At 42.3% G+C, this 60,948-nt stretch overlaps 3 protein-coding genes and 1 long non-coding RNA gene across 5 annotated transcripts; 1 reads left to right on the top strand and 3 right to left on the bottom strand.

Moving 5' to 3' along the window:
• Positions 1-9,841: 9,841 nt before the first annotated feature.
• LOC134466457 (uncharacterized) lies at positions 9,842-10,654 on the top strand. The gene is made up of 3 exons (XR_010038306.1): positions 9,842-10,172; positions 10,262-10,342; positions 10,431-10,654. It is a non-coding gene; the product is annotated as an uncharacterized LOC134466457 (long non-coding RNA).
• A 7,153-nt stretch (positions 10,655-17,807) lies between these two features.
• On the bottom strand, positions 17,808-28,651 carry LOC134465524 (fatty-acid amide hydrolase 2-A-like). The gene is made up of 11 exons (XM_063219227.1): positions 28,356-28,651; positions 27,334-27,416; positions 27,026-27,162; positions 26,673-26,882; positions 26,236-26,355; positions 25,964-26,099; positions 25,009-25,126; positions 24,626-24,745; positions 24,136-24,247; positions 23,273-23,461; positions 17,808-18,921 (listed from the first exon to the last, which is right to left on the bottom strand). Exons 1-11 carry the CDS (start codon positions 28,542-28,544, stop codon positions 18,719-18,721), a joined length of 1,617 nt encoding a protein of 538 aa, XP_063075297.1. The 5' UTR covers positions 28,545-28,651; the 3' UTR covers positions 17,808-18,718.
• Positions 28,652-32,264: 3,613 nt separating this feature from the next.
• On the bottom strand, positions 32,265-37,619 carry and2 (actinodin2). Its single transcript, XM_063219954.1, has 4 exons — positions 37,563-37,619; positions 35,549-35,633; positions 33,995-34,095; positions 32,265-33,614 (listed from the first exon to the last, which is right to left on the bottom strand). Exons 1-4 carry the CDS (start codon positions 37,617-37,619, stop codon positions 32,265-32,267), a joined length of 1,593 nt encoding a protein of 530 aa, XP_063076024.1.
• Positions 37,620-42,564: 4,945 nt separating this feature from the next.
• retreg1 (reticulophagy regulator 1) lies at positions 42,565-60,733 on the bottom strand. Of its 2 annotated transcripts, XM_063219228.1 has the most exons (9): positions 60,428-60,733; positions 59,613-59,719; positions 59,044-59,074; positions 46,884-47,010; positions 46,694-46,778; positions 45,913-46,035; positions 45,605-45,675; positions 45,111-45,234; positions 42,565-43,884 (listed from the first exon to the last, which is right to left on the bottom strand). In XM_063219228.1, the coding sequence occupies exons 1-9, from the start codon at positions 60,568-60,570 to the stop codon at positions 43,328-43,330; spliced, it is 1,368 nt and encodes a 455-aa protein (XP_063075298.1). In that variant the 5' UTR covers positions 60,571-60,733; the 3' UTR covers positions 42,565-43,327. The 2 variants fall into 2 exon arrangements, with proteins under 2 accessions (XP_063075298.1, XP_063075300.1); XM_063219230.1 differs by lacking the exons at positions 59,044-59,074; positions 59,613-59,719; positions 60,428-60,733 and adding an exon at positions 54,474-54,758.
• Between the last annotated feature and the right edge of the window lie 215 nt (positions 60,734-60,948).

Below are 60,948 nucleotides of genomic sequence, written 5' to 3' on the forward strand. Positions count from 1 at the left end.
ATTAGGCCAAGAGTATTAGAGTTTCACCCGGAACAAATTAGTAACAAGCTGAAAATTTCAGGATATGTACAGAATACCTTTAGGAATAACATACTTAAAGTCCCCAGGAATCCCCCTTGGGCTCCCTGAGAAATTCAAGATGGCGTCCAAAATTTTTGATATTTTAAATGTTTTCATGTATAACTTTTCAATGGGTGGCTGGATTGGCACCAAATATTGTATGCTAACACTCCACTGTAATATGAACAACATATGAAAACTCCAGAGGAATCCAACTTGGCATCTCTGAGAAATTCAATATGGTGGCCCAGGTGGGGTCCAAAATTGATGATTTTTCATGTTTTAGCGCAATAACAATTCAGTGGGTGGATTGAACAAATTAGTAACAAGCTGAAAATGTCAGGATATGTTTAGAATACCTTTAGGAATCATAAGTCCCCAGGATTCCCCTTGGGCTCTCTGAGAAATTCAAGATGGCGTCCAAAATGGCCGCCTTTTGGAGATTTGGACATATCTAAGGCTTGAAATGTCATTTAAAAGCAATCTATAGGTGGACATTTATGTATTGATGGTAGATGTAGAATCAATTTCATCATTAGGTCTTGTTTAAATGCTTATATTGAAAGATAACAACTTTAGTGGAGTCTGTTGAGGGTTTTACCGTTATGGAAGCGACAAAAGCACCAGACTTTGCATGATGTTTCTTTAGGGTATATGTAGTAATTCTAGCCTAGAAGCCCTCTGAAAGAAAACTTTCTAACATGTCATATGACAGCAAATGTAACATTGTGAACAATTTCAGAAGATGCATACTTGGCCTGAATTAAAATGAGTATTTCCTACACTAAAACTACGGTGAGAATAGACTGCTGCTAATGCTAACACAGCAGCATACTGAATGGGGAGGTGTCAGTGCAGCAAGGTGTCAAAGGTAGCAGCTTCTCCATCCTCTAATTTCCATTACATAGATATTTTTATTTGCATGAGATAGAGTAAGGGACAAGACCTCTCCATATGTGTGAATAACCCATAACATCACCAAATTCTATATCGTCACAGGTAGTATTGTGCATATAGTGAGTGCATTTCAGTCATCTTTAAGAATGGCATTATAGATTACTCAATGTATATCTTCAGTTGAAATGAAATAAAGAAAATTTCTTTTTTCTATTTCTAAGTAAGTGTTCAGTAAGTAGACAGAGGTAAAATGATTTCTTTTTTCAGAATTTGCAAACAAGTCCTCACCTAGTAGCCTACTTGTGTTGTATTACCGCTACCTCAGTGATCATTGAGTACCTCAACTGCTACTTCAAAACTGACAGCTCATGGACAACATGAACCGTAGGTCTTTGCCACCCTTACCTATAGGAGAAATATCAATATACATAAAGCAATAATTCTCATATGGCATATACTAGAAAGGTGAACCATTACTAATTTTCTTGATATGCAAGGCACACATAGTCCAGGAAGAAGGATGGCCTACCATGCACCCCCCCCCTCCCCAACAAAATGCCACAGGACCTTTTTAACCTTCAAGATTTTTAGTTGTAACAGTAACATAACTCATTCCCACCACACCTTTTTGCATCCTATTGTACTTGACCTCATAATGCTCTACATGTTTCAGACCTATGTAGTTGTACAATAGTACAGTAGCATACAGTACAGTACAGTACAGTAGAGTACAGTACAGTACAGTACAGTACAGTACAGTACAGAGTACAGTACAATACAGTACAGTACAGTACAGTTGAGTACAGTGCAGTACAGTTGAGTACAGTAGGGTACAGTACACTAGAGTAGAGTACAGTATAGTTAAGTAGAGTATAGTACAGTTCAATACAGTACAGTAGAGTACAGTATAGTACAGTACAGTAGAGTACAGTGCAGTTCAGTACAGTACACTAGAGTGCAGTAGAGTACAGTAGAGTACAGTACAGTACACAAGAGTAGAGTACAGTATAGTACAGTACGGTACACCAGAGTAGAATATAGTATGGTATAGTACAGTACAGTACAGTTCAGTAGAGTACAGTGTAGCAGAGTACATTGCAGTACAGTAGAGTATATTACAGTTCAGTACACTACAGTACAGTACAGTATAGTCTTGATGACTACAGGCTACTTTGACAGCTGTATCCCTCCAAAGCAAATGCGATTTTTATGCTGTTGTCCAAATTTTTTGAAAGACTATTTGTGTGTGTGTGTGAGGGAAGGCAGACAGACATGTTTTAAACAAAAGACCACACCCACAAATAAGAAATAACGAGCAATCAATAAATTAAGTGGTTAGGTAGCCAACATATTGTCTAGGTTAAAGCCCAAAGTAGAACAGAAAACAGACATGTTACCATTTTGCTCTTTTAAAACAAAGTATTTGTCAATATACTCTATGTATGTTGTATTGCATATTAATTATTCATAATTTCCTAAGCATAAAGGCCCCTATCACTCCATAGTACAGTGGTTCTTAAACTTTTTCTCTCAGCGCACCCCCTTACCTGTTCACAAGACTAGCCGTGCACCCCCAACCCAACATGTATAACGTGTACAAGCACTAAAAAAGGATTTTAGTAATGTATTACAATGATTTTTGCCTGAGATATTAATGAAAACCTTAATGACTTTAAATGGGGACCAAAACATGTTTCAATTTGGTTTAGGTTTGGCCTAATTATAATGTTTCCAAGCAGAATTTTGGTCACAACCTCAACACAAACAACATTCTGCGCACCCCCTATAATGTCTGGCGCACCCCCAGGGGGTGCCCGCACCCCAGGTTAAGAACCACTGCCATAGTACACTCAGGACTTAAGATATACATATCTGAACTAGTGGTGGGCCGTTAACGGCGTTAACGCGTTGCGATAATGTGAGACTCTTATCGCGCGATAAAGAAAATATCGCACGTTAATCTATTCTCAAAATATGAGTTTGGAGTTTGGGTATGCGCGTCACCATAGCGTTTGATTGACAGCTTTCAGACTGCACTCCAGTCGCTTCTCCTCTCACCTGTTGCTTCAGCAGACCTACTAAATATGAACAGTGTTTGCATGCTGAAAACTTTCATCTCTCTGTCGAAGTAGGCCTATGTGTAGGCCTATGTCCAGAGTGAACCTGATGAAGCAGTAGCGAAACGCGTTGTTCACCAAATAAACTACCAGCAAAGATACCAGTGTGCGGTGATTCATCTTTCATTTACTTGGATTACTCTTACTGCACATCACCAGCACCTGGACAAGTGGTTGTGCACAGGGACGTTACTTTAGGCCTATGTGTTGTTTGAGTGCTTTGTTATAAGTGGTAGACTAGAGAGACGTTTGAGGGGAAGCATAGACATTATTGTGTGTGAATACCAGCTCGACATTGTTATCGCGCATTTGCGACGGTAATAAACCTTGCGGTTGTCACGCTTGATATATATATATATATATATGGGTAGATGACGTGACGTGTAAATTTTGCTGTCGCAGGCTCTTAAAATTAAGTAAATTCATGCTTTCAAAACTGTCAATGCTTTAAATGATTAAACTAATGTCGTTGTTGTGAAAAAGTAATATGTAATAAATCCAGAGCTTAAATAAGTATACTTAATTTTGAGTCAAATGTCACATTTGTCCTATGGTGTGACTGAGGCAAGCCTGGTTCTCCATATTAAAACATTTTCAAATAAATAATCAAAGCTCAGTCATTTGTCTAAACAACCCTGGCATGTTTTTCAAGGTGTCTATTTTAGCAAGTGGCAATGCTTAATTTTTTTTCCTGTTTTTCTGAGACCGTATGGACTTATGAAACTTTGTCACAGAAAACAATGTCCTGTGGTGTGACATCATATTTTTGGTTAATTATGTGGATAATTATCTATTGTTGAAGCTCCAGCGGTACATAAATTGTGACTTTAGACCCTTAAGAAGCCAATGGCAAGGGTGGATTTTAGGTTTTTCTATCAGAGTTCTTCAATCATAGTTTAAAGAAACTCCCGCACACTGACCATTTCGCTGTTCTTTCTTTAATAAACGACGTTTCGGTACTTGACCTTCATCAGGCAGATTGAGATTGCCTGATGAAGGTCAAGTACCGAAACGTCGTTTATTAAAGAAAGAACAGCGAAATGGTCAGTGTGCGGGAGTTTCTTTAAACTATTGCTGAGTGACCTATGGTGCCATCTCCGACGCACCTGTCAGCTGAGGTGTGCGAAAAAAGCCGAAGTTCAACGTAGAGTTCTTCAATCAATCATTTATGTTTTGCTACCACAAGATGTATTCGTTTTGTAGTCCTTTGGTGTGACAGTCATAAAATACATTTTGACAATAGTGTATATTTTTCATATTTTTTTCTTATGTAGATGTATGAAAATGCATCTTACTAAAGGTGAAATTGTATTTCAGTTGGCAACGACATGGCTTTAAATTAACTCAAAAGCTCAAAAGTCCTATGGTGTGATGGTAAAAGTCCTATGCTGTGACACTTTGAAGTATCACACCAAAGGACAAACAGGTCACACCAAAGGACTAGATATCTGAGAAATAGGTTTTAAAACGACTGGTTGTACATTTTTTGTTTATTTTGTTGTTTGACTAGATACATATTGTGAATTCAAATTACTTTATTGGCCATTGGAATTTATACTTTGATGCATTGTTGATGAATAGTTGCTGTTGATTCTAGATACTGTCAAAGGATATAAAATGTCATTAATGGTGCTTTGAAACCATAAAATACAACGGTAACAGTGAAGGAAAGATGAGCGAGAGAGTATAGAGAGGCATAGATGAATAAAGTATGCCGTGGAGAGCTCAATATAGCATAAATGTGCTGTCCAGCTTGAGGTACCAAACAGGCACTGGCCACTACACACTACACTAGGTTCAATGGTGTGACAGTCATAGCATACCTACAAAGAGGGTGAGATCTGATGGTCATTCCAAAGTCACACTTCAGTATGAGTCTTAAGAGCTCTGCAGGCTAAATTTAATGACCGCATGGCTGTCATGTTTGTTTGTCCGCATGGCTGTCATTAAGTGTTACGATAGGCTGATAATCTATGACTTAAAGACTTATAAGCATAAAGTGTAGGTCAATATTGACTACAACATTACATTATGATCAAAAGACAAAATAATCATGTTGATACATTTGTTTCTGGCTCAGTTTTGCATTTCTGTCCTTTAGTGTGACATGAATGTCCTACGGTGTGACATTTTTAAAACGCTCAAATATTTGTTTGAGCTTAACAATAAATTTGATAAACACTGAATATTGCATTAGGGAAGAACACATTATCATCTCTAAAATGTTAGTATAAATTCGGACAATTTTGAACATTTAAAAAGAAAGATATCCCTATATTTCCTCGAAGGTTTCTAATAAGCTCACCTCTAATGGGGAAAAAATCCTTAAATGGTTATTTCTCATTAAATTAAGACTTTAAAAAATTCAATAAATATGAAGAGTGTAACAATGGTCATAAAACTCCATCAAGCCATTTCTACATTACTTAATATATTCATTTCTTAATGTCACACCAAAGGACATATTTTCAGCAAATTGCTTTATCAAAGTAAATAAATAATCAATTAATAGACCGACATTGTGACCACTTGGATTTTTTGAAAGATTAATTGCTGCACTATGTAGACATATACTTTTTTCCCCTCATAAACAATGTTTTGTAAAAAAAATCGTTTTTTTCTGCCTAACTGTCATCTACCCTCATATATATATAGAAATATATATATATATACAGTGCCCTCCATTATTATTGGCACCCCTGGTTGAGATGTGTTTTTTAGCTTCCAATTATTATTATTTTTCTCTAAATAATATGGGACCTTAATGGAAAAAAAGAGAAAAACCCAACCTTCAATACAAGTGCATTTATTCAGTGGGGAAAAAATCCCACATAAAGAAATAATTATTTGACATCAAATAATGTGTGTCACAATTATTAGCACCCCTGTTGTTAATATTTTGTACAACCCCCTTTTGCCAACAAAACAGCACCTAATCTTCTCCTATAATGTTTCACAAGATGGGAAAAGACAGAAAGAGGGATCTTCAGCCATTCCTCTTTGCAGAATCTCTCTAAATCATCCAGAGACCTGGGTCCTCTCCTCTGTACTCTCCTCTTCAGCTCACCCCACAGGTTCTCAATGGGGTTGAGGTCTGGGGACTGAGATGGCCATGGGAGGAGCTTGATTTTGTGTCTGGTTAACCATTTCTGTGTAGATTTGGCCATATGTTTAGGGTCATTGTCTTGCTGAAAGACCCAGTGACGACCCATCTTCAGCTTTTTGGCAGAGGGCAACAGATTTTGATTTAAAATGTCCTGGTATTTCAAAGCATTCATGATGCCATGCACCCTAACAAGCTTCCCAGGGCCTTTGGAAGCGAAACAGCCCCACAGCATCACTGACCCACCCCCATACTTCACAGTGGGTATGAGGTGCTTTTCAGCATGCGCATCTTTCGTGGCACGCCAGACCCACTTAGAGTGTTTGTTGCCAAAAAGCTCAATCTTGGTCTCATCTGACCAAAGCACACGGTCCCAGTTGAAGCCCCAATACCGCTGGGCGAACTCCAGACGTTTGCGTTTATGATTGTGGGTGAGGAAAGGTTTTCTCCGTGCATGCCTCCCAAACAACTTGTTGGTTGATTTGGAGACTTTGTGACCCCAGGATGCTACCATTTGTTGTAATTCTGTAACAGTGAGCTTTGGAGATATTTTGATTTCTCTTACCATCCTCCTCACTGTGCGTGGTGGCAAAATAAACTTGGGTCCTCGTCCAGGCTTGTTTACCACTGTTCCAGTTGTTTTGAACTTCTTAATTATTCCTCTCACAGTAGATATGGGCAGCTGCAGTTGAGTGGCAATCTTCTTGTAGCCTCTGCCTGACCTGTGAAGGTCGACGCACATCTGCCTCACTTGTATGCTGTGTTCCTTTGTCTTTCCCATGTTTAAGAGTGGATAAGAGAAATGGCCTCGGTGTCACGTCATAGTTATACCCCAGGGAAACAGGAAGTGATGAATTACTAATTAAATGTTCCTACATACTCTGGTAAACTTTGTAAACTACTGTAGAAATGACAGAAATGCTTCAATTATATTTATTTCCTGGGAATTGTTAAGGGTGCCAATAATTGTGGAACAGGGGATTTAATGAAAAATAATTATTTTTTAGTCAGGGATTTTTTTTATTTTCCTATAATTCATTTGAGTTGAAGGCTACATTTTCCTAAAATGTTCAGTGTGACAGTATTCTTCTGCAATAAACACTGAATTTATTTTAAGGCTTTTAACACATCTCAACCAGGGGTGCCAATAATTATGGAGGGCACTGTATATATATATATATTTGCAAACTGAATTCATTTCGAGTTGTAACTCCTCTGGCATTCTAACTCTGAGAACAACTGTCAGGTTTAGACCAAATCGCCATGGGCAAGTGCTGTAGGTTCTAGACATCTAGTAGCCTGGCTCTGCTGCGAGCACTTTGCTGTGCCTGCAGCGCAGCTCCTCCTTCTTTTAAAGGAGCCACCGCTCTTTTTAACAGTCAGTAGCAGATTCTCTCTCTCTCTCTCTCGCTCTCTCTCTCCATTAGAAATACTGAATTGTTAAGGTCATTTTGTTTAAATAGCCTAAATGTTTGATAGATTTATCTGTATTTGCCTCTAGCCTACAACTTACAGCGCTGTTCATTTTGAAATTTCAGTATTTTATGGCTATAAATGGTTCCTAACATATTCGACACGCTTTACAAATATTGCAGTGATTTTTTCATCACCAAGTATCAACATGACAATTTTTTTGAAGATGATATGCATTTTGGAAAAAAGAGATGAGCTCTGGTCTAATGCTAGCCTGGTCCTGACCATCCCATAATACTACCATTTCATTTCGTATTTATGGTCTGGCATTTGTTTGCTCTGAAGCAATTGTAGGAAGCAGGACGTTTGCACTCAGTTATGGTTTGAAATTATTGGACACCTCTCACCCAATCGCTGGCAGTTACTCAACAACAACATAGCGCAGACCAATGGCTCTGGCGCAGATGTGTACGTCATTGTTTTTCGTCATTATTTTGCCAGCGTGCCTATTCTGAATGAGCCATTTTGATATAGATTAATCTATATTGATCTAGATCAATTTCATAATTACAGTGAGATTAATCTAGATTAAAAAAAAATTATCTATGCCCACCCCTAATCTGAACATAAAGCAGCATACATTTTACTTTGCAATGGCCTTATTGAGGTAGATCATCCAAGCTGTCACTGAAACTTCATATTTACATGGATTATTCGCTTGATTGCAGTGTTAATTTTGTCACCCATTTTTTTATTTAGTCTTAGTCTTAGTCTCGTGTCAAATTTCATTCTTAGTCTTAGTCGTATTTAGTCTTTTCACAAATCATTTTTGTTAGTCATTATTTAGTCGACTAAAAGCCGCCAACATTTTAGTCTAGTTTTAGTAAAATGTAATGCAATTTAGTTTAGTTTCAGTCTTAACATTTTAGTCTTAGTTTTAGTCTTAGTTTTAGTTTGTAATTTTAGTCACAATGCAAGATCAAGTCAATCATACCGAGATCAACCTGTCCAGTTTGGGCTTTTGAATTGGCAGAAACAAAAGGCAGAAGACCAACCTGCTGTTACCAAAAAAGACCACTAGATGGCGCCAACAAACTATAAATGACAAAAAACTCCATACCAGCGTTATGAAATGAATGGTCATTTAGGACCAAGTCTCCTCCATTATCTTGCTCTGGACAGCGCATTGTAAGTTGTTTAATTCTAAGTATTCATTCATTATGAAAACAGCACTTAAACTCATACATGAAATTATAACCTCTAAATTCCACCGTCACATAATTTAGATACCCCAGAACATGTTGTTTGAGCCAGCAGAGTCGTTCTACCAGAGATTCTAGAACTATTTCTAGTCACTTCACGTTCGACATCAACTTCCCGCGCAGGCATGCATGGACTGCTAGTAGATTCTAATTGCTGCCAGTCCGCTCTAGTTCAGTCACATATTCGCTACGTTCTGGAATGACTGAAGGCTGCATACTTCGTGCACCAGAATCATGTTCGGCGGTCGCAAACGGCGCATGGACGTCTGGTGCCACTTTAATTACATTCAAGTTGATGTCGAACGTGAGATTCCCTGATTGACGCTCCCAACGCAGGACGCTCCCCTGTCGGCTCGCTCCCACTAGCCAGACTATCGGTCCCACCGCCATATAACGGAGCTAGTTATCTTTTGATGTTAGTTTTTTTGTTTCTAACCCTAACCTTAACCCTAAACCTAACCCTAAACCTAAACCTAACCCTAACCCTAAATTGCTTGTATGTGGCAGTGTATACGTGAAATATAATCGGGTGGGACTACACGTCCGGGAGTGATAGAAACACCTGGGACTGCACGTCCGGGAGCGATCTCAGTTGGGAGTGTCCATCTACCACCGGAACGGGGAAGTGACTAGAAATAGAATCTCTGGTAGAACGACTCTGCTGGCTCAAACAACATGTTCTGGGGTATCCTCGAAATTATATGGCCCATGTCCGACTAAAGCATGGGATTTGTTTTTGTTTAGTTTTTATTTATTGCATGTCATTGTAGTCTCGTTATTATTCCTCAACGAAATGCATCTCTTGAAATAGTTTTCGTCAGTGTTTATTTTAGAACACTGTAGTCTCGTCGTCGTCGCGTCTTTTCTCTTGCAGAAGGCTCGTTGACGAATAGTTTTAGTCTCGTCTCGTCTGACGAAATTAACACTGCTTGATTGATATGAAAATGTAATATTTCAGTTGGGCTCCTAGGCTTAAAGGGGGTCCTAAGTGTAGCATATTGGTGCGTGTGCCTTTAAGCCACAGCGGCAATTGGCTGTGGCGCGGTGTGTCATGTGAGTGAGGAGCACCAATTGCTAAGATTTCAGTTTCTTTTAAAAGCGCTACACCTGCTTCATTTTGGCGGCGGCTGGTCGATCATCATTTGGCTCTGGGTTCTGTTGTCACTGGGAGAGCCCGCACCCGTAGGCATCTGTATTCCACGGGGATGTGGAAGCCCTCGTGGGGTTGTTTGGTCCTGCGGTGCGTCTTCTGACCAAGAGCGTAACCGCTTGAGTTTCTGCTGAAGTGCTGGCGTGGGCATTCTCTCTCAACTTCTCCCGGTAGGCCATGCCCCCGTTGTCCCTACGACTGGTTATATTTTAATCGTAAACATTCCTCTCACTGGCTGCATGCCCTCATCTTGTTCCAGGCAGCTGCTGTACCTAGCCTGTCCGTTTTACTGCAGTTGCCCTTGCTGCTGTCGGCGTAGGCGATGTGCCTCGCCCATCGGGTATGTTACACTCTCCACCATTTGCCTTCTAATTATTAAATATGTAGGCTGCCTAGTCATACTTTCCCCCAATGCCTTCTGTCTGCAGGTAGCCTGGGATCAACATATGTAGGGCCGACGGCCCTTGACGCGCTGCTGCTTTTGTTCTCCCGACAAGCATTGTGTACGAGTGTGTGCGTGTGGAGACTTGACGCGCGGTGCGCGCTTTGGAACTGTCCGTGGAGTGCGGTTGGAGAGTGTGTTCGGTGACGCGCGTTGAGCGCTGGGACTCTCAGTCGAGTGTGTGTGAATGCGTGTGTACGTGTGTGTTCTATTTCTTTTGTTTGGTTAATGTACGTTTGATTTCTGTTTTGTTTCTTATTGTATTGATGTATTGTGTGTTGGCCGTGTCGGGTACACCACAAACCTGCGTGCTTTGATGCACTAGTGTGTAATTCAATTTCCAGAGGGACTTTAGCGCCCTCTGGTGGCGTAGTCGGTTCATTGATTAAATCATATTTTTGTCAGTTCACCTGGTCATGCTACATTTGACGTGAAGTCGGCAGGATAGGACATAAGAGACAGGATTTTGGGTTTTTAAGTTTGTTTTACCAACGGACTACTTTGTTGTCTTGATAAATTCAGTGAGGTGCGTGCATGAACTGTTTTGTATGAGAGCTTGTGTGAATGAAACTAGAGAACAAAAACAGCAGCCCGTCTCACGGCCAATCCACACTGGCCGTCCCTCTATCCCTGAGTCTTCAAACCATTGCTTGTCCTGATGGCCTATAACATGGAGGAAGAACGTTGTGAATTCGAGGAACTGAAGCGCGAGGCGGAAAGGCAACAGGAGCAGATACGTCTGATTTCTCAAGGGATAGACCGTCTGAAGAGGCTCCAACCAGGCTCGCGTGGAGCAACTGTCATTTGCTGGCGGTGCCAGCAGCCCGGACACCTGGCCCGGGACTGTGATGGGCAACGGGTCACTGCAGGTGCGCAGCCTTCTCCTGCAGCCAAGTCCGGGACCCATGGTCTGTTCTCCCCACATCGGCCGGACGGAGGACTGACGTCTGGACTGGGGAGTGAACGTTCTAGAGGGGGACTGCCGGGTCCAAGGCATGGACCCATGTCCATCCACCCAAATTCCACCTCTTACTATGTGATTGTGCAATGTGTGTATATGTGTCTATGTGTGTGTATGCTCATGTTGAATTTAATGGGCGCATATTAATGGGTGTGTGCCTGCGTGCGTGGGTATGTGTGATTGTTTACTTGGTGAGTGTGTGCGTGTGTGGGAATGTGTGCGCGCGCATGCGACCGGAGTCCCAGTGGTGGGGAATAGGCTATTCAGGCATCGGGGGTCTCTTTGTTATTGTCGTCGGGGCGACGACAGAAATACTGGGGGAAGATTGTAGCATATTGGTGCGTGTGCCTTTAAGCCACAGCGGCAATTGGCTGTGGCGCGGTGTGTCATGTGAGTGAGGAGCACCAATTGCTAAGATTTCAGTTTCTTTTAAAAGCGCTACACCTGCTTCATTTTGGCGGCGGCTGGTCGATCATCATTTGGCTCTGGGTTCTGTTGTCACTGGGAGAGCCCGCACCCGTAGGCATCTGTATTCCACGGGGATGTGGAAGCCCTCGTGGGGTTGTTTGGTCCTGCGGTGCGTCTTCTGACCAAGAGCGTAACCGCTTGAGTTTCTGCTGAAGTGCTGGCGTGGGCATTCTCTCTCAACTTCTCCCGGTAGGCTATGCCCCCGTTGTCCCTACGACTGGTTATATTTTAATCGTAAACATTCCTCTCACTGGCTGCATGCCCTCATCTTGTTCCAGGCAGCTGCTGTACCTAGCCTGTCCGTTTTACTGCAGTTGCCCTTGCTGCTGTCGGCGTAGGCGATGTGCCTCGCCCATCGGGTATGTTACACTCTCCACCATTTGCCTTCTAATTATTAAATATGTAGGCTGCCTAGTCATACTTTCCCCCAATGCCTTCTGTCTGCAGGTAGCCTGGGATCAACATATGTAGGGCCGACGGCCCTTGACGCGCTAGTGCTTTTGTTCTCCCGACAAGTATTGTGTACGAGTGTGTGCGTGCGGAGACTTGACGCGCGGTGCGCGCTTTGGAACTGTCCGTGGAGTGCGGTTGGAGAGTGTGTTTGGTGACGCGCGTTGAGCGCTGGGACTCTCAGTCGAGTGTGTGTGAATGCGTGTGTACGTGTGTGTTCTATTTCTTTTGTTTGGTTAATGTACGTTTGATTTCTGTTTTGTTTCTTATTGTATTGATGTATTGTGTGTTGGCCGTGTCGGGTACACCACACACCTGTAACTGGTCAGTAGGACCACCCTACCGTAGTTTCTCACGTGCAGTGCTCAGGCCTTATGCCGAGTGTAACTTCGTGTGCTGTGTTAATTATTTATTTCCATGCATGCTTATATTCAACTAGATGTGCTTGCTGTGCTAATTGTGTGTTACATCGTGTTAACTTGTTCTGAAGCTACTCAATAGGGGAAACCTAAGCCAACTCATTATTGTGTGGTTACCTGTCCCGCGCCAATTTACGTTTTGTTTATTTTTGGTCTTAAATAACATTGTATTTTATACCTCCTGACGTATTAAAAAGAAGAAAGTAATTGTTCCCTGTAATCCTGTCTCTGTCGTTCCTTACGAACCTGCGTGCTTTGATGCACTAGTGTGTAATTCAATTTCCAGAGGGACTTTAGCGCCCTCTGGTGGCGTAGTCGGTTCATTGATTAAATCATATTTTTGTCAGTTCACCTGGTCATGCTACATAAGGAAGCATCATACAAAATGTAACGCTTTTGTCAGCTCTGTAACGGTAATGGCCTTTTTCTACCGAAACAGACTCCACTATCATAACAATATCTATATGCACTATGTGTATAACGTGTTATAATATTTCAGTCACTGGGACCTTGAACCAAAAGCATCTTGAAGGCATCTTGAAGACGTTGGTCTCCAAATTTTTGGCAAATCACGTACCTACTAGAGTGTTAGCACGCAAAATTTGGTGGAAATCCTTTCAACCATTCGGAAATTATAGCACAAACAAATGTCGGCCATCTTGAAAGTGATGGCCTCCAAAATTAAATCACATCACTTAGTAATTACAAATTGTTAGCACACCAAAATTTTGTGACAATCCATTCACCCGTTCAGAAGTTATTGCATTAACACTATAATATCCTATAATTTGGACGCCATCTTGAATTTCTCGGAAAGCCCAAGGTGGATTCCCAGGGACTTTTAGTATGTTGTTCCTAAAGGTATTATGAACATATTCTGAGAAATCCAGCTGGTTACTAATTTGTTCCGGGTTGGGCCTATTTTTGAGCTAATACTCTTGACCTAAATATGTGTGCCGATTTTCATAACTTTCCTATGTTTGGTTCTATGGGCTGCCATAGACTTGCAGAGGGAGAACCGTAATACCGTATTGGCCCGAATATAAGACGTGGTTTTTGTTATAAAAATAGTACTCTAAAAAGGGGGGTCGTCTTATTTCCGCGCGCTAGAGGAAAAAGTTTACTTTTTTTTTAACTTTTTTTTTAAACTTAACCTGAATGCGGCCATTAAATGCTTCACAACAATGCCACAAAACTCAATAATGGATGGGTTAAGAGACTGTTTTGTCCATATCAAATTTGCAGATGCTTGTTTCGTTATGACTGTTGCACCGCACGTCTATCAACTGTCAATAGGTGCGATCGAGATGTGTTAACGCATGCATGCGCATTTAGACAGCAATGCACCCTGGATGGAAAATGCTGCATGACGGTTAGATTTCCTGTCAAACTTCGAAATTTCGTCGACGTTGCGTTGACGAGGTGACATGTCACATGGTGTAAAACTATCGCGGGATGAATGCGGCTGCAGTCAGATCTTGCAACCTCTGCAGTTGCTTATCCCCTTCAACGCTCGTCGGCGGACTGCCTCCGAGGTCACGCGTCCATGAACTGGTTGGTCAACAACTCACTCACGTGTGTATATGGGTCTTGTCTCACACCTCTACACAAGTTTGCGCAGGTCCCCACTTCAGCTCCTCCTCACTGCCTGTCCCCCCACTCATCACACGTGGTGTGTTAGTAGAGCAAACCGGTGCGAGCTCATCGTCTCGTTCATATTTGTGGCCGACTTTAAATGCGCTGTATTTAATAACACCCACATCGTGACAACAAGTTCTCGCTCACGTGCTTCCGTCAATGTTGATCGACAGCATAGAACTCGTATTCACCTAGTGTCAACGCGATGCGGACGACAGTGCAAGGGGAAAAACACAAGTCAATCGCGGCTCGTTGCTCTGCTTTTATTTGTGTTTGGTTTTACAGTCTCATCAGGAAAGCTTTGGTCGTTCTCTCTGGTCAGCCGACAACACTACTAGAAACTAAAGAAATGAAGGGTGATTTGACGAACAACCTGTAGGCTAAGTTTTGGATGCTGTCATCAGCCAATCAATGGTCATCTGTGTGTGCGCGAGAAAGCGGCGCCTTTGACAAGCGGTGCCTTTGACGATATGCCTCGCAACGATGCAACAACACAGAATAATGGTTAGGGTAAGAGATTGTCTTGTTCATATAAAATCACTAGGAGTTTTACCCTTGGTACGAAATGAATATCAATCGGACTTTTAATGTCAACGTGGTCCTGATAGGCAGCGCATGGGTTTCAAGTGCAATGCGTCAATCTGCCTTTGGTCACATTCGGTTTCTACAGTCCAACGGAAAACTTTGGATGCATAAAATGAACGGCGATTTGGCGAGACGGCTGCTGTTTAGATATTGCTGTCAACTAAGCATTTCGCAAAATCTGTGCATTGCATAATAGATTGCCTATCTCTACTGGACTGCTTGCCTGGCTGGCGCAGACTAATGCTCTGAGTGTAGGCTATGTTGCGTCGCACCTTAAACGGGCGGGCCCAGGCGGCTGTAGCCTGTAGGTGCCTATTGGCGCTTGACAGGTGAAGTGAGTAAAGAAAGGAAAAGGATTTGAGTAGCCATCTGTGGTCTTATATCATGGAAATTCCATGAAAATTACATTGTGAAATTTGTTGTAAAAAGCCTCAGATTTTCCAACAAATTAAAAACTGCATTTTGAGAAAAGTTTCCAATGTGAAACAAAATTAAGTCTTAAGTCCCAAAACATGAGCCTGAAAATGGGGGGTCGTCTTATAATCAGGATCGTCTTATATTCGGGCTAGGTAATAATAATAATGAGAAAACCTGCTACCTGTAACTCTCAAGGGGCCTTCTCCAGCTTCGCTGCTTGGCCCCTAAAAAGCTTCGATTGGGGTTGATTTTGAGAGGGAGTGGACAGGATTGGGAGACATTCTTTTCAGGAGTGGAGGGGATGGGATTTGTTTCTTTTACTCCAGTCCAGGATGGGACGGGATGGGATTTTTTTTCTGGGACCGGGATGGGACAGGTGTGAAAATCCACTCCTGTGTCTAGTGGACAGCAGGAGTCTGCAGCTGGACACAGTTCTCACCGCTTCTCTGTCCAGCATGGTTCTGCCTATGGCAAAGAAAAATATTTTGTTTAGAAATCTAGTAATTGGTTTTATCTTACAGTTTTGTATGGCCCTTCTAACCCTTTGCACATATTTTCTGAGATGTTTTACATACCTTCAAAGAGCAACTAACATTTGATGAAGGACCAAGGGTTTGGAGGGCTTCAGCGTTAATCCAAAATAGTCTTTTAAAAGGTGCTGTTTGGTAGGGAAATATTAAGGAGTGAGAAAAAACTCCTAAGCAAGTTCTAAAAGTTAAAACGCTTTAATTAATAGACTAGAGCAAATAAAAACAGTAAGCATGTTTCAGCCTTGGCTGGTCTTCATCAGAGCGTAGTCATTGTCAACATCGAGGAAGTTCTTACGCACTATGTAGTCCATTGATTGACAGTAAATAGCCAATAAATCTAGCTATTGGTTTTTTATCCTGCAGTTCTATAGCCTTTCTAGAGCTTTGCACATTCTTTTTACCAGTACCTTCATTTGTAACTCACTAATATTTCCCTTTTATTGTAAAGAGGGACTGTGGTAAACCATTGCCACCACTAGATGGCTGTGTGATGTTATATCTAAAAAAAAGGGAGAAAGAAAGGGTGTGACATATTTGTCAGGGATTGATGTTTTGTTAATAAGAAATCGGTCAGAGGCTTTCTTCGCGGCACACAAGTTCAAACAATTCAAATCTGTTCAGTATCATTAGGGTGACTGCTACTTTTTTAACTGTCTCTAGTGCTTCTGTCCATGACGTGCCTTTTAGTAGCATTAGTACTCGTGTGTCTTTGTGGTTGTGTTTCTCTTCAGTTCGTTTTGGTGTTCCGGTGCTGTGCAAATTGCCTAGTGTTATCAGAGAGAGTAGAGAGAGAGAGGTTCCATTGGCCCATTGTTTCCGGGTTCTATTATTGCAAGGGGGGCGGGGAGGAATCCCCCTTTAGGCAGACCTAGGCAGACCTAAGGACTGTTCTATTCAATGCTAGGAGCATTATGACACGTCCCTTTAGGCAGACCGGAACCTGGTCACGTTAGGTGCCCATAGAAACCTATTATGTTGGCATATCTCTATATACTTAAAGAATCTCTGGTGTTATGTTCCACCTCTAAGCTGGCTGCACACAGATGCAGTTTCTCCTTTCCATTTCCGAGTGCGACGGGAAGCGCGCACCTCATTGCGATTGTCCATTCACATGAGTTTGGGCAGGGGATATGTTTGCATTTATTTATGTGTTTACATTTCATTTTTGAGTATAAGCCAAACAAAAATCTGTGGTCCAATGTTCTTGTTTTAATAGCCATGATGCATATCATTATAAATTATGTTCCTCATTATCCCGTCAGTAGGCATAGGCTATTAAAAAAAAACAAGTTTTCTAAGAGAGCTAGGGCCAGGCCGACACACATTTAAGAATAGGAGCCTGACTCTGAAGCTTGAGAGTAAGGGGTTATGTTCCCACTTCACATTTAAATGTTTATGTCCCTGCAACCTAATATTCTTCAATGCACAATTTGTTGAGAACAATGACTACCAGACATATAGTTTGTACATTGCCCTTCACCAATCCTATACAAGAGTCAGGTCACCAGTGTACCAGTAATTCATAGTGACAAAATATAACATTATTCCATTGCTTGATGATAGCAGCCTACTTCATTAGGGGAACTCTTATTTAAAATTGAAGGTCTTAAAAATCTCAAATACCACTATCTGAGGCCTGAGCACCCCGGGAGATCAGATGCTAGAATCGCCCCTGGTCATATATATTTGGGCCAATTGGAACATGGATTTTTAGCCACGTGGTGTTTTGCAAACGCCTGAACTGTCATGAATGTGCCTCAGCCCCTTCCCTGCTTTTGGTTTCCCTCCTCTGACAGGCAATTGTGAAAGTAAATGATAAAGGAGAGCAATACAATACATTTCCGAAGTCTTAAGTAGGCTATACTGTAATTGTAATTGTACCATATGTACAATAATAATAAGGTGCAGTAAACAATACTCACCAATAATGCAATGAGGGATCTAATTTAATTTGTAACACCCACTGGTGATGAGTGTATTAGTAAGATTGACATCCAGTAGTGATATTGGCTGTTAAAAAGTTAATTTGTACTCAAGAATGTAATAATAGTATAATAATAATGTATTGTTCATACTATGGCAAGAAGCCACTGTTTTTTTTGTCTACATAGCAAGGGCGTATGTTTGGTCACAGCTTTGGTAGGGACACCCCCATCAACACCTGATGCAGTCAATGAAGTAATGGTATGGATAATCTTGACCATCTAGTTCTGAATGCTAGTGGAACCATTAAAAAATGGGACTGAAATTGTACTATAGAGATCGCTAAAACATGTGAAAGAATTAATAGTGTCGTGGAATTAAAACAAAATATTGGAAGGGTCTATTTTGCCTTCCCAAAATATTGATTGTGGCATGTCCCTACCATTCCTATGAAAACTTACGCCGATGCTGAATAGTGATACCATAAACTTTGTCTGGCGAAACTGCAAACAATGTAATTCCCACAGGATTTAATATTTCACTCTTTTGTGAATTATGTGATTGTCCAAATGTACATTTTTCATGAAGATTGCCATTTTAAAACAAAGCATAAATGTTCAGTGATCGTTACAGCAGTGCAGGGGCGATCAATAATGACAACCTCAGTGTGCTAATACTTCAACAAGCAAATACTGTACATGGTCTTTATATGTTCCCACTTACCAAGTGCATTTTAAATCTCTTCATTGATATGGTTGCACAAATATTAAAAAAACACATTTCCACTTGTTCACCTTACTCTGTTAAACGTAAGCATTTCATTAACAACATTGTACAGTAATGATGAATGTATTGGATGGATGCACATATCGACATTTCTGTGCTAAGGTGCAGTGGTGGTGGGTGCTGCTGGTTCTTTGCCTGGGTCCGTCCATCCTCCAAAGGCCTTCTCTAGGTACACAGCAGTGGCGAGGCAGAGGCGGTCCTGCAGCTTCCCCGCCACCAGCTGCACTCCGAGGGGCAGGCCCTCCCTGCTGAGCCCCAACGGACACTGGGTCACGGGGAGACCAAGTATGTTGAATATGCCTAGGGAGAAGCAATCATGAACGTTTTTGTTAATGCAATACGAAATCTTCACAATGTCTGTTGTGTTGAGTGCAAAACTAACATACTGCAAGAGTGGTTGAATGTCGTGTCTGTCTATCTGCTGTGGTGCTGTGGTCAGGGTCATACAATGGACAGTGGAGACGGTACTTGTTCCACTATCTTAAGGATGATATGTAGCGGGGGATGGGGGTGGGATCTAGCCTGGGAGTACCCATGCTGCCTTGCGTGTTCTTTTCGAACTGCTGCGTTTGCCGCCAGACAAGGTGGGATCGGTCACACTTGCCAGAGTATCAGGTAAAAGACCTTGCGAATCGTACAGACTGGTCAAAAAAACACGTATAGATTAAATTACATTTATTTATCAAAATAAATATGCTAAACGAACAGTAGACGTTTACACAGGCCTACACATGGGGTGAATTCATGCATTCACCCAGGGCCGTCTCTAAAGAATGGGCTGAACGGGCTGCAGCCCCGGGCATCACCGCTAGGGGGGGCCTCCGGTCGCGGAATGTCAAATGACAAAAAATAATAGAAGAAAAAAAAAAGAAAACGAGCGAAAATGTCGAGCCATAGGAAACAGGAGAGCGGAGCAAAAAAACGAAAATTGGTAGAAATAAAAAAGGAAAGAGCCAAAGAATTATTACAGAAAACACCCAAATTAACCAACCTGTGGAGTAGTCAGCCTGCTGTAGCGGCTACCACCTGCAAAGATTTTTTCGGTAGGCCTACACATTCTGGTCCTCCTTGCTCAACTCTCGAGCAGCATGTGGCTCGCCTTTGCAGCTCGCAATGTTAGTCTATAGAGCTCTTCAGTAACGCGGAAGCATGTAGTAGACTGTAGTCTTTATTGTTAGCATTTAAGGACATCCTGGTTCGTATCGGCTTCCGGCCTCCCATTGGGAATGAATAGGGGCCAGTTTCAAATAAGCTCCGAGTGCAAGCACGCGCTTAGCGAACCCCCGCAAGCTGTCGAGGGTGTTAAAAATAGGCTGTAGGTATGACATGGTTGATCATTTTGTGTCAAACTTCGACATAAATACGATGTTGCGTCCATATGCTAAACCCGGAAACTTTTGGCGACTACAGAAGCGGCGCCTGTATCTAACGTCATGTACGTGCGAAGGGTTGTATCCATGGCAACCAAAGGAAAGCATGTAGTTCGGAAGTTTTAATGATCAGAAAGGGGTTAGCAATATTGAATTAAAATCGTCATGATTTAACATGTGAATACACCAACATGATGATACGATCCGTTCCACTAATGAGAAAGGGATGCGGGGACACGCTAATGTTCGTTGTTGGCGTGCAACTTATATTTTTGCCAAACCTGAATCTCTATGGCGTGTTGCAATGTAAAAAAATCGCCATAGAACCCGAACGCCAACCGCCGCATACAAGTTGACGTCAACGCTGAAGAGCTCTATTGTACGGTCCGCATGAAAAGGGTAGCCTACTGTTGTGCTGGCTGTCTATCAGCTGTCAATTGGGAGGGAAAGTAATCTCATCGCCCCCTGCTGGCAACGTTCCAACCCCCTGCAACAAATGAATGTTTTTTTCTGTGAAAAATTACATCTCGGCCCTGACGACGAAGTAGAAGTAGTGGCAGTCATATTATGGGCATGTTGGCCCGTTTTATCGAACCAGGTGGTAAAATGTTCGGTTTTTCACTGATCTGAGCTGATTTTAATATTCTTTAAAAAGCTAATACAGAACTACACTGACTGGCATGTGTGGCTTGTTTACTCCATGTAATTAGCATAGCCAAATTAGCATAGCCAAACATGAGCCAGAGAGGTGGTTACTCGTCACCACAGAAGCCATCATATCTACTAGAGAATTTAAAACCATACCAAAATGATCGCGTGTATATATGTGTAATAAGAAGACAATGTGGAACTCATAGGATTACAAGAATGTGAAGATATGCGAAGAACTTGCGTTCGTTCGCGTTCATTTGTTTCTCTGTGTTGTCAACGAGGCGCGAAGCACAGCATGCTGGGAGCTGTAGTCCGTTTCCGACCAGATTGGCACAATTTCTATTTTTCTTAAAAGGGCAAAAAATGACTTGAGATTTTCACAGGTAGTAGTTCATGCTATTGTGTACGCTGAAAAATGTGTCTGGTGTTATAGTTCCAAGTCATATCTTTGTGGGATTTTTTTAAAAACTTGTCTATGGGAGTTTCAATAGGATCATCCTGGTGTTTGGAACGTAACCGCTAGGATCGCTGTTTTCCACTTTCCCTCCCAATAACGCCACGCGGACTTACTAAAGCCCTGATCAAAAAGCGAACCGCGAGATATTACATTCCTCACGCAACGTTTTGGTATCTATGGCGCTGCGCGTGCATAGTAGACTTCATCATCATGGTAGGCTATGATTTCGCGACATCGGCAACTTCGTCAGCATTTAAGATAGTGTTAGTCATGTCAACGTTATTGTTTTGAAAGATGTAATTGCTGTCAATGCCAACAGACAGTCAATTAGTTTCTAGTCGCTGAAACACCTTAAAAATAGCGACAGATAAGAGAGAAGGTGGGAGTCTTTGACAGTGAGAGAAGGCGGGACATATCTCACAGACGCACGCCTATGGCAAGCCGTTTTAACATAGCCTATAGTTTTTTTAAGTGACAAGTTTTTTTTTTCTTTCTTGTAGGCCCATGTAGACCATCCTAATTTGAGTTTATAATTTCTAATATATCAGTTTCAGTAGCCTACAATCTTAAATAGCCCTAGTGTAATATTGTATGCAATAATTTGTTTCATTAGTAGGCCTACATTGGATAGGCATATAGCCTACTACATTTAGACTGATAGGTTGGCAAATAGCCTACATTTCCATTGTGGAATATTATATTAGACCTACATAGGTTATCTACACAGTACATATGCAAATTATTATTAATTATTTTATTTTATTAATTTAAAAAATATTTGTATTTTATTTATTATTTATTTTATTTATGATTTATTATTATTTTTGGGTTTCGCGCGCTATGCGATTAATCACGATTAATCACAGAAAGTCATTGAGTTAATGCGATTAAAGATTTTCATGTTTGCCCACCCCTAGAAATAATATCACCAGTTAACTTTAAACGGTATCTGTCATAGATTGGTAGGCCTACTGTGTACGCTGATGTGTCAGTGGGTTTGTGTGACGTCATGCGTCAGAACATGATATGAAGGGCCCCATCCGGGTAATCAAAAGCCCCGGGCCTCAGAAAGTGTTAATCCGGCCCTGCATTCACCCCATGCCAAACCAACAATGTAGACAATGTTACAATCTCAAACTTTACCCCCACCGCTAGTAAATATTGTACCCCTATCTTAACCTAAACATAAATGCAGTTCTTAACACGTGCTGATCAAATGTTTTCTGACCTCTTTGCTGGCTATTGCCAGATTAATATACACAAGTGAGTGTAAGTATAAAACAAACAGGACATCGGAGTGTTTCTGGGTCTTGACTCTTCACCTTTTTTCCTTGGTGCTCATCAGTGTAGGCCGGGTTCTCTCAAACTTTTTCCAGGTAGAGAAATCTGAGGCACTCAAGGTTACAATTTAAAAAAACTTTTTACACGGCTACAATACCTACGCGTTAAGGCCCTTATGGACTTCTTCATGGCGTATTGCCAAATAAAAAGTAAAACAAAAATGTAACCTTGAGTGCCTCGGATTTCTCTCCTGGAGAAAGTTTAACCCCTTAGCGCAGTGATATGGCTCTCTGTAATGTCATAGCAATGTTGTTATGATGTAGTTAAGCATGTTCAGCAAGTGAATAGGGTCACCGGTGAACCCAACTGCAGTAAGAGGCTACGATAAAGTCTAGTTTGAGAACCATCTATTTATTTTCTTGTAAAGGAGGTTGAGCTAAACAATCCATAATATTATCAAAGCTTGATGGAAAGCTGCAATCGCATCTGGTGTCGACATGGTGGATCTGTAAACAAACTACAAGCTCCAATTTGTATGATGACTTGCCCTCCCTCCCCGTTCTGAGGTTCTGATCCCAAATTCAGGTGAAGATGTCGGCAAGGGTTTCCATGCTGTCCTTGAGATTTGAACGAGGACACAGGGGATTCCCAGGCTAACTCCACACGGCAACAAACAAAGAAAACTCCCAGCCCTAAGTTACTGCGACGGTATCCCGGGTTCGATTCCTGCCCGGGTCATTTGCCAGTCCTTCCCCGTCTCTCTCTCTTCCCACTCATTTCCTGTCCCTCTGTCAATGTCCTATCCCCCCACCCCCCCACCCCAAAAAAAACCCAACGAAAACGGCCGACCTCCCTGGGTGTCAGTGTGTGTTGGAGTAGAGGTCTGGCTCACCTGTGTAAGCGAAGTTGAAAGGTGTGAGGAGAGGGTGGTGGTGGTGAGGTGCTATGTGGGGGTGGGAGGGGTACAGCAGCACCCCGTCCGTGCCCAGCAGGTCCTCTAGCTCCTGCTGCAGGGTGTCCTTCTGCTTCATGAGGAAGGGCGACAGGCGCGTCTTCTGGAACATCTCCGCCAGCGCCAGGCCTGGGGAGAGGCGAGTATAGAGAAGGGACAAAGGAGTCACGAGGACGATTGGATAAGAGGTCAGTAAACGGCCGTAGAAGCAAATAGAAAATTGTTGCAGCCATCTACATAATTTTACCTTCAATACATGAAGAGTTCAGATGCAAACCCCCTAACTCCATTTCTGAAGACCTGCACTTCTATATTTTTAGAGAACCCAGTTGTTGGTTTGGTTTACATTCATGTACTTGATAATACATATAAATAGTTATATTACATAAATAAAATTAAAAAAATATGCAATTTTGATAGCTTTGAAGTGAATAAAAATGAATTAAGATTATTTTCTGAAAAGGCACTTAGGGATTTTACATCTGAACTCTTCACATGTTGTCAAACCAAGTCCATACTCGTAAGTGTTTTGTAAAGGCAGTAAGTGTTTTCAATGTTTCAACAACCCAGTTTAATTTGATGGTGCATAGTGGTGCAGATGTTGGGACTTTTTTTGTAAAAGAGGCCCAAAAGACATTACACACATAAAGTGATTTTGGTATTTACGAATTCGCTAACACATAATCTTAAATGCCTACGTGTCAGCATGCAGTGCACATACTCAAGAGATAGACAGGGGGATGGTAAAACAAACTGGAGGAATGCTCTGGTCAGGGAGAATACAATCAAAATGTTGCTGTTACCAATGGCAGCCAACGTGTGAGAAGAGAGTCCAAACATCGACTTGAAGAGCTCCCACAAAGGCCAAACCCTGCTGCCCTTATTTGCCATCAGGTCAGAAAAGGTAGTTGGTGGCTGCACGAAAAAAAAAAAAAATACAATGGGGTCAGAGATACTCAAGCATATAAAAGACGAGACAAGCTAGTTACCCACGCAACTCAGAAATTTGCGAAAGTGTTTTGACAAAATGCATGCATTTCAAATATCCCTTACATAGTACATACTGCTTTTGGTGGGTGAAGACTAACTTAGGTAAATGAATATTCGCCTAATAATTGGACAATGTAGCCAATGCTTGTATTTTAATAAAGGGATCGCTTATGCATCTGATTTCTTATTAAATTTCTTCTTATTTTTTCATACAAAGTGGTTTGTGTCATATCATAAGGCCACCCTCAGACCACTAGTAACAATGTATTTATCTTGTACTTGACAACTGAGTGCTGCACAAACCTTTCCATCCTTTCCAGGAGATGCCATCATAGCTCCCCAGATTTGAAAAGAGTATTTCAACTGAGGAATATGCAGCGTTCGAACTTTGACCCCAAGCTGGCTCTCAATGCACTCCACCACCTACAAGAAAAAAAGAGTAACCTCATTTGGCTGCATGTAGAATAGAAAAGAATAGAATAGAAGAGAAGAGAAGAGAAGAGAAGAGAAGAGACGAGACGAGACGAGACGAGAATAGAAGAATACAATAAAATAGAATAGAATTTATTGGCATGGATTGTCAGCATGGAATTTGTCTGGTGGTCTCACTGTATGAAAACAATATTCCAATAATAGGCAAGCACACACAAGTTTGCATAGTCTCTCACAGGTACAGAAACATTTACCCTTCTCTGTGCTTCAACAAGTTGTGGATCCACAGGCGAAATCAACGGAGAGCCGCCATCGTGAGGAACCGAGAAGAATCTTAAAGTCTTCAGATCAACCTCAGATGACAAACACAATCTACAGATAAGAAAGACCTATTTATTCACCATTGCACACCAACAACTTAATTTGTTCTGATGTGATTTGATGATGGTGCCGTCAGAGTGATTTTTTTTTTCAGGAAGTCCTTGTAAGTAGTCTGGCTGTGTCACAGCAAGCTTGTAGAAGAAACTTGATCTGGTAACCCTTCAATAGATAGCACATTCCAGAACATCATAAAGACCTTAACGTTTAAAGCTTAACACAGTTTGATGTCTGAACATCCAACAGACAATCAATCCTGATATCCAAATGTTATGGATGCAGTTTACAGTAAGCTTTTAAAATGGGAAGATTGGGCAGCAATGGGCACTATGTAAAAGAAACATTCAAGGTTGCATTCAGTTATTAACCCCACTGTGCAGAGTCTGTTATAACGTACTGTCATCAAAATTGTAATGACCAAGTCTGTTACTTAAGGCAATTTGTAATATTGTAATATATATCTATGTTGTTATGATGTAGTAGAGTCTTTTCAGCAGCGGTGAGCGGGCTCATCGACGGGCCCCTCTGCACAAAGAGGCTACTACAGAGGTGCTGTGCTGCCCTACAAAGCAAAAAGGCAGTAACTGCGCTGTTGTCAAAAATGAGTTACTATGACTTCAATGACAAATATATCAAAACATTAATTTAAATAAAATGATTAATCTGCATAAAAGGTGGTAATATAAAGTAACAAAACTGCTGCATGTCAATAATCTCTCCAAAACTACTAAGACTGGATTGCAGTATCATTTTAAAGTCATTTTACTTAGTTTGGAGCTCTGTGCAGTTACTGCCTTTTTGCTTTGTAGGGCAGTGTGGCTACCCAACTACCTGTCTGTGTTGGGACCCCCCATGATCTTCAGCATAGGCAGGAGGTCTTCAGCGTAGCGGCACATGGGCCCCGTACAGAGGAAGGTGAGCTGCGGCCCAGATGCGGGAGGGTACTGGCCCTCATTTGGAACTACCCCTGGAGAAAGACAGGCAGAGGAGGTGACCAAGACAGACACAATGACACCAAGCATACAGATCTATCGAGAATGTACATAATAGTGGCATCCAATGTTTTTCAGCATGCCAAAACGAGACGGGCTGTCATGTGTTACCTGACGTTGGTTTATGCCCAAAAATGCCATTGAAAAAAGAAGGCATGCGTATACTTCCTCCGATATCTGAACCTACTCCGATCACAGAGCCTGCTGCGCCCAAAACACTTCCTTCTCCACCTGGACAAATAAAGAGCACACAAGGGAAAATGGATGTTGATAATGTTTCATCAGTCAACATATCTTACATATCTTTTTACATAGCATCCTTGACCTGTCTCACAAGTTGGCTCTTCACACTGTAAATAGGGCAGTGTGTAGAACCTCCATGACATAGCATTTTTTAGTTGACACCAATGTAGATTTCACACTGCATATCTCAGTCGTTCATTTCATTCATCTTGGGTCAATAGTATACTTTTTACAAAGCAGCCCTTTCAAACGCACCAATGAATGATCCCATTTTCACGATAGACTTGAGTGTGAAAGTAACTCACCGGAGCTGCCTCCAGCTATCCTGCCTAGGTCATAGGGGTTTTTGGTCATGCCGTACAAATGGTTATGGGATTCCAGCCACATGCACAGCTCACTGCAGTTGGTCACACCAAGAGGGATGGCCCCTGCCCTCTTCAGAAAGGCCACACTGGGAGCATCATTGGACGAAATCACATCTTTCCTCGAGATCACCCCAGTGGAATTGGGCATACCTGCAGCAGTGGGAGTGAATGTGGTGTCACAGATAGCCAATGTGACATGTACTGTTAACATTATTTATTCATTTTCAATGGGCCACAGTGTGTTATATAGGCTGATAGCCAATGGGTATACAGCCAATTGCAGAGTAGGCTACCTTGTAGAGCGAATGCCTCTTTGACAGTAAACGGCACCCCCAGTAGCGGAAGACGATCTTCCAAAACATCCTCCCCTCCCGTCTCCTCTTCAATAAGTTTGTCTACCTGAGAGGCTTCTTGTAATGCTGCAGCAAACCTGTAATACATTTTGCCTTGGTTAGGTTCATTTCATACACTATGACGTATAGGCAGTAGGGTAATATGGTCTTTAAAAGTTTGACTGCCAAATATTTTAAACAAGCAAGGAAGAGGCACACTTAAAGAGAAAGGCCTACTGTAGTACACACACACACACACACACACACACCGTTCCTTGACCACAGCGTTGATCAATGGGTTGACTTCTTGAATCCGGTCGATATAGGCTTGCACCACTTCCACACTTGTAACCTAAAAGCAAAAACACCCAAAATCACCCGCGCAAAAGCTTGTTAAATATGTGTTACTTACAGAATAATATATAATTAACAGGCTGACAGGCACAACACAATTGAACATACTTAGTCACAAATGGCCCATAGGCCTAGGCCAGTGGTTCCCAAACTTTTTTTCCTTGCGCACCCCCTTGCACATTTCAATGTGGTTTGCACACCCCCTACGCGAATGTTGCACATGCGCACATTATGGAGTCATTTTGGGGAATCCTCATTTCCAAGAGACCTGGCGCTTTTTCTACCTTCATTGCAATGGAACTTGTTGCATGACAAATCTAGGAGTTAGAAATTACCCTTCAGATGAACCCTTAGTACAATTCACAACAATTAAAAACTACTTCATGTTCATTAATTCTGTGTAAAAACGCACATCAATATTGCTCTATTCAGCTCGTGCACCCCCTTGAGGCAGGCCCCAGTTTGGGAAACCCTGGCCTAGGCTATGGGTTGTTGTTGGTCAGCTTTAGGTAGCTTGAACAGTTTGACCCAATGACGTGTATATAGGTCAGTGGTTTAACCTTTGAACAAGTTTGTGCAATTGTGTGGCAAAGCCACTATTATGCCGCCACTAATTTTTCACGGTTGCGCAGTATGTCAATGTTGGATAGACAACTGATTATGACCACAGCCGGTTATAACGTTAGAACATCTCTGTTATTACACAGACAATTGAAGGAAGGAAATACATTGGAGCTCTATTTTTGTAACTGTGTACAGGGGCTACTCTGTTGTCAGAAACTACAGCGCCCACAGTGCACCGCATTTTCCACTGGATGTTACTTTGTTGGTTTTTAATTAACCGAAAATAACCCAAAGTCGTAATGTCTCGTGTTGTCAAGCGCATAAACAGGAACCACAGATCTGTCACAGTGTTGGTTAAGTTAGCATTTCCTACCTCTTTGCGACGAATTTGGCGAGCGAGTTGCATCGCCGTTACCGTTAAAATTGGGTTGGTGATTGGTGGGAGTCGCGGAGACCTGTCAGACTTTCGCCGGGATGCAGTCAGTGTGAAAACACAATGTAGCATCCTTACTACGGCGCGTAGTATCCATGTGATGAAACGCTCGAAGATAGTTCGTGCCATTCTTTACATCCAAGCTTGAGCTACCTCATACCGAAACAATAATACCTTGAGACACAGGAATTGCTGCTTCACATGCCCCAGCATGCAACGCGGTGCTAGAAACTGGGTGAAATGCAATAGCATTGTCACTGGGACACAGAGTCGGCTCCAGCGCACATCTCTTGGTGGGGCGTAGGTAAACAACGGTGGGGCACTGCCATTTATCAAGTTTGAGTCAAGTTCACCTATAGAACTGGTGGCAGTTACGTTTAGTTTAACCTACCCACTGCACAGGCTGATCGCGCTACTACTGTGGAAAATACTTCCTCCTCCCTACCAATAAGTACACCAATATGTCTGCAAGCAAGATTGTTTAGTGCAAGGTGGAAACCACATTCAGCACAGACGCGATATGTGTCCAGGATTACACTGTACTTTTTTAGGCCGTCAAGATACACAACATGGCAATTCACAGCAACAGGGGACGCTGATAACCCCAAGCGATACGAGCATTTTGGACAAAAACGCTATTTGATTTTGAGCTCTGCTTCTCAGCGTTCCTTTCACTACACCACTCCAAAATATAGATCCAAATGGTTGCGTTGTAATAGGCTACCGCTTACAGCAACAATTTACATTATGCATTCAACAACGGAATAACACTCCACTGGGATTATCATTCTGGTAGCCTGTGAAATAGCTAATGAAGCCAGACGTGGACATGCTATGGACCATGGACAGCTACCACCTCCGGTAGAAAAGACTCGAACCTAGAGTAGACAGTCAGAAAATAGGCACGGCATAGTGCGTCATTCGCAGACATCCCGATCTTCCAAAGAGCCGTCAAACTACCCCACTCATCCTCACTAAGCGTCATACCACTGACACCAATAGCGGACCCAGGCTAAATGTAGGTGGCATGGACGCTGAAATATTCTACAGTAGTTTGTCTCGAGGATGGACATTTCAAAGAATGTCAGACGAGCCGAACCTCAAAGCGTGTAGTCTATTAATACAGCGTTTGATTTTTTTAAAACTATGCGTCGTTAGGACAGCAAACAACATTATCAATTGGGCGCACTGGCGAAGTGAACACAAAGACGCAAGACCAAAATCCAGGAACCCACTGCCCCTGTGTTCTGTTGCCAAAATCACTCGTGATGAATTGTTCATCTTTGAGACATGTACCCATTGCTATGTAGTCATTCAAAACATTCTCACTAGTTAAGCTTACGCCTGAAATGTGAAGTGAAACACTGTAAAACACATAGGCCTACATTGTGCAACCGATCTATTTTTCAACAACTCATCTTGACAACCTGCCTACTCCGCTGTCGTTTTGACATTTAAATAGCCTTGAGGGAGTTTTTTCAAACTCTTCATAGAGGAAAGTAAACGCAAAACGTGATGAGCATGGGCACAGAGTTTAATGTGCACAAAATCTTTTAAAAGAATAGAGCTACTACATCTGATAAGCGCACCGATGGGTAACCAAACTTCAAAGCCAAACTTAGCCAAACTTCAAAGCATGAGGGGCTAGTAGTAACAACAATCGCACAGGCAAAATCAAATAGACCCAAGTCAAGATGCCGCGGCGGGCAAATTTAACAATCACATTTCCTTACCTTAAAATGCTGTCTTACAGTGCTTCTCGCAATTATTCACACCGTTTGACATATCCAACCCAGCTACCAAACTGCTAACATTGTTTTGCTTGTTGTCTCCATTCCGCCTCCAGCAGGCTAGATGACAATGTCATCATGACATTTTTGCATTACCCACATCCAGAAATATGTCATACGTGGATGGGTTACTTATGTTGTTTTAACTATTATGACATTATAACAAATCAATATGTATTATTATCATTATTATTTTACTGTTGAGGGAGATATCGCGCGCTAGTAGGATGGGTGACGTACACAACGCTACGGTGTGCCTTTGAGGACAAACTGCTTGCTTTACCCACAGATTGTCACATGCCGATGTCATTAGTGCCAGATGACTAAAATGCAAGCAAAACCAAAATATATGTTCCCCATTTTAATTGTATTGCTGTTACTTTGCACGTGTAATTTAAAAAGGATATTAAAATTAAACAGTCAAAATGCAATGGTTTAAAGTGTGTTATATATTTTTTTGTCCTGTGTTGGGTGCTGGGGCACCAGTGGCCACTAGGGGGGGCACTGCCTACAAATGCCCCCCCATAGCGCCGACGCTGCTGGGACAACCTGTTTTTACGAGAGTTACGGTAGTGGAACGTGTTGAGAGATGGACATTCCAAAAAGACCATAAAATGTTTCTCTGCTACATTCATTGTGCTACTGAATGACTGGAGCATTGTCGCGCAATTGGGGTTACTCTGGGGTTACTCTGAGGGTACACGGATGGATGGCGCCCCCAGAGACTGCACCAGCATCAGGACCATGGACATTGATCCTGTAGCTCGAAATAGCCATCAGAAATAGGCCTAACCATAGACATAGACGTCTGGGCCTAACGCCTTGCACAAGTTGTTCCCAAATTATTTCCCGTCTCAATTTAAAATGGTATGGCTTATTTCCTAACCACTATTGCCTCTTTGGCCTCAGGTGCCACCTCTTTCTCAATTGTTTTTTTCCCAGTCCAAACAGAATTGCAATATGGTGGCTTAAGAAGGGATTGTCAAGTGTCATTCCCTGGCTTATTTCCATGAGTTAAAAAAAAAGCTGGATAGCCTATTATTCACTGTAACAGATTATGAATAATGTTTTTTTCCCTCAGAGAAATGTGTTGTCTCAAATATTTTTCTTGTGATGCAGGCCCTACGTGTTTGTAAAAAAAAAAAAAAATATTTAAGTAGTAATATAATATACATTGTTAATATATTGCTTAGAGGTAACATAGGTCATTGTTGAAATATTACTAATGTGCAATGCATGAAAAGTAAGAGAAGGTCGCACCATGCATTCGACTTTCGGCATTCTGCCTTCAAAACGTGCCTGTGTAATAAAATAAAAAAGTCAAATGCCGGGTGCCACCTTATAATAATTTGGTCAGCAGTCAGCACCCTAAAAAGAAGAAAAATCTGTTGGGTGAAGCTTGCTCGATCCGTGTAACGCTTTGCAGTGCTTTGATCCAGTGAATATGTTTGAATGATAAAAATGAGAGTATTCAAATATGATGTTGTCTTAGTGTTTATTGAAAAAGAAAATAAAACAGTATAGTTGTAAAATATATTGTGTGTATCCATATATAAAATAAAGAGAACAGGACAGCACTCCACGTTGTATGCAATGCATCCTTTTACAAGGTGATGGACAATTAAATATTCCTTAATTGCTATGTGAGGACTTAAGTGTCAAAACAAAAACTTACAAAAACATCTTACAAATACAATTTACAACACAGGATGACTCAAATACAGCTGGAAAGCAGAATTATGCTACTTATTCTCTATCCAAAATACACATTTTAATTACTAAAAAAAAATGTTTTATTCAAATATTGTGTCCCAGAAACTTCAGTTGATTTGCTGTCCCGCAAAATAATCTACAACGAGTTTCTCATTCACAGCAAGTAGTAAAGTTGTATTGTAATGCAGTGTAATAGAAAAAAAATCCAGTTGAGTTTTGAAAAACCCAATATGTTAGCAATCTCTTTTGTATGTTTGAGAGTGCGCATGTGTGAGACACATAGGCCGTCTCTGGCTCATGGCTATTCAGCTTGCAGTGATGGTGGGTTTGCTGCCCGCCCTTGGCATTACTTCTTCTGGTGGCCCATGTATGGCCTCATGAAGTCTTCAAACTGTGGGTGCTCTGGCGCAGCAGCGGGGGCATCGGCATGGGGCTCCTCTTCCGCGGGGGCGGCAGCAGGGGCATCATTGGGCTCCTCAGCACGGCGCAGGCGGCAGTTGTAGTCCATCTCCGGGTCACAGTCGGGGTCGGGCTCGATGATGCCGTTCTTGGCCTTGCCGCTGATGGCCTTTGCGCCAGTGGACGGCTGTGCGAACTTCCCGCAGCTGGGGTCGAAGGGGTGGCAGTCCTCCTTGGGCTTGGCCTCCTCTGGCTTGGCCTCCTTGTCCGCGGCGGTCAGAGGCGTGCAGTCCTTGTCGTAATGCATGAAGCACTCGTGGCCGTCCTTGGTCTTGCCACGGACGCCGAGGCGGTGGCGCGTCTGGAAGCGGGGAGCGGGTGGAGGAGGCGGCCTCTTGAGGGCAGCGGCCGCGGCCAGGATGCAGCCCGGGTCCAGGCGACGGTTGCAGACGATGGGCTCCTCGGCGGGCTCATCCTGAGGCATGAACTCCATGACGGGCTTGTTGGGGCTGGCCAGCTTGGTGGCGGTCAGGGGGTTGCAGCCCTTGTCGAAGAGCGGGTGGCACGCCTGCTCCCCGGCCGGCTTGGCGGCGTCCGTGAGGGCAGCGGGAGGAGAGGCAGGCATGGCGCAGAAGGGGTCGGTCTCGGGGTCGCACACCGGGTACAGGTGGAAGAATCCGGAGGGAGCCTTGTGCACCAGGCGTGGCCAGCAGTAGGGGTCCTTGGCCGGGTCACAGCCCAGGGCGCTGTAGGAGGGCACGGGCGCGATGGGGTTGTAGCCGTAGGCGGAGCGCAGGTGGTACTGCAGGCACTCCACGTCGGCGGGGTTGCAGATCTTCAGCAGCTCTGCCTTCTGCTCCTTGGACAGGAAGGGCTCCACGGGGGGCGCGTAGTAGAAGATGCCCGCCGGGGTTTTCAGGGGCAGGGGGAGGGGCACGGGGGCCTTGTAGGGCAGGGGCAACAGCGGGTGGAAGAATGGCGCGGGGACATGGGCCGGGGCCGGGGCCTCCTCGGCTTCTTCTTCAGCCTCAGCTGCAGCCTTGGGGGCACCTGGGAAGAGGCAGTAGGGGTCAATGTATGGGTTGCACACCAGCAACTTGGCGTCTCTGAGGGGAAGAGGCATGACCAGCTTGGCCTTGGGTTTGCTGGTGGCCTCGGCAATGCAGTCAGGGTCATCGGAGTTTGCACAGGACTTGTAGACCTCGCTCAGGTGGGTCATGTAGGCGCCGAAGGCACCCTCCTCGTTCCTGTGCTTGTTCTGCATGTATGTGAGGTACAGCCGATCCAGGTCCTCAACCTGATAATGGACAAAGACAGATGCTTAAAATCTGGGAGAGAGTAGAGTACAGAGTTTGTTTGCAAAACGGTGTATCCACCAATTTTGACTTTTGCATTTTATTATTGGAAATGACTGCTCAGAAGGCATATCACCTATGTGTGAATTCTTGCCATTCAAATGTTTTGAGAACATACTTTTTCAACCTATAAAACATGCATTTTGCAATGCAATACAATGGAATGCCCAATACCAAAATGTCAATTTCCCAACAATTCTACAAAATGGAGATACACCGTTTTGCAAATAAACTCTCACATGTTTTAAGACGAGCCTATACAGTAAAATTTGGAAGGACTTGCAGCACATTGAAGGCCGGCCTATAGAACTAGCACACTTACTGCCTCCTGGTTGTTGGTTTCAGTGAAGTACTTGTACCAGCCCCAGAAGTCTGGCATAGCCTTGTAGTAGGGACTCCTCTTGCTGCGAGCCAATGCTTTATCTGTCACATACACACACAATATAGTCAGGACCGATATGTGGACAAATAAACAAGAACAATTTGTTAGTTTGTCACTAATATTGATCTATTGCCAATTAATTACAAAGGTTTTCACGTGTGTGACTGTATTTGTTATTGGCTGCATGATTTGTTTTTATAGTTTTGGACCATTTGACTGATTTACCACCATCAACAAGTGTGTGGCGTTTAGGCAATTAACAGCTGAACTTTTACAGACACTGTCAAACAAAATGATCATTGCGTTATGCCGTTAGTGGTTTTGAAAGCATAACACGTGTTGCAGGTCATTAACAACTGAAACATGTCATTTATTTTTACCTTCTGTGTGTTTAACGGCCATTGGTCCTGCCTGCAAGTAGTCTGTGCACATGTGGGGGTATTAAAAAGAGAAGTCAGAATGTGCACCATGAAGAACCAGATGTGACATTACAGAGGCCAGGAGAGAACCGCTGATCCCCTTAATAATACCCTTAGAACTAAAGCACAGTTGTGTCCCGCCAGGGCCGGCGCTAGGCATAGGCAGACTAGGCGGTTGGTAGGGCGCCAAATGTCCTGGGGGGCACCAAGGCCCAGAGAATTACAATATTAAACTAAATAAAGCATCAAATTTTACATTTAATGAGCACTCAGTATATATGGTACATGGTACTAGATCAGATGTGCTCGATCAGATGTATGACACCATATTTACAAAATGCCAATGTCAAATTCCACATAAAGGAAAGATTGGTGCTCGCCTAGGGCACCAAATTGCCTAGAACCGGCCCTGTTTCCGCCCCCCTTGAACAACCAGTTCCATGCACCAGAGATTAATCTGCAGGCTGTGTGCTTGCAGGCGTTTCTGACCAGATATGAGTGTGTCTGGAAGGGGAGGGGGAGGGGGGTGCAGAGAGTGAGGGGAGGGGTGAGGGCTGAGGGGGTCTTTTTGAGGCCCTATGGAAGTAACACCCGTTAAACTACAAAGGCTGCCTGGCGCCATGCCCAAAGGCAGTGCTCATTAGTGCCCAGTTGTAAAATAAAATAGAGGGGAAAAATGCTCTGTACATGTAACATAATGTGTGGCGTGCGTTTGTGCCACCAGTATATGTTGCTTTAGAAGTTAATCGCTTGAGGGGAAAGAGCACCGTCAGCTGCTTCTCTGGAAGCCCTATGGAGGAAGGTTTTAGAGGAGGCCAAATGCAACCTTCTCCATTAAAGACACAATAAACTTCACAATAATGAACAGTGTGGTGATATTTACATTACACACTCCCAGAACTGTGGTGCATTTATAGTTAAGCAAAATACAGTTGTTGGTTTTTTTATGTACAGAACCCTAACTTTAACACCATCACATTCTATACGTAAAATCCAAATGTCAGAGGATATCCTCACCATTAAAAATGTAAAAAGTAACAAAAAAGAGAATGTATCAAAATTTAATTCGTCTCACCTGCCAGCAAAATAACAGTGAGCACTACTCCAGCAAACATGGCTGGAATCCTTCCAGTGGCGGCCATTGTAACAGTCCGCAGCACCTGAAAACACAAAGGATAGTTCCACTCACAAGACAGCTGGGCTGCTTCAAGCCTGTTGGATATCAACTCAGGACACTGCTAGTAGGGAACACATGACAGGTAACCCAGAACTGTGTTTTCCTCTCTGTCTGGGTGCATCCCAATATGTGACCTTGGCTCCTCCACTTGCCTCCTCCACTCGCTTCTCGTCATGATGACATCACTGACAATAGCATTATATTTCAATATCTTGCAAAAGCTCAATTGTAAAGTCTTTTTCTCATTTGCAATTGGGATGGTGAATGAAAAACAGTCCCTTAAAAGTTGTTGTGGCTAGGCTGACAGCTGGGAAACTTTATCGTTTTCTCCACGGAGGAGGGGCCAGGAGGCGGGACGAGGAGACAAGCACAAGTGGAGGAGGCAAGGACACATATTGGGATGCACCCTCTGACTCATCACCCCTTTGTTCAAGCAAGACTCCATACTCTTGAACAGGGGTGGGGAACTTCTTTACGGCCCGTTTTATCCGGCCCCTGATATAATTTTAATGTTATGCAGCTTCACATGCAGTGCTCTAAATTAACACCTGCCAACAGGCCTAATGCTAGCGAAAATTCAGTGTGGCTGGTGGGAAAAGTACATTTACCAGCCACGTTGTCCCATTAGTGAGTGTGTGTTTGGCTGGTAAGATTAATATCTACTAGCGATTTTGGCTGGTGATGGAAAAAGAGGATTTAGAGCCCTGTTCACATGAAATATAATATTTTGTAAAAGAATCTTTGAAATTACATTTGCAATACAATGAATACAATGAATATTCAGGGGAACTAGAGAAGGTGAGTTCTGTTTTAAAGGTGACTGCCTTCAATATAGGCCTAAAATGGGGGGGGGGGGTCTTGGTTTGTGTTCATAGTATGGCCCTTGGAGGACTTTTACGGTTCTTGGAGGAATTCGAAGTGGCCCCTTGAATGAAAAAGGTTCCCCACTCCTGCTCTAGAAAGAGAGAAGACTATAAAGAATTTGTATGGTGTAACTGTGAGGTACACTGTAGAAAGTGCTACTCTAATCAATTTAAGAAATCGTAGCACATTTCTCTTTAACATTGGTCGACATTTAAAAGGTCACATCTGTTTACATTAAATAGTTACAGTAGACCAGTTAAACGCAACCTTCCTGCTTGTTGTCAGTTTTAAGCTCTGACAAACTTGTGCTGGATAGACAGCTTCAACTCGCATTCATGTTGCCATATCTCACAGTCCTCTGATATTTAAACACTGTGAGCCTCTGAAATCACTTTATCACTCATCACTCCTGTGTCAAATCACTTCATCTCTCATCATTCCTATGTGTTAATAAATCACTGCTGCTCTGTACCTGAAAAGGTGCAAACCAATTTGTAGGCCTATAGGTGCTGTTACCTCAAAGAGTAGCCTACATACATTCTGTGAATTCAGATTCTACTTTACTGACAGTTAAAATAAACTCTATTACTAGTTGCTGCATTAATCAAACCACAGCACTACACCAAAAGACAATACAATTTTGTCCCTATATCCTTTTTTAGAAAAAAAGTGCTGTTAAACTCTATATGCATTGAGGACAACACCTATTATCTGACAGGTACCCAGCAAATGATAGATGAACAAACAATTGACACGAGAGAAGTACATGGGGATCCCTTGGAAGACTCACCTCTCCTGGCAGTGATGGTCCAACTCTGAGCAGCTAACAGTGGCTGGTTCCCCTCTGGATGGATCTCCCAATGGTTAAAGTCACATGTGCTCTCTGCACCCGACTGCTGCTTCCCAGTGCAACCCAGCCCTGCGTGGCAACATTTTAAAGTCAGGCCTTGATCATTAAAAAACAAAAAAAATGAGTGTCATATGTCTTTGGCTCCCTGTTCTCTGTGCAGGGATTGGCTCCAGCCTCTGAAGAACTTGGTGAACTGACCAATGGGGGCCTCAAATTAGGGAAGCCTGAGAGGCAAGGCTGTACGTAGTAGGACATGACCACGGGCGCTGGGGAGTGTCAGGATCATAATGGAGGGATCACTTGAAGGATTGATTAGTGGGTTGTTACCTGTGCATGCCTGAAGACTTTTGCCCTAACCTAGCATTTCATTTTGGAGGTTGGAGAGAGATTTGACACCTTTTAAATTGGAGGGATGGGGCCATCTTGACCTTGACGATGGATCAACCCCAGGAACCATATGGGTTGCAGGTCCACCCTAATTGTCAGTCATGTGCATGTTTTTTGATCATCAATCACATAGCTATACTTGAAAACATACAGAAACGTTCCTCTGCACACACCCAAAACTTTTGGTGGGCTGGTGTGTGTTGCAGGGATGCAAAGGTTAACAATCTTACACTGGAATGGGCTTTACCAATATATTATTTTTTTCTACTACATGTTTTTTGCTAAATGTTTAATCGTCCTTAATTTCCGTTTCCCACACAGGCATTACGGGAGATGACATCACAGCAGAGGACGTACTGTCACAGGTGAGAAGAAGCTATCAGCCCCAAGGTCACATGACTCAGGTATGTATTGTATGTAGACCATCACCTATAGGGCGGGATATTGTGCGGTGCTGATGGTTTTTAGTGATATTTAATGCTTAATATTTCTGATTACCTCTATATTTTACCACCTCCTTGCAATCCATCCATGCATCAGGTGTAGCAGATCTATGGCACCTTTCATGAATGTAATATTGTTTAGTCACCCTAAAAATCACAAGACCTACGTATGTATAAGTGTATAGGCCAGGGCTTCGAATTTTGGCTTGCCGGAGTTGTGTGTTTTGAAAAAATTCCATGAGGTGGGTAAACATGTTTCATATTACTTAATACAAATATGTAAATCAATATATTTATTTATTTAGGTGCTAAAACACCACCAATGTGTTTAATTCCTGGGGCCTATACTACAACGTTGGTTAAGGATAAGTTAAGGTTTAGTTAAGAGGTAAATCATCTAATAGAAGAGCCTGCTAACTCAACTTATCCTGAACCAGCTTTGTAGTATAGGCCCCTGCTTTTGGGGTGGCATTAACTACTACTCTATATACTACTACTATTACTACTACTACTGTTACTAATATATTATACTTCTTCTGCTACTATTGCTACTGCTACTATTACAACTGTCACTACTATTAGTATTACTACTCCCACTGCCGCTGCTACTACAACTACCAACAACCACAATAACAGTAGCAGAAACAACAACATTCATAGAACGCAGACCTCAACCAAGTCTGCTCACACGATCACCAAAATATATTCAGCTTGACACACCACACCACAATGCCACTAACAGCACACTGACCAAGAACGAGAAGTTCATGCAGTGGCAAATTATTTTCCACATCCACCAACCAATCAACCAATCAATCAATCAATCAACCAACCAAAGCAAACCTTGCCGTGGCAGCAGGGCCACTGGCAGCTCTTGCTGGGCCCAGGACAAAGTCATCTGAAAGGCCCCCAACCCAATACATATACAATGTAATAGGGACCCAATGCTGGGCCCTCTGTCTCCCTGGGCCCTGGACAACACATTCGTTTGCGCCCTCTCTCGGAGGACCTGTGTGGCAGGGCAGTAATGGCCACATCTGTATCCATGTGCCACATCTTCATGAAGATTTTAATCACATTGTGATAAGTAACTACTAAGTGCTTATCAAAAAATGTACGGTGATAATTAAGTTGGCAGCTTGATGTTATGTAAAATAAAATGATGGAGCAGGGGAGTGAATACACATGCATTTATGTCATTTTGTGAATGAATATACACTGTCCCTGTTTCCTCAGATAAAATGGCTTTTAATTTCTGTGCACATTTTGAAACCCACATCAGCTATGGGAATCTATAGACCTATTTTGAAATAGGAGCTCACAAACCAGAGGAAAAAGCTTAAAGGGACACCGCTATCGAACCAAAAGGCAGGAGGGGCAAAGGCTAACAATGTCTCTGTGAGATCAGGAGAAGGTGAGCCATTTTATACCATCTATTCACAGTTTTACATCCTTTCTGTCACAGCAGTGAATTACAACATGTCTTTTCTGTCTGGTCAGTGGAGACATGCTCCATATAAAACTAAAACCCGAAGCCTGGGAAGGGCACGTAAAGTTTCAGGCTCAGGTGAAGAGGTGAAGTAAGAAATCAAAGTTAGCACGCAGGGAGATTGGAGGAATTTTAATATTATTAGTACGGCTTTTGTTGATGTGGTTATAAATCACTAACTCAGTCTCCCTTTTGGGCCCATTCATCATTTGTCACCTGATATACTAGTACTGTACATCCAGGGACAACTGGATCAGACATGTTGCAATGCCACATATAATTATGCTCAAATATGCTCTTCAAACAGGTGTTCAGGTGTGGACAAAAACCTACAATCTTCATTGAAAGGCAAACATGATACAGGCTCATAATTTTAACCAACCACATACTGTGGAATTCTTGGGATTCTCAGAATGTTACACCATCTGGAAACCAGAACGAATTTGCGGAGTTTGTAAAAGTATTCCCAAGCAACACAACACTTCCGAACACTGGGCCTGCAGACTAGCTACCGTTATGTAGAGTACAAAAGGATGACTCTTTTTTTAATCTATCCTTGCAATAATCATTCACAATCATTCTGCTCATCTCAGCGCATATAGCAAGCCCTTGTGAAACCTACCAATTTCTTCATAAATCTATAGCCTTCCCAAATGTCAGAGATGTACCCTGTATAGTGTGCAGGTTAAAGGTTTGTCTTGTAAAGTCAAGGCTTGAGAACTCAGGTTAAAGCCAGGTGATAAAAGTGGTTATGGCCCCCCGAGTGTGCCCTGCACCCCATAATGCCTGCAGAACATGTGCTAGGACTGAGGGAGAAATAGGGCACGGGCACTTTTGGCTTGAAGGGGCCCCTCATAATTATCGGTGCAGAACTGATTCACCGGTGGGCCCCGCACCCTCGTGGGCCCCTATTTTCAGAAATGTAAGGGGGAAAAAATTCTGAAAATAGGGACCACAAGGATGCAGGGCCCACCGGGAAATGCCCGCTATGCCAGATGGCCAGTCCAGCCTTGCTGCAGAACATGTGCTGGGGGTTGCTGCTGGTGTGGACTTCTGTGGCGACATGCCCCTGCTGTGTCTCCACCGTCTTCCGGCACCATACCTGCTAGTTTAACACATGCATGCAGGCGCTGCGCACACAGTGTACACTCTCCCCCCTTAGCATCATGTGTGCAGGCAGGCCTGCATTCTCCATGTAGGACCCGGTGTTTTAAAGGCAGTGTACCATCCCTCGACATTCCAGTCCGACAGTCAGCTGAAAAGAACAAATTATGGCTGAAAATGTCTCACTATTTTTGAGGAAAAACAAACAAAACGAAGTATTTACCTTTTAGTAATTCTGTGTGTTGTCAACATGGTAGAGGAATGAGGTATTATAATGACAAACCTTTCCTCCAGTTCCAACTGCACAATGCAATTGCATGGTCTATGAGTTGTGTCAAAATGGACCCAGGTAACTGACACATACCACTGATCAGACTGTTTCGTTATGTTTTACTCTAATATTTTTTACACAAGAAGACAAAGGATTTGAAATGTAGCTGAGGGGAAAAAGGGAATGATTCATTGTACTCCTAGAGCACAAATTTAACGAGAGCTCACCAGCTGTGCTGGATTTCACAGAGCCTGTGTGGCATCTGGAGATGCTAGTCTGGCCTCAGGTAAGGTATCACACTAGATTATGAAGCAACTTTATAAAACTGGAAGGCTCTGGGGCCAGCACCAGTATACTTCCTGCTGCTGTAGGGACCCTCCAGACACCAGAGGAGAAGGCTCTGTAGGAGGCCAGCTCAACATGCTCTCTAATTGGTTCAGTCTGCTCTCTGGCTCAGTAGGCTAAGCACTGTGAATGCATGGTGTAAGCATGATCTGAGCTTCATGGCTTTCTTATTGGGTGCAAGTTAAAACATGTTTAGTCCAGCTATTTATCTCTATGCTGATTTGATGCATTTCAGCTGCCTGGGAGGATTAGCAATGATGCATGTCAGCAGAGGAGTTTGATGGGGCCTGTTGGGTCCACAAATTCTATGTCTCAAATGGTGCACTTGTGCACTTCGGGCACTGTGTTTCAGTGCGTAATTATAATACGCCATATGTACTGAAACATGAACACTGCAGTGCACAAGTGCACCATTTGAGATCCAGCAAAACACTATCCTGAATTTATATCCCCCCATTTGTTGTTTTACTTTGTACAGTAGGGGACAAGAAAGGGGATTATAGCTATATACTGTATAGGTAGCTATACGGCAAGGTAGAAACATCTGTAACATTGAGTAATACATAAATGAGGTTTCAGATGGCGCACAATTTTCCACACATTTTTCATTGAGATTTTTCACTTGTAGTCGTAGCTAGTAAGTCCTTCATAATGGTGGAAAATTACAGTTTATTTATGATCTGGTATGTGGTTTTGGTATTTTTTAGATAGTGCCATGTAAAATAAGGAGTGCTGCATTTTGTATTGCAGAAATAATTTTTCAGCCTATAGGCTCCCCCCATGGATCAATTAATAAATTACATGGAATAGCCATTTGTTCATTTCCAATTAGATTTCAATTTAAAAAAATATTTAATTTTGCTTATATGTTCCATCGGATAAGCTTTTTCCTTGCATGTCAAAGTAATCCTATTCATTCCCAAAAGTTGAGGGTTGTCACCTGCAGCTTCAACACCAGCAAAACGTGATACCCCTGATATGTGTGATACAGTATTGATGTGCAGATTGTTAGGCCTTCCCTGACATGTCTGTGCATAGATCAATATGTGTATATTCTGTGAAACTATGGAGAAGTGCAAAATCAAATCCTGTCACTTCAGACAGCACTGCGGTATTTCTTCGAACCTGCAAAGAAGTTGATTAAGTAACAGGTCAACAAAGTACATTCAAGAAAGATTTAATGGCATTATAATTGCACAAGATCCAGTGTCTAATATCTTTGATTTCAAGTGCCTAGCTGTATCAATTACATATTTAAGGTGCACGTACACATAAAAATGTTTACATTTGAAACAGAGCTATGCATGCAAAAATATATAACATAGATATCCAACGCTTTCTGCAACATTTCCCTGGCCCACAACAGTTCAAAACGTAATGAAAAAAGGAATTACAAAATTAGACAAACAACAAAAAGAAAAACAAAAAGAAAAAGAAAAAAATTGTGATGATTTTCCTGGAATACATCTTGTTGGTATTTCGTAGCGTATCTGTCCTTAATGGAGGTTTCCTATATGTTCGGGTTTTATCTATAAATGTATAGAGTGGAAGAGACCAGGTACAAGACTACAATGGATCTGTCGAATAGATTTGGATATATTTTTTTTAAATGTGTTTTTGGCAGCATAACAGCAATGTGAGTGAATTTCCTGCCCTTCCACCGCTAAACCGCAGAGAGCATTCGGGTCGGAAACTCCTCTACTTTGAGTGGGAAAGGCTCGAAGTGGCAAGTCGCAAAAACTGAAGAGAACTCTACTAGATCAAGCCTTCCTTGTGTCATCTGTCCCTCACATCTAATTAAAAGTACTCACAGCTAGGAAAATCATCACTTGTCAGCCTTCATTGTCCTTGCATGCCCGCCATTCACAATAGCCTGGTCATTAATAACATCTCCCCAACCGCACAACAGCTTTGCGTGACGTGATCAGTGACGCCCCAGCAGTTTGGAGAAGAACCCAGAGGGCCTGCTGGCTTTGGGCTGAGCCGCGCGTCCCCCAGCCCTCTCCAGCCCCAGCTCCCCCTCCAGCTGCTCCAGCTCCGACTGGTCCAGCAGCTCAAAGTCCTCCGCCTCGCTGTCTGAGTCCTCGGCCAGCGCCTGGGCCAGTGCAGCCGGTGGGGTGGAGGCAGTGGAGGAGGAGGAGAAAGAAGGGCAGGCGGCGTCCACCGTGGCAGAGATGGTGGCCTCCAGCCTCTCCTGGATGGCAGCCGTCACGGCGGCGCTGATGACATCACCAGCCATGCGCTCCACCAGCTGCAGGGTGGGGTCGTGGACCTGCTGCGCGCCGGCCAGGGCCTCCTTGCCCTCGTGGCTGCTGCTGCGGCTGTGTTTGTGTTTGGGCTTCGTCGGGGCGGGAGCGGGCAGGCCGATGCTCAGGTCTTCGTCATCATCATCACCGTTGGTTCCCAGGCCGTTGTCCAGACATGGGAAGTCTTGGAGTCCACCGGAGAACACCTCCTCCTGATCGCTGGGGCGGTCCAGATCTAGGGCATGAGCACAGATAGGACATATCCTCAACCATGTAGTAACGCACTGGCTCTCCTAACAGAACACTCCTAACCGGGCTAATACACCAGCCGCGACATGAGCGAGGCGAGCGACGGAAGTAATTGACTTTGTATTGAATCGCTGGTGACAGAAGAGACAAAAGCGATTGCGTGACTAGAGGCGATTTACGCGACTAGAGCGACAGTTTGCAGTTGAAAGCTCGCAATAATATGCAAATGAGCTATGATGCTGCTCGGCGACAAGCCGCCACAGCCAATTACTGTATAGAGGTCAGTAACCACAGCCAATGGGGAATGTTGGAATGCTTGCGTTCTGCTTTCAACGGACATACTCTAGTCGCTTCAATCGCTTGTATTGCTCTTGCTGCAGAGAAGCGATTTTCTGTCGCTTCAACCGCATCGCGGCTGGTCTATTCGCCCAGTAACAGGCCACACATGCCTATTCCCCCTTATTCCAGACAGCACTGCAAATGCCACCATTACCGAACTTAGCTTTTCTTCCCTGGTTAAATAAATGTAAAATAAATAATAATAATAATAGTGTTAAACTAGCAAAAAATGAGTAAGTAAATAAAATAAAGTATTAACGGTGCACTGTGTAGGATGGTGGTCAGAGTAGGAATTGCAACTATGCTGCTCTTTGAAACTGTCCTTCTATTTCCAAATTAGATCTTGTCATGAATATTTAGTAAGTAATAAACTAATATTTAATAGTATGACGAGAGTACAGTAACATTTGCAGCTAAACATGCCTATTTCTGGAAATTCATAATGGCGGACATGGAGAAGATCCACCTTTTCATGTATGAAAAATGCTATTTTTCCAGTCATAATGAATACGTTAAAATTTAAAGGTGGTGGTAAGTATTTGCGAAAAAGTTAGCACTTGTAAATGGGCAGCATGAATTCTGGAAATATACCACTAAAAATATTACACGGTGCACCTTTAAATAAAATTAATAATAAGTTAACGATAACTATTTCTGAAACCTGGAACAAGACCAATTGATGTGTACAGTATATGAATACCTGAACTGTTAATGGGATTTTAAAAAGGCTAACAAGACAGGGGTGGATTTCTCGAAACCATAGTTGCTAACCACGTTACTACGCAAGTTACTACGCAAGTTACTACGTTACTACGCAAGTTGCTAACTGGCTAACAACTACGCTTTTGAGAAATGCACCCCAGTTGCGCTCACCCTCAGAGTCCTCTGTCTGTGGTGTGTGCCCTTCAGACAGGTTGAAAGTGCCATTTTCAGTCCATGTCACCTCGGAAGGCTCAGTGTCAGATATGGAGAGCTCCTTGTATGCAGTTGAGTCCAGCTATATAGTGAGGTGAGCAAATGAAGGTGACGAGTCATCTTAGCATTAAACGACAACAGAACATTTAGTCCACATCCAGTAAAAGTAAACTGCTTTTGACATGGCTACTGTCTTTGCTTTTTTACCTTGCCTTTTCTATAAGGGAACAAATAATAATTTTAGTTGGTTCTTTGTGGAAAATATGGATTTCCATTACCAGTCTTCACACTATCCAAAACCTTCAGTGAATGTTTCCCTGGTAATTGTCAGGAACGCTAGGCCTATTCTATATAGCATGAAAGACTAGAAAAAGGTCAGCGGAAATGTCATATAACATGATACTGTGTGTGTTGACTGTCGAATCATGTGATGGAGACATGGTCAAACTGACCTTTGGGAAGAGAGAAGACAGATCGGCCTCAATGCACTCTCTCTCAGCCTGGGCCTGGAGGAGCCTCTTTTCTAATGAAACACATGCAGAGATGGTCCTTAATGACATTTATTTTCGCTGCAATATGATCTATGTTAATGGCCTATTACTGTGTGTGTGTGTGTGTGCGTGCGCGCACGTGTGTGTATATGAGTGTGTGTGTGTGTGTGTGTGTGTGTGTGTGTGTGTGTGTGTGTGTGTGTGTGTGTGTGTGTGTGTGTGTGTGTGTGTGTGTGTGTGTGCAAACACATTCATTCCAGGTGTTTTACCATGGTTCTCTTTGATCTTTTGAAAAAACTGTCCAAGCCCGAAGTCCAGTTTCTGCAGAACTGGTTCGAGCCACAGTCCAAAGTCATGTGATGACACCAAGGGCCAAAGGAAGAGGCCAAGCACTGGAATATAAGAGGAGCCGTTAACACACATCACAGCTCTGCCAGGGCTCTTCCCCAAAGTGCTGACTGCAAAGGTAATTGGGAAACTCGAGACAGTGTGAGGACATCACCATGGTTACATTTCACAGAACATGGGAAGCCCTCTGCTGGCCATTTTGAAATGGAGCAATCTACAGTAGTCACTTGTGTGTCTCAGTTAACATTATATTTTGTTTAAAACTTTGAATTGGGGCTGCAACAGACTTAGCACTACTGTAACATAAGCATTACTGTACCAGTTTAATACTAAAAAAAAATACTGTTTTAGCGCCTGGAAATCAATGCCCTGGCGTTTTGTGGATATCAGAACCTAATTTCTTCTTGAGGACGCCAAATCACTGAGAGGTACTATGGGTAAGTTGTATACAGCAGTTAACATCAGAATTAAGGCCACAATTGCAAAAAATATGAAGAAAAAAACAGACAGTTCATTAAAGTGCATGATTCCAACTCAATGTATTATATTGTACTGTGTATGTATTTTTCTATAGTCTATCACAGATGTTTTACCTTGACACTCAACAGCATCTGTTCTATTACATGTTCTATTACAGTTATTACACAACATGATTTTTTTTCTACAACTTCTTGGCAAGTTTTAAGTTTGAACATTGTTTACCTAACATATATGAGAGGACAATTCCAGGTATGTAGCGCCCAAGGACTGCCAGAAAGGAGCAGAAACTGCATACAAGCAGGCAGAACTGAGAGAGGGAAAAATAAATGTTGAGTGTCAACATGATGTGTGATCATTTGTTGAAGAAAACTCGCCTACACCAGAGTCTTAAAATAGTAAACCATGTACAAACCTTTCCGGGATTCTGCTGTTTGAAAGAAGATGTCTCTTCCAAGAATAGTTTAAAACTTGTCCAGGAATCTGTGATTTGCGATGCTGGTTCAGATTCCCCTCCATGTCTGGAGTCAATCATCTCCCAACTAGGAAACAAGCAAAGCAATGCATATTGGGATACCGGTACTGATACTTCTGAAATGATTCACTGGATGCACATGGTAATGTGAACTCTTAATATGAATAAAACATTTATCATTTTGTATTTTATTTCAAGCATTTGGAAAGATCCTAATTTTAGAAGCTAGAGAATTCCCATATATAGGCTATATATAAATATAGGCAAGGCAATTATATTTGTATAACGCATTTCATACATAAATGCAATTAAATGTGCTGCACAGTAAAGTAAGATAAAATTATGTAAAATAAAATAACTTGAAATAAAATAAAAATAAAAGCATAAGGCATGACAGGTGAAATAGAAAAAAAAGTAAAGAGAAAAGCAAGAAATAAGGAAAAGGAAACAAAATACATAAACACATCAAAAACATTGATCTCTAAGGGAAGGCATCAAAGAAAACCTTTGTCTTAAGTCTGGTCTTGGTGTGTACAGCTGAAACATATCCAGTATGTAGCTGGGCCCCAACCCATTTAATGATTTAAACAACACACACACACACACACACACACACACACACACACACACACACACACACACACACACACACACACACACACACACACACACACACACACATATATATATGTCTTCCTTGATTATCATATTCTGAGAAGCAGATACCAGTCTTTTCCGTTGTCAAACATGTGACGTAGGCAGGTATGTGTCACACGCATCACTTGATACGCTTCAGGTCAAAACAGTCACTGAAGATGCTCACCAACACTTAAGCAAGACTTCACAGGCTGCTTCGTCTATTTTTATTACCACAGGCAAGTCTAAAGCAACATTTTAAAGAAATGACACCAAGCACCATAGACACAGAACGAGAATCCCATTCTTCAGAATTTGCAAAATGAAAACACCATCACCTGCAAAACCTTAAAAAATAGTTGTCGCAAATCTTTAAACCAAATTCAAGTATATCCGCGTATTATACGATACTAAATGCAGCAGTGCCCCTAAGAGTTCATGTGGTCATGGATGTGAACAGGAAAGGTGGAGTGTAGTATTTGTGATTGTGGTGGGCAAGGGAGTAGACTGTCCTGCCTCTGCTCCATTGCACAGATCTGAAACCAGCTTTATTCCAACTGAGCTGTCTGACTCAAACTTCTGCTGCCTTTATTAATTTGAGCAACCCACAGTAAGACCAGACACCAACTAAACACAAGAATGACCCAGGTGAAAAACCCATATACTTAAAGTGTACTTTTTTTGACCGTACTTAGTACAAAGTGTACTATTTTCGGCGATTTAAAGTGCGCTTCATTGCACTATTAGTGCGCTGAAGCACTACTAAAGCAGTACTTCAGCACACTTGCAGCACACTGAGGATGCTAAATTGGCACCGCTTTTGGACAACTTTAAGTGCACTACAAGCATACTTTTGAAAGTATGCTCCAAACACGCTTTTCATGCATTCGTATGGCATTAAGAGTGTGCTTGAGTACACTTCTATAACATTTTATTGTTACTAGAAGTTCAATAAAAGTATATTAACTTCATGCTTCTTTGAAGTACATTGGAACATTTTAAGTCTGTAAAATGTATATCATATTAAGTATTGTAAATATATAACAGGTATGCTTGAAGTATATTTACAGTACACTTCCAAGTACATGAAATAATATAAATGTAATATTACAATTCATGCTGGTTCTCAGAGCTTGTACGTTACACACAACCACAGTCACAGTAGTGTTACAGTATGCATGCTTAGCATGACTGACATTTACAATCATTGCATTGTTACAGAGATTTCAGGTACACATTTCACTTTCTTTCAATCTTGCTCCTCCTTCCTGCAATTGATCACATGGATTGATGATTTATGATGACACCACACTCATTGTTTGAACAATTAGTTCCGACTTACCTTCAACTAAGATACTGAGGGAAGTGTGAGCCTATATATACCAGAACATATACGTGACCATCATAATGATGGTGGGAACATGGTCATTTTTTTGTGTACCACTTTAAATTTTAAAAACCCCTACAATAAACACAGAATATAACAATGAGTAATATTTTCATGCAAACCAAAAATATTCCTTCAGGATGAATGGCTTTCTGTTTGAGAAATTTACCTCCAAGAACTGCATTGCATGAAAGGACATGCATGATGGTGCATTATGGGTAAATGCACTTTGTGTAAGTGTCACAGGGTGACAATTGAGGCCTAAGTGAACCGAAAACTAGATGTCATTCATTCCCAATGTAATGCACCTGGAGCATGATTAGGATAATGGAGCGCAGGTGAGGAGGATGGAGGTGATTGGTGCACGTGGGTTGGTGAGCAGAGTTTTAAACAGCAAGAAACTAGACTGTGAGGAGGAAGCCGCAAGGAGAGATGACTGCGAGAATGCCATCCTGAGGGGAGAGAGAGGCGAGAGTGGAGCGGCAAGATGGGAGACGTCGGACACCGGACAGAGCCAGGCGAAAGGGACGAGAAGTTGGATGAGAAGTGGACGCGATCCTATGGATCAGAAGGCAAACTGGCAGCTCGGAGGAGAGCGCGACTGGCATAGTGCCCAGAAGGAGTCCGCAATCAGAGTGACGGCCAGGTGAACCTGCCTCGATGGAAAGGGGTGAGATGGACATGCACCCCACCGTGAAGATGAGTGACTCGTATTCGCCTGGTTACTGCGCGCCGTGAGTGCGCCGCTCTCTCTCTCTCTCTCGCTCTCTCGCTCTCTCTCTCGCTCTCTCTTTTCCTCTCGCTCGCACCCAAGACTGCTGAAGACCAACCAGCTATTCCGGGCCTACGCAGAAGAACTCCCATCGCTTCTCATCACCGCCAGCTGCTCCCGATTGAACGTGTGTGCCATGCCCCCGTTGCAGTGTAATTCACCTCGCAACCCCCGCACGGATGGACTTGGTGGCTGGACTGTCCAAGCATGCCATTGTGGACTTCAGACTTGGGCGCGGGTGGGTTCCCTCAAGGGTCATGGACAGAGACAACTACCCTTTTGACTTTTAATAATGGTGGTAAATAAATAGAACGAAAACTGGAACTTGTGTCTTGGTTTTTGGTGTTGTGCAGTGAACTCCCAGGGTAGTAGTATCAAAGTGGGCGCGGCCAGCAAACGCGCGCCCCACCTGTGACATAAGCACACTTTGAAGATTTTTGGGTGAAGTACAATCATGGTGCACTTAGAAAAAGTGTACTTGCAATATGTTAAAACGATTTACTTTAAAGCGCACTATAGAAAATCACACTTAAAAGACATTTGGGTGAAGTGTAATCATATTGCACTTTAAAAAAGTACAATTGCAATATGTTATTAAAAAATACACTTTTAGTAAGTTAACTATTAGAACACTATTAGTATATTCCTCTAAATACACTTTAGCCAAACATCTTCGAAGTCCACTTGAAGTATGGTTCGCTAAGTGTACTTTCTTTGAGAGCAACTTAATTACATCTAATTTTAAGTACACTTTAAATAAGCATATTGTAAACATACTTTTTCTTAGCACAAAAAGCACGAGTGCACTTTTAACATGCTAAGTACACTTCAGTCATGCTTTTATTGTACTAAATTGAACCACTTTTTCACCTGGGGAGATTAGGATGTAGTGGGTTTTTGTAGGGCTCTGCATTGTTGATTTTACTGCATGTGAACCTATTTCTTAAATGGCATAAACTACATTGTGCTTCAGGGGACAGCATTACGCCCAATGTAGTATTTTATACATTTCCTACAGTTCCATACAGTTACTGTTCCATATGTAAAACAGTGTGGAGAGAAAGGAGGAAGATGGAGTTGGTCAAATTCAATAACACTGGCTATATTTAAACCAACAAGCTGAAGGCCATCACTGTCTGTCCCACAGCTGTCAGAAACACTGCTTGTGTGAAATTGTTTGCGTTCTTCAAGGGGATCACGTTACGGCGATGCACAGAGAGATTCTTCCAACTTAACACCGCATTTAGGTCAAGAAGGGCATGTGGCTGGCTGGCTACAACATGGTTCCATGTGATCTAGATTTCCATTCTGACAACTGGCAGTTTATCATAATCTGCTCGAAACACACATCTAATCTAAGAGACACAACAAGTGTACTTCCTGCCCACTCTGTTTTCTGTCTCTAGGCAGTTTAGGCCGCAGAGTCTGGAGTCTGTTTACTACCCCCTGCCAGTTTACCATTATTGGCACAGTCAATCCTGTGATGATAGCCATTGCTATGAGAGTCCCAGAGTGGCATGCTTTTTTTCAAAGTTTCAATTATCAAGGCAAGGCAAGACAAGGCAAGTTTATTTATATAGCGCATTTCATACACAGGTGCAACTCAATGTGCTTCACAAAGTTAACGAATGTAAATGAAAGGAAACAGGGAAGAAAGAAGGAAATAAATTAGAGTCAAAAAACATTTAAAACATTAAGATAAAACATAAGGTAAAAATAATAATAAAATTAAATAAAAAAATAAATAAACATAATAATAATAATAATAATAATAATAATAATAATAATAATAATAAAAAATTATATGTAATTTAAGATAGGGGAAAGCATCTGAGAACAGCTTTGTCTTTAGTCTAGATTTAAAGCTATCAATAGTGGGTGCATTTTTTACGTCATCTGGAAGCTGGTTCCAAAGCTTTGAAGCATAGAAGCTAAAGGCTGCCTCTCCACACTTTGTTTTGACTTTTGGAATCACCAGCAAATTCTTCTCCGTTGACCTTAGTGACCTGGTTGGTGCATACAGCTGAAACATATCGAGTAGATATGTGTGTCTCATTCCATTTAATGATTTAATGTGATGTGGTCGAACTTCCTTGTTTTTGTAAGAACCCTTGCTGCTGCATTTTGTACAAGTTGAAGCTGTTTAATGGTCTTATTGGGGAGGCCAGTAAAAAGTCTGTTACAGTAATCAACCTTACTAGAAATGAAGGCATGTATTAGCTTCTCCAGATCATGTTTAGACATAAGCCCCCTAAATTTAGAGATGTTTTTTATGTGATAAAATGCAGACTTAGTAATAGCTTCCATGTGACTGTTGAAGTTTAGGTCACTGTCAATGAGGACCCCAAGATTTTTAACTGTTTCCCTTGCTTTCAGTCCCTTCGTTTCGAGGATAGTAGCAATCTTTTGTCTCTCCTCTCTTTTCCCAAATATGATTACTTCAGTTTTATCTGTGTTCAGCTGGAGGAAATTGTGAGATATCCATTTGTTAATTTGGTCCATGCAATGATAGAGTGATTCAAGGGGGGTGTAGTCATTGGGGGACATAGATAAGTAGAGCTGGGTATCATCCGCATAGCTATGGTAATTTATGGAGTTATTCTCGATAATGTGTCCCAGTGGCAACATATACAGATTGAACAGTAGTGGTCCCACAATGGAGCCCTGGGGGACCCCACAATTCAGAGACATCGGTGATGAGGTATGTCTTCCAATGGCGACAAAAAAAAAAAAAAGACTGAATTTTGATTCAACAAAGTTGTAGTGCTCTACTAAAGGACCTGTGTTACAATATGTCATAGTGTATTATGGTTGTTAACTTCTCATTGACTATTAGAGTGTGCCCATTAGGGTTAGAGTGTTATTAGAGTGTATTAAGGGGCTACAGTATTCCATTACAAACATAATGGCTCGTTACTATTGCTAAGCATAAATCCTTTATGACCATTTGTTTCATTTTCTTTTATCACCATGGCCATGTGTTTGTTCACCCAGTAGGCTTACGCCATCCATACTCATACATACTGTATCTAGCCATGCTGACAGATGGCTTTCCAATAACCACTCTACTGCACAACTTCTGTGAATGCTCCTCTAGCAGCACCTGCACACGCCCAACGTGAGCTACCAAGAAAGTTCATCTGAGATCCGTAACATACAGTATTAGCGTCAACGTGCCACCCCTACTTGGAACACCCATGTTAAAACCTTGGTAGTCTGACCTCTCCAAACTCCAAAAAGCTATAAATCACTTTCTAGGTATAAGGATCCTCCTCACGAGGTAGTCCCTCTCTCTAAGAGAAGGTGCAAGAGAACACCACCTTCAGTATGACTCTGAAGCAACCCGTGCTGCCGGGTTGCACCACTGCCAGTGGTACGGTGTTATGGCTGGGGGCTTTGCGGGGTAGGGGGCGGCCGGGGGGGTGTTGCGTCAGCAGCTTGACTAGGAGACAATGTTTGTTTCCCTCCCGAAGTGCCAGCCCCCCTCTCCAGACATGTGGGGGTGACATTTCACAGGCCTGACCTCACAGGAGCGTGATCCCCACATGATCCATCTGGGCTTGCACGTAGGTCAGCCAGTTTCCCCCTACTAACTCCGGCACGGAGAGGTAATGGTCTTAAACAACCTGGCAGTCCTCTGTTATGGCCGCGCCATGAAATTTATACTGTAATGACAGATCCAAATGGACATGTGTCAAATCTGTATTTGTGTAGGTCACTTGACAAATATAATCTTATATCTATCTATAATCTTTTCGAGTCGAGGGTCACTGGCTCACAACCTCACAGCCTACGGTAGCCGGTTACAACTTTCATCATTTTGCAGCATAAATGAAAGTGAAAGTGAATACCATGAAATGATCATGGTATTATATATAAAAAAATCAGTCAGGAAACAAAATGGCAGGGAAACAAAATGTTTCTACAGCAATGTGTCTATCCAGAGACCCAGGAAGCAGGCAAATAAGCCAGCTGTTGAAGTGGCTCTACTGCTAATCTTTGGAACAACACAGAGAGCTATGCGTCACCAGCTCTAACAAGGCCCTCCAACAGACAGCCCAAAAATAACCCAAGACAAACAGTCAAACCATGCAAACAATGGGGCCAAAATGCAGCTCTTCCATCGGCCCCCTGTGACAAAGCCAGTCGTGCCATTTGCACTTTCAGCTTTGGGGCCTCCTGAAAAGCTTCTAGAATGCCAGAACTGTCTCCGCGACAGTAACCAAGGTGGATCAAGCCAGCTTCTGTCTGGCAAGGTAAGAAGCCCTCGAGGTGTCACATATTCCATTGCCATGGAAGCACGTATGACCTCAATAGCTACAATCCAGTTATCACTCCAGCCCCCTGCCAAAAAGTGGGACATGCTACGCTGAGGTACTCATGGGAAAAACAGTCTCCATCCATACAAGTGTGGTGGGTACATGACAAAGCACATTTTGAACCCCAGAACTAGCCGTTATAGACATATTTTGTCAAGTTGACCAGACAAATATCAAAATACATTTTTTCCATTAAGATAGCTGGTTAAACAAACAAAATATCTAATATGTATTTCATTAAGATAGCTGGTTAAACATTTGTCCGGCTACATAACAACACTGATGCTAATGACCAATCCTCGTTGGTTCTAATTCCTTTATTACAGCGCTTACCTCACTGTTTCCTTCAAGAAATGTTCCCTCATCTGTTTAACTCACACAAAAAAGGCATGGCAGTGTCATGGGACCATCATTACCTTATCCCTGGTCCACAGTCCTCCGCAGAAAACTGCTCTCAGCAACGGACCCCGTGGGGCTCTAAGGGCACTGCTCAGTGGATATAGCCTCTCTGATGCTGGGATGTGCTCACTGTAGCCTATGGCTCCACTCTGGGTTTAGCTGTTATGATGTCCACTGGTTCATAGATGCCACATGGAGGGAGAGCAAGTTGTGTTTATGTTGAATGGGGTCCTGAGTGTTACTATTTCAACTGGGCTGGTCTAAAAATATCCGAGTCACACACCATTCCACCACCAACAGGCATTAGACCAGTAGAGGAAGGTGGGGGTGTGGTGTGGTGTGGTTGCGGTGGGCGAGGGCGAGGGGACCCTTCTCCTCTTTCTTCTGTCTTTTTCTTTCTTTCCTGTCTCGCAAACACTGTCTGCCAACTCCCTCTCTATCAGTCTAAGTCTGTCTCTATGCCCCTGTCTGTGTCTGCCTGTATGTCTGTTTCTGTCTCTCTCTCTGTCTCTCTCTCTCTCTTTTCTCAGGTAATATCTGAACTTGCGGTAGGTGTCATCTCCTGTCCCCTTCACACCATATTAACTATTACACATAGTAAAACTCTGTAGTGTTGAGGAAGTTGTAAGTATGGTCGTGCTTTTCAAGTCAGGTCTAGTGGTGTGTCCCATTATTTTTCCATTAGTGGCCCCATTAGTGTAGGGTCTCACTCTAAGAAATTGCGCAAGCATTGCAAAACACATGGTACACCATTCACTTAACAGAAACTATAGATGTTGTGTTTGTTCATGTTCATGAGTCACATGTATCATTAGAATGAGAGCATCAACAACAAAGCATGTGCAGCAACAGATATGTTATTGAAGGAGCGGGAACATGTGGCAAAATATCACACATAATCTGAGAAAATGACAATATGACGAATGACTACAACCATTAAACAAATCAAATCACCCCAACCAAAGATAAGCTATTATGCATGAACGGAAACTTCATATTTAAGTACATTCAAATGTCACAAACTTCGGTCTGGTGTCAGTAAACAGTGAGTTATACGAAAATGTATTCACACAAAGAATTCACAGAAGCACTTTGGATAGCAGAGGCCAGTGTGGAAATGCCCTGCTTTATTTTTGACCAAACTACACATCGGTGGATCACTTGACTGGGATAAGATATCACAACAGAGCTGATAGAGTTAGCATGGCCAGACAAAAAACAAACACCATCAGTACAGTACTCAACCAAAGAGAGCCAGTATTCTTGAGCACACCCTCTACTGCAAAGTATACGCACCACTGATTGGTTATATCAGTGGCCCAGGAGCCTCCCATCCAATGGGATTGATCGAGTGTCGGGTGGCAAAATGATGAGGGCAGTTGACCTACGGGCAGTTCCTGAAGTTCAAAAATGTCTGTGTCATCCTATCCATTACACACACAACACTCTCGGTACACAAACAAGCGGACTCACACCACCTCACGTTTCGCAACAATTCTGGCAACTTCAGCAACACATAAACCAAACAAAAACACAGACTTAAAATGTATAGGCTTAATATTCCTGAAGCTTATATACAGTGTGTGTATATACCGTATACCGGTACATATACACATGGAAAATAACAATATGAGGAGACATCACTAATCAATAGTTTAGGGAAAGATGTAACAACAGAAAGTGATGAAGTGATCAAGATAGATAAAGTGAAATTGTTGCAAAATACAGAGTAAAATAAGAAATTAAACTTTCTCATTTAAAATAAGATGTCACTGGTCTAACGGTCATTGACATATTAGTAACGTGTGAAAATGTATTTGTATAGAAAATTAGAAAATGAAAAGAAAACGAGGCCATTGATACAATATTGCCCTGACTTCTAAAATAAAATGTCATGATATGAATATTAATCAATTGCCTAAAACAAACAATGCACCATCTTATCTTGATTCGCTCCAGTTATTTAAAGATCATTAAGACATCAGTTGCACATAATTGCTACTGGATGGATGCCACACACAATAAAGCCACATACAATAATGGCTCTACAACAATTCACCTTACAATGAATTTACATCAAAACCACAAGTCAGAGATGTGTTATGTGACAGAAAGGCAAAGGCCAACTTGCGTAAGGGGGTAGAACAACAACCACAACATTTCATCACTTTGGTCCAGCAGCATATGCTAAGCAATCGCACATCCGCCCTCTGACCTGGAGGCCTTCGCAAAATAATAGCAGTTGAGGTGAAGTGAAAGAATGGCAGTCGCATCGGATTTACACTACTGGGCCTCAACAATGCACTCTTTGAACAGGCAGTAATCTGAGAATGTCGCAGTATGCGTAGAGCACAGGCTATGCTTCCTGTAGAACACAGTGAATTAGGTTCCAAGGGCACTGTGGTCCATATGGGCTGGGGGTGCTGCTAAGGGGAATAGCCACACACTGGGACGTGACCCATATACATAGACTAGGGCCCAAATGTCTGACCCAAACGCTCTCTGGGAGCTTGGCTCTTTAATGAGGCCCACCTCACATTAACAAGCTGAAAGCCAACTAACCTTCACACAGGCAAAGCTGACACTGGCTCTCAATAACTTAAGAGGTCTCAAAGCAGTCTGGCGAGAGGTTTTTTTTTTCCTTTGAAACTTCACCTATACGACATGAATCAGACTGCATACATATCAAACATCTAATGATTTGTGCAGTGAAGGAACATTGATCTTTAAATTTAACTTAAAAGGATAATCCAAGGCCCATGGTGCAGGGCTCTATCTCCTTTGGTAATCTGGAATAACTCACAGACATACGAGCTCAAACTGAAAAGGCAAGTCTTTACATATTTCTCTCCCAGAATTCCTCCATCTCCCAAGCATCTTGGGATACGTACAAAAGCATCTCGGGAATTAGAACGTAAAAAAGCATCTTGGGAATTGCAGTCAATCAAACATAAACCAATAATAAAACAGGAGATACGCACTCTGTGCTTCTAAATGAACAATCCGGTGCAACCAGAGCAGGATTAAATCATAAGCAAAAAGGAAAAAGAATCTGGTGTAACATGGATGTCTTTTTTGTTATTTATTTTTTCAGTACATTCAGACTAAAGTTTTGACATGCATCTTCATCAGAGTCCTCAAATCTATAGGACTCTGATGAAGACGCATGATGAAACGTTAGTTTCATAAAAATAAATAACAAAAAATAGACATTTGTCTTGCACCAGATTATTTTTCCTTTTTACATAAAACAATAATATTTTCCGTTCTTACACTATCATGATACAGTTTTTCTTCCTCACCCATTTCCCAACTCCTCTAACCAGTGTCACTTAACTTCTTCTTCACACTCAAATTTCGGTTCCAGAACACACTTTTCCCAAAACACTACACACAATCCTCTGGATTTGACATAATTTTCATGAAGAAAAGTGCTGGTATTCTCATGGAACACACTATCATTCAAAATACTAAAATGAACTGCCATACAGTACTTCCTCATCACATTGGCAAACTCCTTTAATACCTGTTTACAACCTGCAATCATCCCCCCCATAACGACACATATTGCATGAGATATTTATGAAAACACGAGTGGGTGCAGTGAGAATACAAGAGATCACTTTCATGTAGTTACCGAATATTTTACAGTAAATTAGTCCAACTTTTTGAGTGTCAAAAAGATATGTAAAATATATATTTCTGCCACACATATGTGTGCTCTGAGTCTAAAAACAATATTTCAGTATTTTTCAACCGAAAGATACCCTGTTATATAGATTTTGACAATAAAATACACTTGGCTTGACTTGACTTCACTTGAAGATTGTGAAGATTACTGAGTGTATGAAACCAACAAAACGCTTGGCTCCATCTAGTGGGCAGATTTGGAAGTGCCTAATGGTTATTGTCCACTTGTGGAATCAGAGCTCCTGTTTTTGGTTGATTGTGACCTTTGGGTTAGGTCTTGCATAAGGGGTTTTAGTGGATCTTGTGCTAAACACTGCAAAAGTGTACAACTTATAAACATTGGCCCACATAAAAGGTCTAAGGTGTTACTGTTTTACTTCTACTAATAATAATCTAATGCAGTGACAACTATTACATTGACCTATAAATAAACAGTTCACGGACTGTACTCTAAAAAAGGATTTTGCCATGTTTCATTTGGTAGTGCATTTTGTTCAAATCTTCAAGCTTCTCTAGTTTTTTGGCTATAATGCCAGCCTGACCCTTTGCGTGACCCGTGGCCTACTTGTGAACTTTCTGTACTACAGTAGGCCCGTAATTCTAGTGACTTTCAGGTGCCAGGAGGACTACAGCTCACTGATTATGTAGTTCATGTTTGTTTTTATTCTCGCATTTCCCTTCAGGCATCATATCATCCATTGACATAGATCTTCAGACAATTTTCCACACCTCCTCAGAGTAAGTGGTTAAACTTAGTTCGGTCTGACTCATAGACAGATAGGCTCACAGCCTTTATCATCTTTGCGACATTATTAGTTCTTCAACAGAGAGATTCGAGCATGATATAATATTGTAATAACATCATGTGTTACATGAAAGGAAACCGTTTAACCTTACCTTTCAGTCATACTATGCCACAATTTGGTTCCTATGGGGAAAAAAAAGAAAAATAAAGTGAGGGCTACCACTCTTTCCTTATCTGTTACACAATGCAGTCATTAAAAAGTCATCGGTGCAGAACAAGCTGTGCAATTCTGCGACTTTGACAACATTCTGAGGCGGCTAGCTATGCCAGTCAGTTCTCCCATAATTCCCCTGCTGCATGTCAAACCAAAACACTGGCTCTCAGGTCAGCAGCATGTCCTGCTGGGGCAGCAGGCTTACAGCTGAATCATTATGAGATAATCCCGAGCTGAGCCATGGTGTGGCAGCCACAGTTTGTGATTATTTACTTGCAGACATTTTCTGTTTTGAAGATTTTGGGCCTAACGGTTAGCGCTTTGAAGTTAACATGATACAGTCAGTGCATCACATATGAGATATATCACTGTCCGAGCACTCTCAGAGCAAATGTTATTGGATGTCTTGCACATTTCCATGCCCAATATTATATCAGTACATGTATGCTGACCATATCATGATGCATTTTCTTGAAAACAATATAATGTGTAGGCCTACTACTGTACCTTTGGATCTCATAAGGCACAGGTCCCGGGTAAACTGAATGACAACCATCAAGGCCAAGCTTAGGCACATGACACTAAACAATCTGCAGGGACTAAGCGTCACAAACCTGTGGGGAAAGCAAAAAACATGAAAATTATTTGTTCAGAAAAGAATTTCATTTACAACATGAACATGAAAAAACACGCCCAATGATAAAGACAACATGGAGAAGGCAGGCCTATTCTGTAGATGGCGTGTAAGGATTTGGAATATCTGTCATCACCAGGTAGGCTTATCTTGCCTTAGGAAGGCTGAAAGAAGTTGTGTGCATTTACACCACAAAATTAAAATGTCGTCTTACAAGCTGAGGCCAACCGGTGAAGCCTGGGATAACTTTTTGCAATTGGGTCGTGTAAACCCAGTGCTCAGTAGGGACTTGCAAAATTAGTTTTCTTATGATGAATATGAATTAACACATCTTGGACATAAGTGAATGGTCACTAGATGACAATACAGGCAGCTGAGGTGCCAATGTTTTCCTTTGCCAATGCTTCCCTTTGACACGTGGTGAACAAGACCCTTTCTAAGAAGTTTCACATAGGTTAAACAGCAAAACCTATTAGACTGCAACATATGACAATAGTAATTTAGGCCTAGACCAGTCGACAGTTTGAAGTACATTAAGCCAATGTGAAGTTAGCGTCATTGTTGTCATATGCTAGTAAATTACACTCCACAAGGGCGCAAAAATGTCACACACTGGTGTCCTCGTACGCTACATTATAGCAACATCATTCTTGGTACTGTACGCTACAATGCGTCATGGCATTCTTACCAGAAAACAGAATTCACCACAGCAAAGACTGAAGACGTCCAAAACGGTCTTCTCCAATTTATCACGATTGAGATGCGGCATAAAGGCGAGCCGACAGATGGATGTCGGGAACCGGCTGACAGCTCTTTCCCAGATTCCGCCATCGCCCCACCTGTGCTCCAGTGAGAATATGTTTACTGTGCCCTGTACTCGTGCCCCGTGCCCTGCGTCTTTAATATCAACAGTACCGTTTATGTCCTAACAAAACATGTAGGCTACCACAGCAGCAACGTCTAGTCAGTCCTCGGTGACCAGCCCGTTGACAGCTGCTGGTGTTCATGCGTTGACGTAATTTCTAAGGCTGCCAGGGTTGCTTGGGGCAGTTCTGACGTCACTGCTTTCGCTTCGTAAAAGGAGGATAGTGCGCTAACGGTCTACTTTACACCTAGACCTACCTATCCAATTAATAACCCTGTGAGATAGAACAGCTAAAGGCCTATATACAACACATCATTTCAACTTCACACTCCAAATTAAGTGTT

This window comes from Engraulis encrasicolus, chromosome 16 (assembly GCF_034702125.1).
Source record: "Engraulis encrasicolus isolate BLACKSEA-1 chromosome 16, IST_EnEncr_1.0, whole genome shotgun sequence".
NCBI classification, from domain to species: domain Eukaryota; kingdom Metazoa; phylum Chordata; class Actinopteri; order Clupeiformes; family Engraulidae; genus Engraulis; species Engraulis encrasicolus.

What these genes read in the sequence shown, in the direction of transcription:
- LOC134465524 (XM_063219227.1), bottom strand. Translation starts at nt 28,544, where the DNA reads ATGGCACGAACTATCTTCGAGCGTTTCATCACATGGATACTACGCGCC. An exon ending in GGGGGTCCCAACACAGACAG is followed by an intron (nt 25,127 to 25,963) that starts GTAGTTGGGTAG and finishes TCTTATCTGTAG; the next exon opens with ATTGTGTTTGTCATCTGAGG. An exon ending in TCACACGTTGGCTGCCATTG is followed by an intron (nt 23,462 to 24,135) that starts GTAACAGCAACA and finishes GCCTCTCCCCAG; the next exon opens with GCCTGGCGCTGGCGGAGATG.
- and2 (XM_063219954.1), bottom strand. Translation starts at nt 37,619, where the DNA reads ATGTCCTACTACGTACAGCCTTGCCTCTCAGGCTTCCCTAATTTGAGG. An exon ending in CACTGTTATTTTGCTGGCAG is followed by an intron (nt 34,096 to 35,548) that starts GTGAGACGAATT and finishes TGTATGTGACAG; the next exon opens with ATAAAGCATTGGCTCGCAGC. An exon ending in AAACCAACAACCAGGAGGCA is followed by an intron (nt 33,615 to 33,994) that starts GTAAGTGTGCTA and finishes GTCCATTATCAG; the next exon opens with GTTGAGGACCTGGATCGGCT.
- retreg1 (XM_063219228.1), bottom strand. Translation starts at nt 60,570, where the DNA reads ATGGCGGAATCTGGGAAAGAGCTGTCAGCCGGTTCCCGACATCCATCT. An exon ending in GTGGTGAATTCTGTTTTCTG is followed by an intron (nt 59,720 to 60,427) that starts GTAAGAATGCCA and finishes CTTTCCCCACAG; the next exon opens with GTTTGTGACGCTTAGTCCCT. An exon ending in AACAGCAGAATCCCGGAAAG is followed by an intron (nt 46,779 to 46,883) that starts GTTTGTACATGG and finishes TCCCTCTCTCAG; the next exon opens with TTCTGCCTGCTTGTATGCAG.